The sequence below is a fragment of the Silurus meridionalis genome, chromosome 27 (genome assembly GCF_014805685.1).
Source record: "Silurus meridionalis isolate SWU-2019-XX chromosome 27, ASM1480568v1, whole genome shotgun sequence".
In the NCBI taxonomy this organism is placed as follows: Eukaryota; Metazoa; Chordata; class Actinopteri; order Siluriformes; family Siluridae; genus Silurus; species Silurus meridionalis.
In genome coordinates this window covers 19355785-19427680 of record NC_060910.1, presented here as the reverse complement: position 1 = coordinate 19427680, position 71896 = coordinate 19355785, and the positions used below count along the sequence as shown (strand labels likewise).

Below are 71896 nucleotides of genomic sequence, written 5' to 3'. Positions count from 1 at the left end.
AGTATTTTATTGAGTCCAGGTGTCGCAACTGTTGTAGGTTCAAGCAGATACCTGAGCAGACCCCGGATAGCTCAGTCGGTAGAGCATCAGACTTTTAAACACGCACGTCTTGAGTTAATATTTCACCTTTCTTTGTGGCAGATGATGCTGACATGGTTATTTGCTTTATTTTATCACAACAAGCTCTTGTTTTTGTTTTCCCTCAAGTAGCGTTTGTTACTGTACTCATGCATTCTTTGACAACCCCTCCATCAGTAAATGGCTTTTTGTGTTGACCCAAAATCCAAGCAACTCTGAGAGAACCCTCATGAGCACGTTGTTGGGCAGTGAATGTGTGGCTCAGGATCCTGGTGGACTGGTCATACTGGGCTCTGAGACTACTTATTTTCTGTGATCTCACTTCAGATTTGAGTGGGTATGTTTGTTCATAACCTTTATGTTTTTTCTCATAATGGCGTTTCACATTGGCACTTTTAATAAGAGCCACGGTTTCTGAACATATGAGACACACTGGTTTAGTGCTCCCAGTAGGAAGTATGAACATAAATGAGTCTGTCCATTCCAGATTAAATACTACATTATCGCTGTACATTCTTTTTTTGCAGAGCGCCATTTGTTCCTTTGTTTTCCCTTCCTTTCTCTGTCTCACACGTCCGTTTCTCTCCCTTTGTTTCCTACATATATCGCTATCTTTCTTTTTCTTTCTACCGCCGTCTTTTCATGTGTAACCTGCCTCTAACTCTTATCTGTCTGCACTGTAGAGTCGCAATGTTTACCGCCTGAAATGCACATACTTGATTGGCTGAGTGGTATCACGCGGGATGGCTTCACTCTCGTGCAATTGGTCTGTGCGTTTCCTTATCCACTAAATCACTACCGTAAAGACTACAAAAGCTGCGCCAGTGAAAAAAGAAGCGCACCGTCAGGTTTTAAATCATAACTGTTTTGGCTGTAGGTTCGGGTCCGTATGGGATGGCTTCTGGCTCCGGACCCGGACCCACCTGTTGGTGACCTGTGAGAGGGTCTTATTGACATTTTGGCTTTGGCTTCACTATGTCGACAGAATGTCAAAAGTCTTCAAACAGGAGGTTTAATTATATTTTAAGGATTATTTTTTATATTTTTTTCTGGGTTGTCAAGACAATTCATGAGTCTGGCTTTCAGATCTGAGACACAGGTATCAGAAACAAAATGCAAAGTTTTTGTTTTTCCATAGTAAAATACTACATTTATGATAGCTTGTTAGACTAAGTTTGAAGCTTTGTTTGCTGCTTCCCAACATTTAAACTATTATAACATAAAAATGCAAAAATCATGATCAGGAATATAATTATCTAATTAAAAAAAATTATTGAGATGTTTAATAGTTTAAAGCAAGTAAGACATAATTGATAAACAATAAAAATGTAAATTTTACATTCAGTCCTCTGTACTAAATTTGACACTGAATTAATGAACACTTATTTATGAAAATATGACTGAAATACATGACCTAATGTGTGTTAATAGTGTATCATATTCATGTTTGAATAAAAAAGATCATTTTGCACACAAACTTTTTATTTTGTTTACCAGTATACCATTTCAATAAAATGTTTATCAACCAAAAAGGTTTGCAAAGCTTTTGATGAGATAAAAAAATTGAATTTAGCAGAAGTGCTGAGTAAGAAATAGTTTTCCCAGTTTTTCCGATAACCTGGCATGCCAAGAAAAAGAAAAAAGGCAAATAAAAAGGTCAACTTCACTTTTTAAATCCAATGAAGGTTATGAGTTTCAGTGTGTAGGATCTTTATGATGTCACTAATGAAAACCAATGCCGTGTGTGGATTGTATTTACATTTTTAGACAAATATTAGTTTTTAGATGAAGCCTAATCTTCCAAACTGCTCAAGTTATTTTTATTTAGATAGTTATTTATTTGAATAAATGACAGACAAGTAAAACTCAATGTCAATTGGTTCAAAGTAAAGCATGTAATTGGAGCTTACCTTTAAAGATGCATTTTATTACATTACACCCAAATTGATTAAAAGAAAAGAAAGCATTAAAAGAAAGCCACACACAAAAAAATTTATATAATTTTGCCTAATTGGTTCTACCATAGATTTGTATAGAAAACGTTATTATTCATAAATTCATAAATGATCAAACAAATCATAAAATGATTTAAAAAGCATAAAACAAATCCTCTTTCTTCTGAAATGTACCCTTTTCACGTTATTAAACAAGAAGTTACATGCTTAATATGCAAGCATTTTACTGTGTTATTGACAAATCATTATTTGATAGCAGAATATATAACATGTGGATCCACCATTTCACTCTGTCTCCTTGTCCTTTTGGTTTTCTTATTAGAGAATTGTAGTGCAGCGTAATTCACTGAATCAGACATTTCATCCTGTAAAGAAACAGAAGATATTGAGGCCTGCAATGTCAACATTAACTACAATGTGTATTAAAAGCTCCTCTATACACCAATCAGGCATATCATTATAACATTATAAGCAGTGAAGTGAATAACACTGATTATCTCTTCATCATGGAAACTGTTAGTTGTGGATGTATTAGGCAGTAAGTGAACATTTTGTCCTCAAAGTTGATGTGTTAGAAGCAGAATATAAAGCATGTAGTAAAAATGTTATGCCTGAACAATGGTCATAAAGCTAAGCCTAGTCGGTGTACATACAATGTCCTTCAACGAGAAAATAATTTTAATTGCAAATCCAATACTACATCATAGTACAGCTTAAAGCCGTGAATTTTCTTTAATCACATTTTACAACTGGTGAAAATCGTGTGTTTTGTTTAAATGTGTGTTCTCAGATTTACCTTATCTTTCCTAGTACTGTCACCTAAAGAGAAAACACATGATAAATGTAAATGTTTTAACGTTTTACTATGATATAATTAATTTTACAGTTAAAAAAACTAAGATGTTCTAACATTTCTACCATTCAACTTTACCTTTGAGCATTTTTCTGTGTTTCAGTATGTTGAAAATCAGGACACAGAGAAGAATTACTATCAGTGGGGCAAGTGTCATGGTCAGAATGAAGAACAGACCAGAAAAGACTAAAAATTCGCAAAGAGGAAAAATTGGTTAAAAAAAACAATAACCATAAATATTTACAGACATGTAAACATTATATTTATAGAAATACTGCACAAGCTTTTAGCCTGAATTTAGACAAACCTTTTGCTCTGTTCATATCATTGGAAAGGGTTTTATTACTTTCTGCAAAAAGGAAAACATTCATTTTACAACCATAGTCATTTCAATTAACATTACTCACTTTATATAAACGTACCTTCCACACGTAGAGAGGTCGAGTTCCCAAAGATGATTTGATCTAATCTAATGGAGCTGCAGTAGTACAGTCCTGTATCAGAGACGTTCACTGCAGTGATGGTGAGAGACGTGTTCTCACCCTGAACAGACATCAGGATGCCATTACTTTCAGTAAAAAAGTAACAGTTTTGTGAAGGAGCTGACGTTCTAATCTGTTTACACCCGAGGAGAAGTGGAACCGAATCATACGTGTGTTTAAACCAGAATATTTTATCTGTATGTTTCAGCTCATGTTTGCACCAAATAGTGACATCATCACCAACTTCTGCCTCTAAAATTGAAGAACACACAGTCTCTGAGAGTAAACCTGAAACACATAATAAATGTTTAATTCAAAACATAAAAATATCTGGCATATCTTTCTAAATAGTCTTTGTAAATAACTTCTTTTTAACCACAGTTTGTAATGAACACTGGATGCTGTGCAGTTTAAATAATGTTACTGTTTGTTTTTTATTACAGAGCACATTAACAGATTGTAATGCAATTAATAACTTTGCTGTCAAGTTTTATCATGCATGTAGTATATTCATACAAAATTCATGGCTAAGTGGTCATATTTGTTTCATGAATAAAACGATTAATAAGGTTAAGACTTACCAATGACGAGAGAAACGTTGTAAAATGAAGCATTGCAGTATTAGATGAGAGAGGAAGAGGAAACTGTCTGGCAGGCAAATCGGTGATGATTTATATATGTGGGGTGTGGTAAGTATATATTATACAGCAACATTTTGTTCACCTAAACTCAAAATTCCATTATTGTTTCACTAGCTGTAGCACCAATACTTTAAAGTTGTTAATCCAGAGCAACTAATTTATTTAGTTCAAACTGTAACAAATTTATATTTATTTTAAGAACGATGAAGCAAAGTTTCATTTTCATAAAGACTAGCTGAGAGGCACTGACGCTTTTCAGCAAATTCCCCGGTGTTGCACAAACTCTTTGTGTTGATTTCTGTGCAGCTGGACTGGTAAGGGGAAAAATGATTATTGCTAAAAACTGCCAGTTGGCTTGAATTTGTAAATTTGTGGTGATTCGTGTATATTCTTCCAGTTACTATTATTGTGCAAGGATGATTGTCTGCCATAGCATATATTTATAATGTAAAAAACATGCTTTTACATTATAAATATATAATCTGTAATCTGATCTCAGATCTCATATTTATTTAAAATTACACACTGCCAGGTTTCTCAATGCTAATTAGAATTAGAAAATCTAAAAGAGAATTGTGAATAAGCAAACTAAATACCAATTTTGACTTTTGTATAAAAAAAAACAATCTAAATTGCAATAATGGGGAATTTGTGTAATTTACATATATAATATATATATAATATATCTGTTACAGCTGATACTAAGACTGTTCAATTATAACTGCAAGGAAAACTACCAGATTTAAACATTTGGACTGGCAGTGTAAAGCCTAATGCTTATGTATAATTAAGCAAATGTTTATGACATATAACAGATCACTTACTTTAGGGGAGTATTTTTGTAACTGAGCTTTTAGTTTTTGTATTCACAATTGATAATTATAATTCATAATTTTTCAACAGCTAAGATCTACAGAGCTGGCAGGTTCATTTGTCATGTAGGCTATTTTTTAATTTAGAAAGGTCATGGTGTTGCAGTGTTGCTCTAAAGCATCTTCTAAACAGTAAATACTGAGATGATCTTGCTGTTTGTAAAACCAAGCAATACCTTGATAATAAAGTGCAAAACTGTGATTTTTTTTTTTTTTTTACATTTGGAGCATTTGGCAGACCCTATCCAGAGCAAATTACATTTTAAATAATTCATACAACTTAGCAGCTATGGGGTTAGGGGCCTTGCTCAGGGCCCCAGGAATGGCACCTTGGTGTGGCTAGGACCTGAACTTATGACCTTCAGTTCCAAAGTCGAATGCCTTAATCACTAAGCTACAACCTCCCCCACTAGCATATATACACGACTCAAGTAATAATTAATGCTTACAAAGAGAGATCACTACATCTCATAACTGAAATGTTGTCATTTGTTTCATACACCTTCAATGAATTAACAGTTTTACCTAGTTATCTAGCTCAATATACTTATTATTATATTATAATTCAATTGGCTTTCACATTTTCACCTTATCAGTTTATCAGGTCAGACTACTCAGGGGTCTGCTGTTTAGGGTAATTTGAGTTAATTTAAATCATTGATAAGTAGCCATTTTTAATGCCAATACACTTGTTACAAGGATCTTAGCCTTTATTTTTGTTTGGCACAAAGTAATGTCCATTTAAAGTGATTACATCTGCTTGTTTGGACCTCATTAAATCGCTGGTTATGATATAAGAAAGTCAATGGAAAATAAGGTTTGTTTGTGTGGTTTCACTGCAGCAAGTGGGGACGGGTGTTTTTTATAGCAGCACAATAAATGTAGCTGAGCATCAGGTTTGCGGTTGGAAAACATTAAAACCACAGTGTACATCTTTCTCTGAAATGGACAGATGCAGCTTTTGTTTGAACAAAAGTTTGTGTTTGGTTGGAGGGTCTGTTTGAATATTTTTAGATCTGTTTCTCATCCTGAAAAACAAAATAATTATTTATGGTCCAGGTGCTCCAAAACAACCCCAAACTTTTAACCTTTCACCTCCATGTGTGACTGTGGGGTGGAGGCAGTCTGGTAACATCTTCTCTCCTGTTCTCCATCTTACACAAGTTTTTTTGTTATAAAAAAAATGTCACATATGGACTCATTTGTCTACAAAATTTTCTTTAAGTCACTCATTATCCGATTGTTCTGTATTTTTGAAACAAAAGGGACATGCATGTGTCTCGCAAACCCTCACCCCATCCCCCCGTTGATAGATGAAATCTGCCACAGCTATCTGCACTCCTGGCTTGTATACCACACTGAACTTAAAAGATTTTGAAGATACCCTTTGAAGTCTGTAAAACGAAAGGGCACAAGATATGCTATAGTCCACTTGCCAAAGCACACATATCATTGGATTTGTCGTGTGTCTTTCATGTCTCAACTCATCTCAGGGAAGCCCTTGTATGTTAAAGGTGTCACTGCTAATTACTATACATAATATCATCATCTAAATAATCAGTATCAATAACACGCAGTGTGCAGGTGAAGGATTCCGTACATGGGTTGCTGGGACAGCCCTGGGGCTCCAAACAATTCAAAAGGAAGGGTCACTGAAAAAGCAAAGCATCGTCAAATATTCAAGCATTAGCTGTGGACACAGGAGACCGGCAAACTGGCAGGTGACGTGATAATTTGCGTCTGTATCGTCTTTTGTGCATTCACGGTTAGTGTCCACAAGAGAGAGAGAGGCAGCGAGGGAGGAGTGGTGAGTTGTGCTAAAATGTAAAAGCAAAGAGATCAAATAAAAAGGAACATTAACATTCTGCTTGTCTCTATGAGTTTTCCTCAACACTCTCAAACACTAGGGTTCAACAATCACAAATATTTCTGTTAAATCTAGTGTCAAATAAAAGTAAGCCATGCCTAAATCAATATGAGAAATCAGATATGCATCAAATTTAGACACCGTATTGACTTTTCTAATGTCATAGGCGAAAACTAAAGTGCTCTTCCTCTCATTTATGTTTTTCTTTTGTGCAGCAGCATCCTCCTGCAGACTCATATTCTTGAGTGCAGTGTGGGGCATGGCTGCAAGGAAGGACTTTGGCCATGGCCAGTGGCAAGCACTCTACTGCAGTCAGTCTTTACTCTCTTCCTCTGTGAGGCGTTTGGATGTTTGGCAATGGAAGAACTGGAGGCAGGATTGGTGCAACTGCAAACAAGGTATTGCTATTTTCACTGTTTGTTTTCACATTTCAGTGTTCATCCACACACATGCACAGAATTAGAGGTGGAAAGTAATGAATTACATTTATTTTCATGTTGCTGTATTCCAGTATTTTTTCATGTAATTCTATTTTTTAAAGTAATTTTTTTTTAATCTTTAATTTTACATTTATTTAAATATGATTTGTTTGATGTCTTGTACTTGGCTGACGCTTCGCAGAAGTTCTAACTCAGGTAGGTAGATGCAAAACGCAAGAATGGAGCAGAGAAAATCAAGATGTCAACGGGGAAAGATTGAAAAAGGGGAGAGAGCGGCGAAGTCAGGTAATCGCCCAGGTTTTTAAAAAAAGGTGTTTTATGTTCCATGTTTTATGTTATGATTCTGAAGCCCGTATGAAGCTGTTTTAAGTTCATGGCATAACATTTTATTTCTATCAGCTACTCCCCGTTTATCCACTGGAGGTTTTCACAGTATTTCCAAAAATCTTTTTCCATGTAATCGAGCAATAGACATGGAATAGCACCGATCTTTAGAAAATATGGGAATCACCAAACTGGTGAGATATAGCAAAGCCTTGAAAGAGCTTACTCTATAGAATCAGTTAACATTTACATTGTGAGTTTATGAAATAATATGATTATAATATCTCATAGTTATAATATCATTATAATAAATAATTATTAATAATTTGAGTCGGTTCATTTCAATGAATTGGAGAAACTCGTTTATAAAAGCAGCCTGAATGATTCACAAATAGAACTGATTTTCTTTTTAAGTTCAAATCAGTGATTCAGTAATACTGTCAATGTTTTAGCTGTGTGAGATCCTGCAATGTCTGTGTGTGAGAGACCACACAGTGGTGTTACTTACTTTAATGTATACAGTATGCGGAATTTCAGTTAATTTAAATGTTGTTCTTTATCATCTCTAATGAATGCACTATAATTATTATGCTTATTGATAATAATTGTTGTCACATGTAGCAAAAAGATTTGATAATTGGGGGATGGGGCTTTGGGGCCCAAAGTACAAATTAGCCAGGGGGCTCAGAAACCCTAGCAGCACCCTTGGATGTTGCATTAGATTTCTATTTCCACCTCAGCACAGGAACATGGCTACTCACTGAAGAAGAGAACACTCGTTAATAAAACTCAGTACAAGTGATTCCAACACTGTCTCGCGGCATTTTGTGATATAATGATAAACTTTAATCAATTAATTATTTTTCATGTCAGCACGACTGGTTCCGTCTTCATAGCAACGGAACAGGGGCGTGTTTAAAGGGGGGGGGGGGTCACTGGGTAGCACTTGCCACCCCAAAATATGCTGTGCCCCCCTTGTGCCCCCCCAACAGCACAGACTGATCAGATTATAAGATCTGTGGTGCGGGAGCAATTCATATCTCACGCGCTGATATCATACGCTAATTGGCTGTGTAACACCGCTTGAAGTAGAACACACACTACTCACTGTCTGGTTCACTGTCAATTATTTCCCATATATTTAGGATGCTATTGGATAATAGTGCTGTCAGTTTTACTGCTCAAACAGGAGAAGCATGACCCCACAGCTATTTTAATATAATATATAAATATGTTAATGTATGTTAGAAAAACAATTGTGGCGGTCCAACCTCTGACAGCACCTCCTGACACAATCTCACCTACAACTCCACAACTACACTGCTTTACATGTACAGGACAGGAAGAGCTGTATAATGTTATTATCAAAGCTAAATCAACAACATGTCAGTTAGATCCCATTCCTACTAAATTACTGAAGGAAGTGTTATATACAGTTGGTGAGCCTCTTCTTAATATTATTAACTCCTCACTATCTTTAGGTCACGTCCCTAAATCCCTCAAGTTAGCAGTTATTAAGCCTCTCATTAAAAAACCTAATCTGGATCCAAACACGCTATCGAACTACAGACCCATTTCAAATCTCCCATTTATGTCTAACGCAAAAGTAATATAACGCTGTAATTATTTTTTTTTTTTTTTTTTGGGGAGTAACTCAATATTGTAATGAATTACTTTTAAAAGTAACGTTGCCCAACACTGTCAATGGTTAGGGTTATACAGTAATTAATGTGTGTCTCTAATTAACGCAGTCTCCTTCATTAACCGGGAGAATATATTTACATTGACTGGAAGGAACCACATCATAATGAGTGAAATACTTGAACTAAATTGAGTGTAGAAGTGAGTGATGAAACTCACATAAGCAATGCAGCATTTAAAACACACATACAAACACACACACACACACACACACACACACACACACACAGACACAGGAGTCCTCTACATGTTGTATTGAACCGGTGCTTGTGCGCACATAATATATAAGAGCCTCGACTGCCCCCTATTTATCAACCACCGTAATTTCATTTAATCACTCCCAGAAAACGTAGACTAACCTACAAATCTTATTTGTTAAATGTAAAATATAAATCTATCAAAATCATAAACCTTTGTATTCCACAGCACGCCTATATGCCTAAATATTATACAATTAAATAATTGTAATAATTTTATGAGAAAAATATATTTTTGTTCCTTGTTGAAAGCATCTAAACAGGAGTCAGGTTGTAAAAAACTGTTTTTACACAGTATCAATGCAGCAGTTCACATAAAATGTTTGAACGAGATTTTGGTTTTAACTCACAAATCTACAGAGATAAAGAAATTAAGATATTAAAATTCATAAATAATTATAATTAATATGAAAAAATGACAGAAAAAAATTGCACATTTAAAAAAGAACAGTACACTTAAAGGCAAGGCAGCAGCTGATTTAAAGTAAAGTACTGTAGTTTAACTGTGCAAATCAAACTCAGCTGTGTTAGGGGTTACAAAAAGGTTTACCCACACCTGAATGCAAGCATACAAATTTTATCAACAAAAATTGTCATTTTTTAAATAAATTTTGAATGGTATTATCTTATTGTATATGTTTTTTTAATTGTTTTGTTTGTTTTTTACATTAATAATAATTACAAAGTAAAATACAGGAAAATACAAAGACCTTTTATTTTTGTTAAATATAAGCCAAGCGACTTTGTCCTTGTACTATTTTATTGTTGATGTTGCGTATATTTATTTATTTTCTATTAAGATTTAGCTAATGTTGAATCAACCTATTTTTGCTCCAATCATAGGAAAGATGACGTAAAAATCAATGCAAACAGTCAAGGCGATCACCTTCCTCAATGTAATGCAGCTACCTCTATTTGTTGAACCAGTTTACATTGAATGAACGAGACTCTTTTCCCAACTGCCTCCCTGAATAACTAAAGTTGGAACATTGGTGAGGTCACGGGACACGTTTTGCTTATTGTCATTGTAGGCATAAGCATTTTTTTTTTTCAATTAATATAATGAATTTTTAAGTTATTAAAATTCGTAATTTTTGTTACAAAATTTGAATGATTTATTTTTAACACCGCACCCCATGCACCACCATTTTGTCTTGTGCCCCGAGACAGGGGGCGCTGCAGCACCCCTACCTCATGGGACTTGTGATCAAGATTCACAAGAGGGCGTCAATATTTACAGTTTTTTTGGATTGCTTAAGCACGATTTTCAAAACAGGGCCCGTGTTTTCAAAACACTACACACAATTAGCACAACCACACACCAAATTAGCAAAACACTACAGATCCTTTGCATAATTAAACACTCTTGTAAAAACTATACACTTCTGTGTAAAAACCACACTTTGTTACCATATAAAAACACACATGTTTCACATTACTATACTCTGTCTGCATGAGTTACACTCTGCTGTGATAAACCTAAAACACTTTTAGCACTTCTACTTCCCTATGATTAGAGAAGGCTTCTATCAATAAAGTACAAATATAATGTAAATTCACCAAACACTACACAAGACCAATGTTGCAGACTGAAGAAACTCATCTGTTAACATGCCCAAAATGTTGACATGGAGATTCATAATACTGTAACAAAACGTCACTTTACGTATTTTACTGTAAGTTCACTGTAAAAAAACCCCCCAAAAAACTAGACATTGTCTCTTCGCCTAGCAGGATCTGGCCAGAGAATTTCATCAATAGCAAGACACCTTGAAAGGTTGTCTTGAAGACACCTTGGAAAGGAACGTCTTGAATGACAAATCCATCCTTGCATTGCTGCTACCTCCATCTGGTCACAGGCCTCCTACATGGCTTGGATGAGGGGTACCTCAGCCTGGAGACGGAGATCATATACCTTCCACCGTCATGCCGAGAAAAACTCTTCTATAGGGTTGAGAAATGGAGAGTATGTTGATGTTGCTGAAACCAGTTCTGAACCAGAGCAGAGCAGTGGAAAGACACATTGTCCCAGACAACAATGTATTGCATATGATCGATTTGATTTGCTGCTGTTATGTTGTGCAATTGGTCCAAAAATGTAAGTATAAGTGCTGTGTTGTAAGGGCCCATATGGTCATGGCGGTGGAGGACCCCATTCTGTGTAATGGCTGCACAGAGTGTTATATTACCCCCACGTTGCCCTGGGACATTGACTTTAGCCCTGTGGCCAATGATGTTTCTTCCCCTCCTTCGTGTTCTCGACAGGTTGAACCCAGCCTCATCCACATAAATGAACCCATGCTGGATCTTCTCTCCATCCATTTGTAAAACTCTCTGAAGAACAGTGTCATGCAACATTGTGTAGTATACAATAGTTCAGTAATTTCACAGGAAAAGGTAACAGAAGTGCTGATAGTTCATATAATACAGTACAGTGAGCAGTTACTGAAACCGTGCAGATGTTTTTGATATGATGATATTTTTACAATACCTATTTTCCAGTCGAAATATTCTTAGATTTGGCTGTATTTGCAGTCCAGCCCCCCTCAGCATCAGGCCGTGGTTGACAACGTGGTCAACCAGTGTTGTGCGGATCTCATTTGTCAGATTCGGTCCTCTTTGAGCACCTACTTGTCTTCCTCTTACTCTTCCTCTACCTCCAGCATGGTCTCCATCTCTTCCTCTTCCTCTGTTGATTCCTCCTCTGTTGACTCCTCATCCTCCCCTTCCTCCTCCTCCTCCTCCTCCTTGTCCCCCTCCTTGTTCTCCTCCTCGTCTTACTCTTTCTCTGACTCCTACCCTTGTGCTTGAAGATCGGTGAACTCACCTGCTGCTTTTATAGTGCTTATACACCTGATTGGTGTGTCTGTAATTAACAAACAAGTGTTTGCACACCTGATGACTGTGTTGAACCAATTGGTTGGACGGTGCAGTAATTTGACAGTCAGTGTTTTGGTATTGCAAGGAAGTGACTTCATGATAGATTTTTGTGTAATGTATGTTAAGTGTGTTTAGTGTTTTGCAAATCACACAAGTGCAACAAGTGTGAGGTTTGACATTGTGCTTATAGTTGTGCAAATATGGGCTGATGTTTTGCCTCTTGAGTGTAAGGTTTTGCTAATAGTGTACTACTTTTAATTTTAGTGTGTAAGCAATCCAAAAAAACTGTAAGATGTAAAGAAAATCTGTATAGAATAATTGATCAAAATTCCACCTGATCACTGCGAGCGATTAGTTTGTTCATACAGGAAGTGTCTTGTAGCTGGCACTACAAGCAAAAGCTCTTCCATCAGGTATTAAACAAAATTTTATTTCAGTTAGTGAGTTCAATACTTTCCCCCTGTGTCATTTCACTTTATACAATATAATATTGCTTTAACTAATCAGATTTGGCAACATCTAGCAATCGTACAATAATATCTGCATTTTCAAGTCCTATATTCATGTTGATTTAATAGCTGTTTTTTTATTATTATTCCACAATGACTGACAGATAAGAAATTGATTTGGTTGCAGAAACATTTACAAGGCCATTTTCAAGATGGACTTTTCAAGAAAATCTGGACATTGTGAGGAAAGGTCGACCAAAACTATTAAAAAGAGTTAAGCTTTTTTGTTGTTGCTGAATTGTGTTTATTGGGTTTACTAACAGTATTCACTCTCACTGTATGAGATTCCTGTCTGTGATGCATCACTGAAGTGTGAAATTAATGACCCCTCCACTTTTCTATTGTAATAATGTCTGGTCAAAAACATGTATACATATTCGTGACCTTTCAATTTGTTTAATCTCATTATTTGACCCATTTCTGCATATTCTTTAGACATTGCACTTAAAATCATACTAAGATTTTGGGTTATTCTTGTGGTGTCCTGCCTTCTACAGCTCCTCTCCTCACTGCTCTTTCCTTAGTTATTTAACCAAGTAAAACATGCAACCCAGCCATTAGTGTTGCACAAGTCAGGTCACTCTTAATGCCGGTCTCAAGCTCGGATAAATGGGAGGGTTGTGTTAGGAAGGACATCCAGTGTAAAACATGTGCCAAATTAAATATGCAGATCACAAATCAGAAATTGGGCTACTGTTGGGTGAAGGTGGAGAAGGAGAGGAGGAAGACGTCTACAGAGACGGCAGGGAAAGGAGAAGTGTAGGAGAGTGGAGGTACAGGTTGGTACTTTGAATGTTGGTACTATGACTGGTAAAGGCAGAGAGGAGCTGATATGATGGAGAGGAGGTTGTTCAACAAGATTTTGGAAGGTGAGAAGATGCCTGAGGAATGGAGAAGGAGTGTGCTGGTACTGATCTTTAAGCATAAGGGAAATGTGCAGACCTGCAGTAAATACAGGGGAATTAAGTTGATCAGTCACACCATGAAGTTATGGGAAAGAGTAGTGGAAGCCAGGCTGAGAGAAGAGGTGACCATCTGTGAGCAGCAGTATGGTTTCATGCTGAGAAAGAGCACCACAGATGCATTATTTGCTTTGAGAATTTTGATGGAGAAGGTCAGAAGGAGTTGCATTGTGTGTTTGTGGATTTAGAGAAAGCGTACGACAGGGTAGAGAGTCGTGGTATTGTATGAGGAAGTCAGGTTTGTCAGAGAAGTATGTGAGGGTGGAGCAGGACATGTATGAGGACAGTGTGACGGCAGTGAAGTGTGCAGTAGGAATGACAGACTGGTTCAAGGTGGAGGTTGGACTGCATCAAGGATCGACTCTGAGCCCTTTCCTGTTTGCAGTGGTGATTTTGAGTCCTTAACTCTGTGTTTTTCTGTCATGTAGCGTTATGTTGTTTTTTGTAGCACCAGGGTTCTGGAGGAACGTCGTTTCATTTCACTGTGTACTGCGTCAGCTATATATAGTTGAAATGACAATAAAAGCTTCTTGAAAGAAGAAGAAGAAGAACCAAGTAAAACATTCATGTTACCATACAGTGCCTAAAGTTTAATTGTCCAACTTTTCACATATTCACCTTATAACACACACAAAAACAATAACAATTTAATGAGTCAATCCTATTGAAAACTACAAGATTTAGAGACTGAACAGAAATCAGACTCTGACCAATCAGAATTAAGGAATCACTTGCGTCATTATTGTTGTAAAAGAGCTAAGGAGTGGCAGTTTAATTTTGAAAGTTATGCTAGAAAAAAAAGTAATTCTGAACTATAATTTATGATGTATAATTACTGATAACAGGCAGCATTAAGCGCCACAGCAAACCTGAACAGTACCGAAGCTCCTGTAAAGGTTTTACATCTCACTTCAATCTATACAAGTAATATTACATGTAACCTTCTATCAGTTTCTCCATGCAGTGCACTTATAAGTAAAATAGTTTCATTCTGTGTGTGCATGTGTGTATATCTCAGAGATAAAAAGAGTAAATGTGGAACTGCTAGTAAAAAACATGTCCTGAAAAGAACAAATATATGAAATATTAATCAGAGTAATGAAAAATAAATGTTTACATACCTGTGACACTTTTAACACACTGTATTTACCAGGTGTGTATATAAAATAAAAGTCTGCAGAAATCAATTACAGCAAGCAAAAATACACGAGTAGTAACAGCAGATTCACAATAAAATATGCTCCATTTATACACAGAACATCGCATCAAACTCGAATGCAGATTGGCAGATAGAATGTGCCTTGAGAAATGTGCCACTGAGGGTTGGTCACCATTGGGGAAACAATGATATATGAAGCAATCCAAAGTCTATAAGTGCAAACAATTATAATTATAATAATATATAATGAATATAATAATTATAAATGGAAAAGTGTGTGTGTGTGTGTGTGTGTGTGTGTATGATCCTCCTCTTCCTCTCCTCCTCTCCTAGAAAAACAGACAGACAGAAAGAGGATGAGTTTTGAGGAGAGATTTAATATGAACACAGACGTTTCTGCTGGATTTTCCCTCCACACACAGATTAATATTCCAGATTACAGTGTAAACATCATCATGTCTTACTCTCTCACTGCAGCAGGATCACACACTCTCACACTTTAGGAGTTATTGGAGGAAGAATCTCCATCAGAGGCTGTAAAACATTCAAATCATCACAAAGTGAAATCAAAACACTGCAGCACATAAACACTGTAGTGGATTTAAACATCATTTATGGATCATAAAGTTTCACTCACAGGCTCTGGATGGAACAGGAACATGTTTGAATCCTGAAACACAGATGATGAACACACATATTAATATCAATATCAGATTGTTGTTGTGTCTAATTTATTAATTAAAAAGATGTGGAATATTCATTAAATAAACTTTTAAGAATTAAAGTGTAAATCTGTTCTCTGAAAACGTTTTCCTTTCTCCACTCACCAGAGTTCTTCTTCTTCCAGACCACAATTCCAGCCACAACAGCAACAAGAACAACGAGAGCTACGACCACACCAACGATGATCCCAATCAGTCCTCCATCTGATCCTCCATCTGTTAAATCATCACAGAGTGTTTATTATCTGCTGCATCAGTAAATCAGTGTTCACTCTGTAAATGTGTAGATTTATAGGAAAGTGTTTCTCCGACCTCTCAGGATTCGCTCTCGCTCACAGGCAGCACTAAATCCTTCTCCAAGCTGCTGTGCTCAATCACACAGGTGTAGGTGTGTTTCTGCAGCTCCTCAGCTGAGACTTTCAGAATGCTCCTCTTCTGGAAGCTTCCATCCTGGTTGGGTAACGTCTCTCTGAGCTCCACATCTTCATACACGTCCTCTCCGTCCTTCTTCCAGAAGATCATCACTGCTTTAGGAAGAAACCTGTAGCATGACACACCACCTCTGGAGAAGACGAGTGTTTCTGGAACACAGATGCTGCAGGACGATCTGCAGAGACATAAATATTTATTCACCATTATTTTTGTAATTATAAATCACACACACACACACACACACACACACACACACACACACACACACACACACACACACACACACACAGTAATTCTCATGAACATATTGGTTGTAATCTGCACTTCACTAAAATCCTGGTTAAGTTTCTATCAGAAGTGAAGCTGAAACTAATAATCAATATAATTGATAATGAAATTATTGATCAGTGAATGTGGTTATTGATTGGATGTGGATATTGATTGGATGTGGTTATTGATTGGATGTGGATATTGATTGGATGTGGTTATTGATTGGATGTGGTTATTGATTGGATGTGGTTATTGATTGGATGTGGTTATTGGATATTGATCAGTGAATGTGGTTATTGATTGGATGTGGTTATTGATTGTATGTGTTGTTATTGATTGGATGTGGTTATTGATTGGATGTGGTTATTGGATATTGATCAGTTTGGCTGCTCAGAGTTCAGTGTGATGTAAAATAACAGGAAATGGTGGAGAGTTCGGGGGTCAACCAGCAGCAGGAAAAGAAAACACAGTGTTGTGAGGGATGAAGGTGGAACATCAGCACGGGGAGTAAAAACTCTAGAATCCTCATCATGTGTAAATGGTGTAGTTTAATGAAGTGATATTGTGTAAAGTGTGTGTTTGTAACTTCAGGAAAGTCGCACTGGATCTGTTCCGTCATCACTCGCGATCATCAGGTCACATGATCAGTTCACTCACAACATCGTGATCATTCAATTAAACACCAAATCTAAAAGCAGCAAATAACAGCAGCAGTAAAGCAGCACTTTTACTTGTATATATAAACATATGCAAATCATTTCATTATTAATTATTAAAAGTTATTAATTATATATTCTAAATAAAATTTTTAAAAATAAACGAAATGTCGTATTATTATTATTATGTTGTATTATATTTTATGTTGATTTTTTAAGTTTGATTGTTAATTTGTCGTCTGTATTTATCATTAAAAACAATACAAATGTTGATTTACACAAATCTCTTCATCTTTTATACTCAAATGCTGTTTTATATTTTTGTTTGTTTACAGAATTAAAGAAACTCAGCAGAAGTGAACAAAGCAGGAATTCCCTCATTCACTCAACAAGCAGATACTTTACGCTTTAAAATATCAAAATTAAAGATTAATCTCAATATGAGACTTTTACATTTTAAACTACACTTTTATATAGAAACACCCTGAATGAAGGTTTATACAGTTATAATAATAAAAAGCAAAACATCTAATGATAAAAAAGTAATTTGTTTTATCTGACTAATTGAAAAATAATAATGTGATGAATTGATTATTAATATAATCACTGGCTGCAGCTCTGAGCAGAATTGTCTCCATTTTACTGATGTATTTTGGAGATTTCTGTAATAAATATAATGAATTATAAGTCAGTAAAGTTATAAAGTGTGTAATGTGTGTTTACACTTTATAACTACTGAATAGATTTTATTTTACATTAATGAACTCAATGAGCTTCACAGTACTGTGACATGAGAAAAAGGGCGGAGCTTCCAGAAGTCACATGAAAATTATCTGTTTGTGTGTGTGTGTGTGTGTGTGTGTGTGTGTGTGTGTGTGTGTGTGAGAGAGAGAGAGAGAGAGAGAGAGAGAACGAGTGTGAGTGTATATATATAAAAGAATAAAATTAGCTGTGCTTGATAGTGTGCTAATGCTATGCTAACTAACGACGTGTGTGTGTGTGTGTGTGTGTGTGTGTGTGTGTGTGTGTGTGAGAGAGAGAGAGAGAGAGAGAGAGAAAGTGTTTGTGTGTGTGTGTGTGACAGAGAGAGAGAGAGTGTGTGTGAGAGAGAGAGAGAGAGTGTGTGTGTGTGTGTGTGTGAGAGAGAGAGAGAGAGAGAGAGAGAGAGTGTGTGTGTGTGTGTGTGTGTGTGTGTGTGTGTGTGTGAGAGAGAGAGAGAGAGAGAGAGAGAGAGAGAGAGAGAGAGAGAGAGAGAGAGAGTGTGTGTGTGTGTGTGTGTGTGTGTGTGTGTGTGTGTGTGTGTGTGTGTGTGTGTGTGTGTGTGTGATGCAGGAACACACGTTACCTTCCTCTCCAGAGTGTGTTTGCCGTAAGTCAGGTATTTCTGTAGCCACTCAGGACAGATGTTCTTCAGGTAATTCTCCTCATTCTTATTAAAGCCAGTATTTGGATCCCACTTGTTCTTGGTGGTCACAGACTCACATGTGGTAGCGACCCAACTCAGAGTGTTCAGATCAAAACTGATAAAATCTTCTCCATCATAACCGTACTGCTCATATCCTCTAACAGTGCCGTCATCATCAACCTCACAGCCGTACATCTTCTGTACTGTGTGAACTCCTGCACACACACACACACACACACACACACACACACACACACAGAGTAATTAGCATAGCGTTAGCTTATTCTATCAAACACTTTATATTGAAGGTTTTGCTGCAATGTACGAGTGCTGGCAACCTCTTCGAAAACAGTCACTTTCTCTGAAGTTCCCCTTTCATTAAGTGGGACTGAGTGAGAAACATAGTGTCTTTTAGAAGATTTACATCCATGATCCTGAAGTAAGAAGAAGAAAAAGAAGAAACCAGGACTTGAATATACATTAACTTTCACAATGGATGGATTTGATTAATATAATCTGTGTCTGGATTAGATGTTTGGTTGTGGACAAGCAGAGCACGTTATGAGCGTGTGTCCATGTCAGAAAAGAAAAGAAAAAATGATGGAGAGATCCAGAATAGAAAATGACAAACCAGAACAATGTTGCAATAAATAAACTACAACCAATGAGATCTTCCCACTCCTGGAGAGAACAGAGGCAAATACCACATCAACCTTCTCCTCACACCCTTCATGCCAAAACTGCTTATTCTGATAAACAATGACGGAAGTGAAACGTCTGAATCTTTTCTCACGTCTGCGTTCGACTACATGCTGCTTCTTCACATCCTCTGTGTCGTGGGAGATTGCGTAAACCTGATTTAATTAAAATAAATTAAAGTTCTACACAATGATGTTAAAAGTGTGTTAAAAGTGAACGGAGGCTTAAACACTCTTGAGAAGGCCACAGGAGAGTGAGATGATGCTCACCATCAGAGATGCTACATGCTAAAGCTACTGAACTCCTGCTTCACACACTGAGAAATGAACTGAGAGGAAAAACATCTCGTCTTTGGGCGTATGCTGGTGACATCGTCCTGATGATGAACAAACACGGTGAGGAACATCATTAACATGACTGCTGAATGACCATGAGAAAAATCTCTTCTACAAAAGTCAACTGGAGAAAAAGAAACTGGAAAGTGGTGAAGAAACACACCAACACTCCCAGAAAGACGTGTCTGGACAAGAGAAGGTTTAAATACCTAAACGTGTACCAAGATAACAAATCCTTCATCCAAAAGAACTGGGAAGGAACCACTGAACAGATAACAGGACTTGTGGAAAATGGTTCTGTTTCAGAATGTCATGTAGAAGGTCGTGTACTGATTATTAATGATCCAGCAGTCTCCTCTCTGTGGTAGAACATCACCCGTGTCCACCTGAAACTAGAGCTGGGAGAAGAAATCCAAGTGATACTAGTGGACTTGTTCTGGGACAAACTGCACTGGTTACCGTGAAGCTTCTCTATGTTCCTCAAGAAGATGTTGGTCAGGGTTTAGTGCACCTACAGAGCAGGATCACTGCATTTCATCTCAACTTTCTACACAAGTTCCTGGAGCTCAACCTGCTTCAGCTGGAACACAGTCACCAGTGTGATTCTAAAGACTCTGGAACATCTAAAACTGAAAAAACTTTATTTCTGATGGACCCAAAAAGACTTGATGTCTCGTGTCTCCAGATTTTGAAAAGACTTTGATAAAAATCAAATGCTGCTTCCCTCTGCTGGCTGCTGGAGGAACCACTGATCCATAGAACACGTCTAGACGTAAACCCTTCTTAAATCTGGAGTAATCACATTCAGTCAGCTGGTGAACATTGCTGAACCAACCTTCTAAAATGTGCGTATGTTTATTTGTAAGTGTGTGTTTACGTCTCCACTCTGTGTGTGTGTGTGTGTGTGTGTGTGTGTGTGTAATCTTTTTTATTCTGTTTTATTCTCTCACAAATTTTAATCATCTGATATTAAATATCTGATATTAAACTTTATATTTATATAAATCTATATTTATTTATTTATTTTCTATTTGTAAATAAAGTTTAAATAAACAGTGATGATAATGATGACTTTTTTTTCCAGGTTTTAACTTTTATAAGGAAAAAATATATTCTTCATATTTTTTATAAACTGCCACAATGTGAATATATGTGTGTGTGTGTGTGTGTGTGTGTGTGTGTGTGTGTGTGTGTGAGAACAGAAAGTGCTTTGAAGAAAAGTTTGAGCTGAAACAGTGAAACTGCAGCACTGATCAGACTGAAACACACCTGGAGCTGATCTGATTTATTTTAATTAATTAATTAATTAATTTGTTTATTTATTTATCACTTCTAAAGTTTATATTTAGTGTTTATTAGTGAAAATGTATTTAGTTTGTTTTCCTAGATTATTAAATACAAATGTGAGATAAAAGGAAGTTTTTCCTTTTTCTTATCAGTCTTCAAATTTAAACAGAACAAAACAACTACAGTAAAACCTTTACATCTTTTACTGTACTTCTGAAATCTAAACTGTTCGTGTGTGTGTGTGTGTGTGTGTGTGTGTACCTGTAGTCTGATTGAAGCGCTGCATTAGAATTGCCACGTTGACTTTGAAGCTCTCCTGATGCATCTGCATAATCTGTGTCTGTCTGTTCCAGTAATCTTCTCCCTCATTGTTTTGGATCCACTCTGTCTTTGTGATCATTTTCCTGATGTTACTGTCGTAATATTCAATCTGCTGTCCATCCACCTGACCAACAACAGTGAACTCTGGGAAATGTATTCCTGGTGTAACTGCAGTGTAGACGTACTGCAGAGAGTGTTTCACTGTCAAATAATAAACACACACATTAACACACTAATACAACACACACACACACACACACACACACACACACACACACACACACACACACACCCCGGCGTTTCCAATAGCTCAAGTCGTCTCCTCTCCAAGGAAAATACACTGAATAAAGCCTTATTATATCTTTACATACTCTTTTATTATGTTTTTATACAAGATTTGTTATTTAGAAATGTATTTTCCAATTTAATAACATAAAACATAAAAACGGGGTCATTTTGAGGGTTGGAACGGATTAATGCCATTTTAAGTATTTTAATATGAAAACTGATTTGATGTGCGAGCAAATTGAGATATGAGCTCGTCCACGGAACCAATTAAACTCGTAGGTCAAGGTACCACTGTATTTCTCTGGGGAGTTTATCTTTTGTCATTGTCATGCGCCACCGGTGAAAGTTTTTCTCCTGATGCCGTGCAGCTCAGAACACAGGTGAAGTGCGTTTTTTTCGTTTCCGTTCGGACATTTTATTGGTCTAATGTTATGGGGTTCAGTTTTTTGGCTTGAAGTTTGTGAAACCGGGAAAAACCCAGAAAAATCCATAAATTAACCGCTTCATTGTTTAAGCCGGGTTCAAAACATGGGGAAAAAAGTAGCGACTTATAGTCCGAAAAATACAGTCTTACACTTACACTCTCTCACTCTACACACACTCTGCTTTTATTGTGAAGTCTTTTATTAATGATTTTAATCCTATAATCATCTGATACAAAAACACATCACTGTACATTCATCACTTTATTATTATTGTACTCTGAGAAACATCTATAAATCATATAATAATAATAATAATAATCTTCTTCTTCTTTGGCTTCTCCCATTAGTGGTCTCCACAGCGGATCATCCGTCTCCATACCACCATGTCCTCTACATCTGCCTCTTTCACACCAACTACCTGCATGTCTTCCCTCACCAAGTCGATGAACCTCCTCTTTTCCTCCTTCCTGGTGTCTCCATCCTCAGCATTCTTCTACCAGTATAACTCATGTCCCTCCTCTACACATGTTCAAACCATCTCAAAACATCCTACATGTGCTGTCCTCTAATAAACTCATTTCTAATCCTGTCCATCGTCGTCACTCCCAACAAACATCTCAACATCTTCAGCTCTGCTACCTCCAGCTCCACCTCCTGTCTTTTACTCAATGCCACTGTCTCTAAACCATACAACATCTCAGGTCTCACCACAGTCCTATAAACTTTCCCTTTACAGATACTCTTCTATCACAAATCACTCCTGCTATCACTCTTCCCCACCCACTCCACCCTGCCTGCACTCTTTCTTTACTTTCATTACTTTGCACTGTTGACCCCAGGTACCTGAACTCCTCCACCTTCTCCACCTCTTCTCCCTGCAACCGCACCACTCCACTGCCCTCCTCTCATTCACACACATGTACTCTGTCTTACTCCTACTGACTTTCATTCCCCTTCTCTCCAGCGCATATCTCCACCTCTCCAGGCTCTTCTCAACCTGCTCTCTACTCTCACCACAAATCACAATATCATCCACAAAATCATAGTCCAGGAGACTCCTGTCTGACCTCGTCCGTCAACCTGTCCATCACCACTGCAAACAGGAAAGGGCTCAGGGCCCATCCTTGATGCAGTCCAACCTTCACCTTGAACCAGTCTGTTGTTCCTACTGCACACTTCACTGCTGTCACACTGTCCTCATACATGTCCTGCACCACCCTCACATACTTCTCTGACACACCTGACTTCCTCATACAATACCACAACTCCTCTCTCCACCCTGTCGTACGCTTTCTAAATCCACAAACACACAATGCAACTCCTTCTGTCCTTCTCTATACTTCTACATCAACATTCTCAAAGCAAATAATAATCTGTGGTGCTCTTCCTCAGAATGAAACCATACTGTTGCTCACAGATGGTCACCTCTTCTCTCAGCCTGGCTTCCACTACTCTTTCCCATAACTTCATGGTGTGACTGATCAACTTAATTCCCCTGTAGTTACTGCAGGTCTGCACATCTCCTTATTCTTAAAGATCAGTACCAGCAAACTCCTTCTCCATTCCTCAGACATCTTCTCACCTTCCAAAATCCTGTTATACAATCTGGTTAAAAACTCCACTGCATCGCTCCTAAACATCTCCACGCCTCTACCGGTATGTCATCTGGTCCAACCGACTTTCCACTCTTCATCCTCTTAATCGCTGCTCTCACTTCCTCCTTACTAATCCTATCTACATCCTGCTTCACCAACTCCACATCCTCCAACCTTCTCTCTGTGATTTTCCTCATTCATCAGCTGCTCAAAATACTCCTCCACCTTCTCAACACACTCTCCTCACTAGTCAACACATTTCCCTCTCCATCCTTTATTGCTCTAACTTGCAGTACATCCTTCCCAGCTCGGTCCCTCTGCCTGGACAATCACTACAAATCTTTTTCTCCTTCCTTAGTGTCCAACCTCTTATACAGCTCCTCTTATGCCTTTTCCTTGGCTTTCGCCACATCCCTCTTTACCTGCTGCTGCATCTCCTTGTTCTCCTGCTTACTTTTCTTATCACTCTGTCTATCCCACTTCTGTTTCTCCAACCTCTTTCTCCTTATGCTCTCCTGCACTTCCTCATTCCACCACCATGTCTCCTTGTCTTGCTTTCTATTTCCAGATGTCACACCAAGTACTTTTCTAGCTGCCTCCCTCATCACTCCTGCAGTAGTTCCCCAATCATCCAGCACCTCTTTACCACCACCAAGCCCCTGTCTGACCTCTTCCCTGAACCTCACACTACACTCTTCCTCCTTCAGTTTCCACCATCTTATTCTTCTTTCAGTCCTCACTCTCCTCCTCTTCTTCTTCACCGCCAAAACCATCCTACAGACCACCATCCGATGCTGTCTAGCTACACTGTCCCCTGCCAACACCTTACAGTCTCCAATCTCCTTCAGGTTGCATCTCCTGCATAGTACATAGTCCACCTGTGTGCACCTTCCTCCACTCTTATCGTCACCCTATGATCATCCTTCTTCTCAAAATACGTGTTCACCACTGCCATTTCCATCCTTTTTGTGAAATCTACCACCATCTGCCCTTCCACATTCCTCTCCTTAAGGCCATACCTACCATCACCTTCTCATCACCTCTGTTCCCTTCACCTACATGCACATTAAAGTCTGCCCCAATCACCAATCTTTCATTTCTAGGTTCACCTTCTACCACTTCATCTAATCTTTCCTTTTCCTCCATCTCACAACCCACTTGTGGAGCAGAAGCACTGATGACATTTATCATCATCCCTTCAACTCCCAGCTTCACGTACATCACTCTATCAGAAACTCTCTTCACCTCCACTACACTCTTACTGTACTCTTCCTTCAGAATCCCCCTACACTATTTCTCTTTCCATCCACACCATGATAAAACAGTTTAAACACCTCCAATGTTCCTGCTCTTACTCCCTTTCCACTTGGTCTCCTGAACACTCAGCATCTCTACCTTTCTCCTCTCCATCATATCAGCTCCCTCTCTCCCTTTACCAGTCATAGTACCAACATTTAAGCCAACAGTAGCCCAATTTACACCGGTACCCTGTCAGCTAACGATACCTGTGGCGGTCGTTGTTAACCCGGCCTCGACCGATCCGCTATAATAATAATAATAAATCTGTGAAGCCTGACATCAGATTATTAACAGAAAAGTATATATTTTGGAAACTGAAGTGTTTACTGGTCTTTAAAATAAATTAAAAATCACAATAAATTACCAAATACAAATGTGATTTTTCTTTTGTATGATATTTGAATTTACTGACCACAACAATTGTTATTTTATTACAAAAACAAAGATGGCTTATTGTATTTGAAATGTTCACTCTTCATCTTCATCATCACCCTCCTCATCATCATCATCTTCCTCTATCTGCTCTAAATCACTTAAATTTCCATCCATAAACATACCAATCACAATTTAACAGTTTATTTACATCTGAAAATATACAGAAATAATAATCGTGAATTCTGAATTTATTCTCTGAATTAGTAAAATAACATTTAGATTATAATATTTATTTATTTATTTATTTATTTTACTGAAAAGACAAATATTTACAAACTACAATATCAGATTGGATGCACAAATATCACAAATATTTCATTTCAACTGGTATCGAATCAGTTAAAAATAATTTTAAGATGATCATTTACTGATTTTTACGGAAACATGGCTCAACAACAACATTCCCAGCAGCGCCATTGAGCTCGGGTGTCCCAGTGTTTTTCGGGCGGACAGGACGGCAGAGGACTCTAATAAGCGCAGAGGTGGAGGTCTGTGCATGGACTCTACTGTTACTGAAAGTCCTCACTCTGTTCATTTAGAGTATTTGATGATTAAGTGCAGAAGCTTTTATTTACCGAGATAATTCTCAGCCATTGTTGTGACTGCAGTGTACATTTCGCCAGATGCTAATGCTAAGCTAGCTATGGAGGAACTGCATGCAGCTATCAGCAAACAGCAGTCTGCACATCCTGAAGGAGCTATCATTGTTGCTGGAGATTTCAACCACTCCAACCTGAGATCTGTTTTTCAAAAATTTCACCGCAATGTCTCCTGCTCCACCAGAGGGGACAAAACACTGGACCAGGTGTACACAAACATACCCCTCCTCCACTTGGGTCAGTCTGATCACCTCTCTTTGTTCATGCTACCCAAATACACACCACTGATCAAACGTGTGAAACCAGCTCTGAGGAAAGTAAAGGTATGGCCAGAGGGGGCTATTTTCAGTTTCAGGATACTGACTGGAACATGTTCGCCTCACAGGCCACACTGGACTCTCACACAGACATGGACACTTACACATCATCTGTTTTGGACCATATTAACACATGCATTGACAATGTCACACACGTGAAATGCTTTCCAAACCAGAAGCCATGGATGAACTCTGAAGTCCATCTCCTGTTGAAAGCAAGAGATGCTGCGTTTAAATCTGGCAGTGCAGAGGACTACAGCAGAGCCAGGGCCAACCTGAAAAGGGGCATCAGGAAAGCAAAACTCACATTCAAACTCCACATAGAAGAGCACTTTCCCACTTCTGACCCCAGACGCATGTGGAAAGGCATCCAGACCATCACAGACTACAAACCTACAGCTCGAACTCAACCAACCAACTGTGCCTTCCAACTGGACAAGCTCAATCACTTTTTTGCTCGTTTTGACCAAAGCACAGGACATTACACAACAACCACGGACTCTTCTACTGCTTACAGCCCACTTTCAATTTAAACAACTGACGTCTATTCAGTGTTCAGCAGAGTGGATGCACGAAAGGCAGCTGGCCCAGATGGCATACCGGGACGTGTTCTCAGAGCATGTGCTGGACAACTGGCACAGGTTTTTACTGACATTTTCAATCTGTCACTGGCCCAAGCCACGGTACCAACATGCCTGAAGACCACTACTATCATACCAGTGCCTAAGCACTCAGCTGCTAAATGCGTGAATGACTTTCGCCCAGTTGCACTCACCCCCATTGCTATGAAGTGCTTTGAGAAACTGGTCCTGAATGACCTCACTGCGGGCCTACCACCTACACTGGACCCATACCAGTTTGCCTATCGCCCGAACAGGTCAACAGAGGATGCAGTTTCCACAGCTCTTCATTCTGCTCTCACCCACCTGGATAAAAGCAACACATACATCAGAATGCTGTTCATTGACTTTAGCTCTGCGTTCAATACAGTCCTCCCCACTGTACTGATCACTAAGCTCAGTGAACTGGGTATCTGCACCTCCACTTGCAGATGGATTCCGGACTTTCTCACCAACAGACCTCAATCTGTCAGGTTGGGCAACCAGGTATCCTCAACCCTCATTCTGAACACTGGCATACCGCAGGGCTGTGTTCTGAGCCCACTGCTCTACTCCCTGTTCACCCACGATTGTGCTCCTCTGTATAACTCCAACATCTTCATCAAGTATGCAGATGACACCATCGTGGTTGGCCAGATTGACAACAATGACGAATCGGCCTACAGGGAAGAGATCCATAATCTAGCAGCGTGGTGTGCTACCAACAAACTGACTCTCAACGCCACGAAGACTAAAGAGCTCATTGTGGACTTTCGGAAATCCAACAGCAGGAGACATCTACCTATCAACATTGATGGAGCTGAGGTAGAACGAGTCTCCAGCTTTAAGTTCCTTGGAGTTCACATCTCTGAGGATCTGACATGGCAGCAGAATACTTCAGCCCTGGTTAAAAAAGCACAACAGCACCTGTACTTCTTGAGAAGTCTCAAGAAATCTCATCTGTCCCCGGGGATTTTAATGAGCTTCTACCGCTGCATCATTGAGAGCATCCTGACCAACTCCATCACCGTATGGTACGGAGGCTCTACTGTGTGTGAACATAAAGCCCTGCAAAGGGTGGTCAAAACCGCCCAACGCATCACTGGCACCCAACTACCTGCCAGTGAACACCTTCACCACAGCAGATGTCTGCGCAGCGCTCACAGCATCATCAAGGACTCTTCACATCCCAGTCATAAACTGTTTAACCTCCTTCCATCACGAAGGAGATACAGGAACTTACGCACCAGAACCAGCAGGATCAGGGACAGCTTTTTTCCATCCACCATCACACTACTGAACTCTACACTACACCGCTAATCACTACACAACATCCACCATCACACTACTGAACTCAACACTACACCGCTAAATCACTACAAAACAAACATAAACAAAAGACTGTATATAACCTCTGTACAATACATGTACATACTACATAGAATATCTTTTTCACTCCTCAGAACATCTGCACTTTTATATCTGTATGTATCTTTATCATTACTGTACATTCTGCCCAACATTTCACATTCATTTGTGTACATAACCTGTGTGTATGTATATATATATATATATATATATATATATATATATATATATATATATATATATATATATACAACTACAGTGGAACCCGGTTATATCGATGTCCTAGGGGGTCGCCAAAAAGCATTGAGGTAACCGATGATCGAGATAAACGAAAATCAAAATGGCGGCAGTATATTAACGTGCTTGAAATTTCTTTATGTACATGATGTGCGTTAATAAATGAGAATGTGCATGCACGTGTTTTTGGAGGGTTTTTTTACACAACAGCGTTGCTGCGATTTGTTTAGCATCATCACCAGCTCCTATTTTAACTTCCACACTCTCACTGTCCGTTATTGTTGGTATATGTTGGTTCACGGCGGTCGTTGTTATCGCGCATGCGTATCCCGCACGTGTCTTCCCACCGCACTCTCTCAACGGCTGCGCTTTTCTTCCCAAAGTGCAACAAAAGGCATATGTGCACTAACTAACAGCAGAGATTCACCAGTATACAATACAACACCTGGAGCAGCTGTAAGACTTGATTTTTCCGCCACTTCATGAAGTTCTTCTGCTGCTGCACCGAGATAACCGATGTTAAATGGCAAATTTTTCCCCCTTGTGCTCGAGATATCAGGGTTCGGCGACATAAAAAAAGTCGACATAACCGATAAAAAATGCTTAGAAAAAGCGAGAATTTGGCGGTTCCACTTCAAAAACGTCGACTTAATAGGGTTGTCGAGGTAACCGAGGTCGAGATAACCGGGTTCCACTGTATATATATATGTTTAGTAGACTGTTTATTCGACTTGCTAATTACTCTTCAATGCCACAGCCTTAAGAACCATTCCTGTACTTCTTAATTATGTCCATATGTCTCTGCACTGTTACTGCCTTATATTTATTCACTGTACATATGTTTATATTTTTTATATATATATATATATATATATATATATATATATATATATATATATATATATATATATATTTATATAGTCGACTGTTTATTTAGCTGCTAATTCTAAAATGCCATTTTTTTTTTTTCCAAGTCCAGTACATAATACTGATAAACTGTGTGTGTGTGTGTGTGTGTGTGTGTGTGTGTGTGTGTGTGTGTGTGTGGTCCCTTAAGGTGGTGTATGCTGCGTCCCACTTGGTGGTGCTGCTTACTGGACAGAATTCATTATCCTGCCAGTACTGGCATAATTTCCTTTAAGAAACTGGTAGAAAGCATCATTAAGGAAAGAACTGTTACATTTCCAGTAAGAAGATTTGGGGGTTGTAAATTGTGTTAAATGTAAATGCACTGGGTTGTGGTCCGAAAGAACCACTGGACCAATTTCACAGGATCTTACACAATTAACAAATCTGGAAGGCAAGAATAGATCAATACAAAAGAACTGTATAATATAACCAGCTCTCCTACACATAAACAATATGGACTGCAGCAGAGGAAGCATTCATTTCCCAACTGTCCCTCAACACAATCTAGCAGGGTAGGGAGAGGGTTAGGACACTACTTTCACTCCAAATAAGTGAAGTGTGATTGTAGGCCAGCACCAGCACCAGCACCAACACCAGCCTCTTCTTCTTCTCCTTCTCTTTCACATCCAGCGGGTTTTTCAAAGCGGAAAAAAACTATAAGCTGCCATCTTGTTCAGGGTCACGTGACCACCCCTTATGTTTTTAGGTGTATTGTGAGTAAAATTATGGATTTATAAGATCTGAATTCAGTTTAAGTTTGTATTTATATTTTACACAGCGTCCCCATTTTTTTGGAATAGTGTTTGTAAATAAATGTACAGACAGTAAAGATGACAGAACTCACCTGCAGTGTTGGGGTAACGTGTTACAAATACCGTGCGTTACGTAATAATATGACTTTTCTGGAGTAACGAGTAAAGTAGCGCGTTACTTTATAAATGTACACATTAATATCTGAGTTACTTTTTAAAAAAAGTAATGCGAGTTACTTTTCAGTTAAATTATTTTGCATAAAAAATCAATACTGAATTAAAATGAACGTAGAATCGCGCAGTCACACGTGCGAGCCGCGGGAACAGAAGCTGGTCAGAAGCGGAGATGGCAAACCAGAGCATTACATCACTGTGATGGACATGCCCCCCCCATCCGAGGGTTGTCCCCCCCAAAAAAATTTTTTTTTTTTTAAATCGCACTCTCCATTATATGTATTCCCTATTATATAAAAATATATGTATGTATACCTAAAATAATTGTGTAAGTAGGAAAAAAACCCGCAAAACTGCATTTAGAAACAGTTGAGTTCCCCCCTCCCCTTCCTCACAGTGGTTTGACCCACTGCCTGCTTTCCCAGTTCATCTCACCTTCTCTACACACACGAGTCAGGTGTGTGTTCATCTCACCTTCTCTACACACACGAGTCAGGTGTGTGTTCATCTCACCTTCTCTACACACACGAGTCAGGTGTGTGTTCATCTCACCTTCTCTACACACACAGGTCAGGTGTGTGTTCATCTCACCTTCTCTACACACACGAGTCAGGTGTGTGTTCATCTCACCTTCTCTACACACACGAGTCAGGTGTGTGTTCATCTCATCTTCACTACACACACGAGTCAGGTGTGTGTTCATCTCACCTTCTCTACACACACGAGTCAGGTGTGTGTTCATCTCACCTTCTCTACACACACGAGTCAGGTGTGTGTTCATCTCACCTTCTACACACACGAGTCAGGTGTGTGTTCATCTCACCTCTACACACACGAGTCAGGTGTGTGTTCATCTCACCTTCTCTACACACACGAGTCAGGTGTGTGTTCATCTCACCTTCTACACACACGAGTCAGGTGTGTTCATCTCACCTTCTCTACACACACGAGTCAGGTGTGTGTTCATCTCACCTTCTCTACACACACGAGTCAGGTGTGTGTTCATCTCACCTACTCTACACACACACGAGTCAGGTGTGTGTTCATCTCACCTTCACTACACACACGAGTCAGGTGTGTGTCTGCGGCTCAATTAATGTTTAACTCCATTAACTAGTGTATTTTAATCACTTTAAATAAAGCGATTCTCTTTAATGTAGATGATTTAGACTCATTCATAAATTAGTTGCGGAAGAAATGCTGATTACGTATGTAATTGTCCATGAATCTGCTCTATTAGTGATTAAAATATCACTTATCTAGTGAACGTTAGCTTGTGTACAGTAGCTTGTAGCATAGCACACTGACACTTCCACACCAAAGCCGTTTCTCATGCAGTGTTTTATTTGGGACGATAATGTTAATTTAACATTAACACATAATTAGCATATTGTTTATCTGTGCATTTACTAAATGAGCACTGTGCTACATCTGAACACCACACTGTAATTTTATAATCAATTTCTATTCTGTTATTAAATGTCTTCATTCATTTGTAAATAAAATGTTAAACATTTTTTAATTCCTTGTTTTTATTGTTGTGATTATTTTTTTTATGATAGTTTTACTTTATTTACGTAAAGCAGTTTGAATTATGATTGTAATTGACGCAGTCTCTGTGCTACAATAATAATGATAGAAACAAAGTTTTTCACTGTGGGGACACTGTGTCTTTATACTGGAAGTACAATTTGACTGTATTATTTGTGTCCCCCTTCAAAAATTGCTCATGAGAAATTTTATATGTAATATCCCCCCTACTGTTAAATGAAATTTACGCCCATGAACGTAACTTTACCCAACACTGCTCACCTGCTGATGAAAGCTGAAGAGTAAATAGGAGAAAGATCAGAGTTTCCATTACTGATCTGCAGCGCGCCATCATTCACTTCCTCTACACTTTCCTCTAATATTATATTCAACTTACATTTTAACTCTCTTTAACCCGGTATTTAACTCGGTTTACTCGGTAAAACAGATCCAAATCCTCCTGCTCTTCCGGCGTTTACTGAGTACAAGTTGCTGTTTTAACCTGAGAGTTTGGGGGCGGAGCAACAAGTGAGGGAAAGTATTATTATCATATCGCCCCAGTTTGGGCCAATCAGAATAGAGAATTTAGTCTCGCGGATCATCTGTATTCGTGATCCGCATGTTTGACTTGGCACAAGTGTTTACGCTGGATGCCCTTCCTAACGCAAACTTACCTATTTATCCGGGCTTAAATGCATTTAGTATTATCTTTACAAAATGAATTTAGTTTGTTTACATTGTTTACGAGGAACTTCGTGTCAAGAGACTCACTGAGCCACACATCTGAGATATGTTTAAATGGGAATTCTAAACTATTAGAAGAAGCTAAACCTATAACACAGTCCACAGTCTGGGAAAACATTGAACATCTGGGATTTTATTTACATTTAGAAGACAGAATAAGAAAGAAAGAGAAAGAAATAAAAAAACTCATATGAGCTTCACTAGTCCAGTGATAATGTTGACTGGCCGTGTTTAGCAAGACTAGAGGTGAGGTCTGAATCCTGTGGGGCACTGTGGCAGGGTAGTTGGTGGACTTGGTTTGAGTATTACAGTAACCGTTTATCTCTAGAAATATTTACACACAACGTTACACACAACACTGATAGTGTTTACAGAGGGTACAGTGTGGAGTTTGCACAATGAGGTGAGAAACAAAACACATTCAGTGAGCAGGACAGATTCTGACAAACTCAAACCAGTCTGCTATCAACAACATGCTACAAATAATTAGATCATTGCTGAATGTGCAGGTTCACATCCATCCTAATAAACTGCACTGCACCATATCTAGATTAGAAATGTGTAAATAAAGACTACTGCTGATTTCCCTTTAAAAACAATAACACGCTTCTAAAACCACTGATAAAATGTGGCACTGAAGAGACTTTTCACCAAATTTCACCTCCCAGGTAAAGAGGGGACAAGAAGCCCAGGGTAAAACTGATAGAACTAAAGAAATACACAGTTTAGATGATAGAAATCAAAGAAGAATTTTAGATACTTACATGCTTAATTCTGTGCTTTATGGAAGAGCAATAAGAAAAAAGCCCAGAAGATCTCATTATACTGCAAACACTATGGTGATGTTTAAAAGCTGCCTGGGACCTGTTTATAAACCATATAGACTGGTACATCTGTGATTGTGTTCTTACAGTTTTTTTGGATTGCTTAAGCACGATTTTCAAAAACAGGGCTCGTGTTTTCAAAACACTACACACAATTAGCACAACCACACACCCAATTAGCACAACAAAAAAATGTCATTTTTTAAATGTTTTAATTTATTTTCTATTAAGATTTAGCTAATGTTGAATCAACCTATTTTTGCTCCAATCATAGGAAAGATAACGTAAAATCAATGCAAAGAGACAAGCGATCACCTTCCTCAATGTAATGCAGCTACCTCTATTTGTTGAACCAGTTTACATTGAATGAACGAGACTCTTTTCCCAACTGCCTCCCTGAATAACTAAAGTTGGAACATTGGTGAGGTCACGGGACACGTTTTGCTTATTGTCATTGTAGGCATAAGCATTTTTTTCAATTAATACAATGAATTTTAAGTTATTAAAATTCGTAATTTTTGTTACAAAATTTGAATGATTTATTTTTAACACCGCACCCCCAGCACCACCATTTTTTCTTGTGCTCCGAGACAGGGGGCGCTGCAGCACCCCTACCTCACGGGGTAATGATCAAGATTCACAAGAGGGCTTCAATATTTACAGTTTTTTTGGATTGCTTAAGCACGATTTTCAAAACAGGGCCCGTGTTTTCAAAACACTACACACAATTAGCACAACCACACACCCAATTAGCGAAACACTACAGATCCCTTGCATAATTAAACACTCTTGTAAAAACTATACACTTCTGTGTAAAACACACACTTTGTTACCATATGAAACACACACGTTTCACATTACTTTACTCTGTTTGCAAGAGTTACACTCTGCTGTGATAAACCTAAAACACTTTTAGCACTTCTACTTCCCTATGATTAGAGTAGACTACTATCAATAAAGTACAAATATAATGTAAATTCACCAAACACTACACAAGACCAATGTTGCAGACTGAAGAAACTCATCTGTTAACACGCCCAAAATGTTGACATGGAGATTCATAATACTGTAACAAAACGTCACTTTACGTATTGTACTGTAAGTTCACTGTGAAAAAAAACAACAAAAAAACTAGACATTGTCTCTTCGCCTAGCTGCATCTGGCCAGAGAATTTCATCAACATCGCAGGCAATGTTGTCATTCGCAAGACACCTTGGAAAGAAACGTCTTGAATGATGAATCCATCCTTGCATTGCTGCTACCTCCATCTGGTCACAGGCCTCCTCCATGGATGGATGAGGGGTACCTCAGCCTGGAGACGGAGATCATATACCTTCCACCGCCATGCCGAGAAAAACTCTTCTATAGGGTTGAGAAATGGAGAGTATGTTGATGTTGCTGAAACCAGTTCTGAACCAAAGCAGAGTGGTGGAAAGACACATTGTCCCAGAAAACAATGTATTGCATATGATCGATTTGATTTGCTGCTGTTATGTTGTGCAATCGGTCCAAGAATGTAAGTATGAGTGCTGTGTTGTAAGGGCCCATATGGTCATGGCGGTGAAGGACCCCATTCTGTGTAATGGCTGCACAGAGTGTTATATTACCCCCACGTTGCCCTGGGACATTAACTATAGCCCTGTGACCAATGATGTTTCTTCCCCTCCTTCGTGTTCTCGACAGGTTGAACCCAGCCTCATCCACATAAATGAACTCATGCTGGATCTTCTCTCCATCTATTTGTAAAACTCTCTGAAGAACAGTGTCATGCAACATTGTGTAGTATACAATAGTTCAGTAATTTCACAGGAAAAGGTAACAGAAGTGCTGATAGTTCATATAATACAGTACAGTGAGCAGTTACTGAAACCGTGCAGATGTTTTTGATATGATGATATTTATACAATACCTATTTTCCAGTCGAAATGTTCTTATCACACTTACTACTGTGTATCGGCTTAGATTTGGCTGTATTCGCAGTCCAGCCTCCCTAAGAGTCAGCCCGTGGTTGACAACGTGGTCAACCAGTGTTGCGCGGATCTCATTTGTCAGATTCGGTCTTCTTTGAGCACCTACTTGTCTTCCTCTTCCTCTACCTCTACCTCCAGCATGGTCTCCATCTCTTCCTCTTCCTCTGTTGATTCCTCCTCTGTTGACTCCTCTTCCTCCCGTTCCTCCTCCTCCTTGTTCTCCTCCTCGTCTTACTTTTTCTCTGACTCCTACCCTTGTGCTTGAAGATCGGTGAACTCACCTGCTGTATTTTATAGTGCTTATACACCTGATTGGTGTGTCTGCAATTAAGCAAACAAGTGTTTGCACACCTCATGACTGCGTTTGAACCAATTGGTTGGACGGTGCAGTAATTTGAAAGTCAGTGCTTTGGTATTGCAAGGAAGTGACTACATGGACATACATAAAAGCCTCTTGACTTGGTAGATTTTTGTGTGTAATGTATGTTAAGTGTGTTTAGTGTTTTGCAAATCACACAAGTGCAACAAGTGTGAGGTTGACATTGTGCTTATAGTTGTGCAAATATGGGCTGATGTTTTGCCTCTTGAGTGTAAGGTTTTGCTAATAGTGTACTACTTTTAATTTTAGTGTGTAAGCAATCCAAAACAACTGAAAGCTGTAAAGAAAATCTGAATAATTGATCAAAATTCCACCTGATCACTGCGAGCGATTAGTTTGTTCATACAGGAAGTGTCTTGCTGTACAAGCAAAAGCTCTTCCATCAGGTATTAAACAAAATTTTATTTCCGTTAGTGAGTTCAATACTTTTCCCCTGTGTCATTTCACTTTATACAATATAATATTGCTTTAACTTATCAGATTTGGCAACATCTAGCAATCGTACAATAATATCTGCATTTTCAAGTCCTATATTCATGTTGATTTAATAGCTGTTTTTTATTATCATTATTCCACAATGACTGACAGATATGAAATTGATTTGGTTGCAGAAACATTTACAAGGCCATTTTCAAGATGGACTTTTTAAGAAAAGCTGGACATTGTGAGGAAAAGTCGACGCTTTTTTGTTGCTGCTGAATTGTGTTTATTGGGTTTAGTAACAGCATTCACTCACTGTATGAGATTCCTGTCTGTGATGCAGCTATTAAGAGGTGGATAGATCCACTTTTCTATTGTAATAATGTCTGGTCAAAAACATGTATACATATTCGTGACCTTTCAATTTGTTTAATCACATTATTTGACCCATTTCTGCATATTTTTAGACATTGCAGAATCATACTAAGATTTTGGGTTATTCTTGTGGTGTCCTGCCTTCTACAGCTCCTCTCCTCACTGCTCTTTCCTTAGTTATTTAACCAAGTAAAACATGCAACCCAGCCATTAGTGTTGCACAAGTCACGTCACTCTTAATGCCGGTCTCAAGCTCGGATAAATGGGGAGGGTTGTGTTAGGAAGGACATCCAGTGTAAAACGTGCCAAATCAAATATGCAGATCACAAATCAGAAATTGGGCTACTGTTGGGTGAAGGTGGAGAAGGAGAGGAGGAAGACGTCTACAGAGACGGCAGGGAAAGGAGAAGTGTAGGAGAGTGGAGGTTTAGGTTGGTACTTTGAATGTTGGTACTATGACTGGTAAAGGCAGAAAGGGAGCTGATATGATGGAGAGGAGGTTGTTCAACAAGATTTTGGAAGATGAGAAGATGCCTGAGGAATGGAGGAGGAGTGTGTTGGTACTGATCTTTAAGATTAAGGGATATGTGCAGACCTGCAGTAACTACAGGGGAATTAAGTTGATCAGTCACACCATGAAGTTATGGGAAAGAGTAGTGGAAGCCAGGCTGAGAGAAGAGGTGACCATCTGTGAGCAGCAGTATGGTTTCATGCTGAGGAAGAGCACCACAGATGCAGTATTTGCTTTGAGAATGTTGATGGAGAAGTATAGAGAAGGTCAGAAGAAGTTGCATTGTGTGTTTGTGGATTTAGAGAAAGCGTACGACAGGGTGGAGAGAGGAGTTGTGGTATTGTATGAGGAAGTCAGGTGTGTCAGAGAAGTATGTGAGGGTGGAGCAGGACATGTATGAGGACAGTGTGACAGCAGTAAAGTGTGCAGTAGGAACGACAGACTGGTTCAAGGTGGAGGTTGGACTGCATCAAGAAACGGTTCTGAGCCCTTTCCTGTTTGCAGTGGTGATTTTGAGTCCTTAGCTCTGTGTTTTTCTGTCATGTAGCGTTATGTTGTTTTTTGTAGCACCAGGGTTCGGGAGGAACGTTGTTTCATTTCACTGTGTACTGCGTCAGCTATATATAGTTGAAATGACAATAAAAGCTTCTTGAAAGAAGAAGAGGAAGAAGAAGAACCAAGTGAAACATTCATGTTACCATACAGTGCCTAAAGTTTAATTGTCTGACTTTTCACATATTCACCTTATAACAACACACGCACAAACAATAACAATTTAATGAGTCAATCCTATTGAAAACTACATGATTTAGAGACTGAACAGAAATCAGACTCTGACCAATCAGAATTAAGGAATCACTTGCGTCATTATTGTTGTAAAAGAGCTAAGGAGGGGCAGTTTAATTTTGAAAGTTATGCTAGAAAAAAGTAATTCTGAGCTATAATTTATGATGTATAATTACTGATAACAGGCAGCATTAGCGCCACAGCAAACCTGAACAGTACCAAGCTCCTGTAAAGGTTTTACATCTCACTTCAATCTATACAAGTAATATTACATGTAACCTTCTATCAGTTTCTCCATGCAGTGCACTTATAAGTAAAATAGTTTCATTTTGTGTGTGCATGTGTGTATATCTCAGAGATAAAAAGAGTAAATGTGGAACTGCTAGTAAAAAACATGTCCTGAAAGGAACAAATATCTAAAATATTAATCAGAGTAACGAAAATACATTTTTACATACCTTTGACACACCATGTGTGTATATAAAATCAAAGCCTGCATAAATCAATTAGAGCAAGCAAAATACACGAGTAGTAACAGCAGATTCACAATAAAATATCCCCATTTATACACAGCGGAACTCAAATGCAGATTGGCAGATAGAGTGTCTTGAGAAATGTGCCACTGAGGGGTTGGTCACCATTGGGGGGAAAACAATGCTAATCCAAAATCTATAAGCGCAAACAACTATAATTTATAGTTCAAAATGGAACAAAGTGTGTGTGTGTGTGTGTGTGTGTGTGTGTGTGATCCTCCTCTTCCTCTCCTCCTCTCCTAGAAAAACAGACAGACAGAAAGAGGATGAGTTTTGAGGAGAGATTTAATATGAACACAGACGTTTCTGCTGGATTTTCCCTCCACACACAGATTAATATTCCAGATTACAGTGTAAACATCATCATGTCTTACTCTCTCACTGCAGCAGGATCACACACTCTCACACTTTAGGAGTTATTGGAGGAAGAATCTCCTTCAGAGGCTGTAAAACATTCAAATCATCACAAAGTGAAATCAAAACACTGCAGCACATAAACACTGTAGTGGATTTAAACATCATTTATGGATCATAAAGTTTCACTTACAGGGTTTGGGTGGAACAGGTTTAAATCCTGAAACACAGATGATGATCACACAGTTATTATCAAACTCAGTTTTGCTTTTACTTTAAAAATATATTCATATTAATATCAGGTTGTTGTTTTCTAATTTATCAATTTATAAAAATATGTGTAATGTTCATTTAATTCCCTTTTAAAAATTAAAGTGTAAATTTGTTCTCTGAAAACATTTTCCTTTCTCCACTCACCAGAGTTCTTCTTCTTCCAGACCACAATTCCAGCCACAACAGCAACGAGAACAACGAGAGCCACGATGATCCCAACGATGATCCCAATCAGTCCTCCATCTGATCCTCCATCTGTTAAATCATCACAGAGTGTTTATTATCTTCTGCATCAGTAAATCAGTGTTCACTCTGTAAATGTGTAGTGTATCAGGACCTTTTAGATCTACCAACATCTCCTTCTCCAAGCTGCTGTGCTCAATCACACAGGTGTAGGTGTGTTTCTGCAGCTCCTCAGCTGAGACTTTCAGAATGCTCCTCGTCTGGAAGCTTCCATCCTGATTGGGTAACGTCTCTCTGAACTCCACATCCTCATGTACGTCCTCTCCGTCTTTCTGCCAGGAGATCATCACTTCCTTGGGGAAGAAACCTGTAGCATGACACACCACCTCTGGAAAAGACGAGTGTTTCTGGAACACAGATGCTGTAGGAGGAACTGCAAAGACACACAGACACACAAATATTTATAAAATATGTATATATATATATAAAAAGTCTTTTTTCATATTATTAGAAGATGTAATGTACAGACCTTTATAAAAATGAATTAATGTGTGTAGTGTTACACTTTTTACACTAAATTCTTGGAGATGGGGTACAGTGGAACCTGGTAATATCAAGGGCCTAGGGAGACGCCAAAAAGCGTCGAGATAACCGATAATCGAGATAAACGAAAATCAATATGGCAGCAATATATTAATGTGCTTGAAATTTCTTTATGTACATGATGTGTGTTATTAAATGAGAATGTGCATGCACGTGGTTTTCAAATTTTTTTTACACAACAGCGTTGTGACGATTTGTTTGATTGGTCATGCGGATGGAGAAAACCTGTAATGCGGATAAGGAGGCGGAAGCCGAAGTAAACGCAAACAAAGTTTATTGAGACTCAGGAGAGAATCCACCAATACTTGTAGCGAAGCAGTAATATCCAGTGCTGCGCTCCGGGAGCGTGGTCCACGAAGTTCTGTGAAAGCAGAGACAGTTCGTCCAGCAGGATCGGGGAATCCGGGGGGCCGTTGAGAGAATGCGGAGTCTAAGAAGAAGGGTACGTAGCGGGATACGTATACGCGATTACACAGACCGCCATGAACCAACACATACGATTATGCACAAACAATAACAGAGGGGAGGGGCTTAACTTGGAGATGGGATGAGCGAGTGAATGAGAGTCAGGTGTGTGTGATCAGCATTACTGCGAGGCGCTCCATGCGAGAAGAAGCAGGGTGCTGAAGGGGGCGTGGCAGGGGGATTCCTGACATAAACGACGTTAGTGGCAAATTTGTCCCCCCTTGTGCTCGAGATATCAGGGTTTGGCAACATAAAGGAATCGACATAACCGATTAAAAAATGCTAAGACAAAGTGAGAATTTGGCGATTCCACTTCAAAAACGCCGACTTAATACTGTTGGCGAGTTCACAGAGGTCGAGATAAGTGGGTTCCACTGTACTGCATTTTCACTCAGGACAACAGCTTAGTGTGATGTAGAGATATGGGGCGGATCTTCACAAGTGTCATACTATAGTATAATGAGTGTTCATAGGAGAGACTGCTAACAGTAGTGTTCACTAATCTTTCAGTCCAGTTCTACACAAAATGTTTAAAAGTCACCAGGGATTTTACACGTCAACATTTTCTGTCTGCAAGCATTTTTGCACAGAGTAGATTACATATTATTACCTTTCCTTTCCAAAATCTCTTTGCCATAAGACACAAACTTCTTCAACCAGTCAATACAGGTTGTCTCCAGGTAATTCTTTTGGAAACGAGCCTCAATTTCCTCCCACTTTTTTTTGGTCAACAGAGCTTGAGGTTTTGGAGCGATCCAAGTGAGACCTTTCATATCTAAACTGATGAAATCTTCTCCATCATAACCATACTGGCTGTATCCTTCAGTGGTGCCATCATCATCAAGCTCACAGCCGTACATCCACTGTACTGTGTGAACTCCTGCGCGTGTACACACACACACACACACACACACACACACACACACACATACACACATACACACATACACACATACACACACACACACACACACACACACACACACACACACACACACACACACAAAGGGCCATTAGGGCACATTACACTATACACTTTATTGAAATCTTCACCACTAACATATTTACATTTAATTTACATTAATTTTTGTTCTCTTAAACTAAAATCAGTAAATATACAATATATGATCTATTTAGTGTATAATATGAGAGTTTATCCTGTAGTATGATCGTATAGTGACCACTAGGGGATACAGCCAAATATATTATTTATTTATCTGAAGTGATGTTATAAATTATTACATGATCAGTGTGTGTGTGTGTGTGTGTGTGTGTGTGTGTGTGTGTGTGTGTGTTTACCTGTGGTGTGATTGAACCGCTGCATTACTTTATTAACATTTAATTTAAAGTTCTCTTGAGAATCCTGTAGCTTCTGTGTCTGACTCTCCCAGTAACTGGGATCGTCACCTTCGACCTTCCTGATCCACTCTGTCTTTGGGATATCTTTCCTGATGTTACTGTCATAGTAGTTGAACTGTTCCCCATCCACCTGACCCAAAAGAGTGAATTCTGGGAAATTTACTCCTGTAACTTCTGTATAGAAATACTGCAAAGTGTGTTTGACTGTAAAAACACATTATACCATGTTAGTAGCTCAAACACATACACACACAAACAGTTACACTAATTTACTTTTACATTTACGAACACACATGTTCATTCACTATCACACACAATCACACATTCACTCTCACACAAACAAAGTAACACAAAGCCATTCAGGTTTAATCACAAACACACACAAACACAACATACACACAGCTTTATTCACAAATACACTTAAACACACAAATAGTAACACACACATACAACCTTAATCACTAGCACAGTCACACACACAGCTTTAATTGCTATCACCCTATTTACATGCACACAAACAGTAAAATAAACAATAACACACAGTTTCAATCATTAACGCACACACACATGTATGCACAACCACATATATCATATGTCTGGTAAAATTTAACAGACTTTATACACCACACTATGATTAAGTTCTGAAGATCATTGTGAGCCAGGTAAACAATAGACTTGCTCTCCTGATATGATGGTAACGACTAAGACGTGGAAAAGGAGCCAGTGTGAAGAAACGGTGCAGTCATGTGGCAGAGAATTCAAACTGTTACACTACAAACCCAATCCCTGCACCAAACACACTGGCAGTTTCTCCTAACTAATGGCTTAAATATTTCCTTTTGACAGTTTAGGTTACCACCTCCACCATAGACCAGAAAAACTTACATGTCAGGCTGGGGAGGAGAAAGGACTGGTCATTTTAGATCTAGATATGAGAAAGGTGTTACAACATTAAGACAAGAAAAGCAAGTGGCCTGGATGGTATACCAAGATGTGTTCTAACTAGCACCAGTTTCACCATCTGACATAGGATCCTGGACTTTCTGACCAGATGCCCCCATGTTGTCAATACAGAAAACCACATCTTCTTCATCCTCACCATCAGCACTGGACCTACCCAGGGCTGTGTCCTCAGCCTCCTGCTGTACTACTTCTATACCAGTGACTGCATGACTAAACACCAACAGGAGCTATTTAGAGAAAGTGGTTTCCCTGTCTATATTGTAGCACAAGAGAAAAGTCCCTCTAAATGTTTTGAAGATTAAGGTGTTGACTATTGAATTCCAGAGGAAACAGATAAAGAAATATAGTCCCCTGATGAACAATGGGGCCAAAACCAAGAGAGTGGGCAGCTTAAGGTATCTTTGGATGAGTTTCACGATAGTTTTATTGCCTATGAGACCTGGCCAGTTCAAGGTCTCCCACAGAGAGTGGAGAGATTTCTTTACTGGGGCTGTGGAGAATCTTCCTATAGGAACAAAGGCCAAAGACAGAACAGTGATATACAGAGAGTGGTCATGGCAGTGGAGAAGGACTTTTCCTTTAGGACCCTCCCTTGCATCAAAGACATATATAACCAGTGATACAGGACGAGTGCCAGAAGAATGATTATAGACTTTCACGATTCGGGATACAAACTTTCATCATTGCAAACACACACACACATACACACATACACATACACACACACACACACACACACACACACACACACACACACACACACACACACACACAAAGGGCCATTAGGCACATTACACTATACACTTTATTGAAATCTTCACCACTAACATATTTACATTTAATTTACATTAATTTTTGTTCTCTTAAACTAAAATCAGTAAATATACAATATATGATCTATTTAGTGTATAATATGAGAGTTTATCCTGTAGTATGATCGTATAGTGACCACTAGGGATACAGCCAAATATATTATTTATTTATCTGAAGTGATGTTATAAATTATTACATGATCAGTGTGTGTGTGTGTGTGTGTGTGTGTGTGTGTGTGTGTGTTTACCTGTGGTGTGATTGAACCGCTGCATTACTTTATTAACATTTAATTTAAAGTTCTCTTGAGAATCCTGTAGCTTGTGTCTGACTCTCCCAGTAACTGGGATCGTCACCTTCGACCTTCCTGATCCACTCTGTCTTTGGGATATCTTTCCTGATGTTACTGTCATAGTAGTTGAACTGTTCCCCATCCACCTGACCCAAAAGAGTGAATTCTGGGAAATTTACTCCTGTAACTTCTGTATAGAATACTGCAAAGTGTGTTTGACTGTAAAAACACATTATACCATGTTAGTAGCTCAAACACACATACACACACAAACAGTTACACTAATTTACTTTTACATTTACGAACACACATGTTCATTCACTATCACACACAATCACACATTCACTCTCACACAAACAAAGTAACACAAAGCCATTCAGGTTTAATCACAAACACACACAAACACAACATACACACAGCTTTATTCACAAATACACTTAAACACACAAATAGTAACACACACATACAACCTTAATCACTAGCACAGTCACACACACAGCTTTAATTGCTATCACCCTATTTACATGCACACAAACAGTAAAATAAACAATAACACACAGTTTCAATCATTAACGCACACACATGTATGCACAACCACATATATCATATGTCTGGTAAAATTTAACAGACTTTATACACCACACTATGATTAAGTTCTGAAGATCATTGTGAGCCAGGTAAACAATAGACTTGCTCTCCTGATATGATGGTAACGACTAAGACGTGGAAAAGGAGCCAGTGTGAAGAAACGGGTGCAGTCATGTGGCAGAGAATTCAAACTGTTACACTACAAACCCAATCCCTGCACCAAACACACTGGCAGTTTCTCCCTAACTAATGGCTTAAATATTTCCTTTTGACAGTTTAGGGTTACCACCTCCACCATAGACCAGAAAAAACTTACATGTCAGGCTGGGGAGGAGAAAGGACTGGTCATTTTAGATCTAGATATGAGAAAGGTGTTACAACATTAAGACAAGAAAAGCAAGTGGCCTGGATGGTATACCAAGATGTGTTCTAACTAGCACCAGTTTCACCATCTGACATAGGATCCTGGACTTTCTGACCAGATGCCCCCATGTTGTCAATACAGAAAACCACATCTTCTTCATCCTCACCATCAGCACTGGACCTACCCAGGGCTGTGTCCTCAGCCTCCTGCTGTACTACTTCTATACCAGTGACTGCATGACTAAACACCAACAGGAGCTATTTAGAGAAAGTGGTTTCCCTGTCTATATTGTAGCACAAGAGAAAAGTCCCTCTAAATGTTTTGAAGATTAAGGTGTTGACTATTGAATTCCAGAGGAAACAGATAAAGAAATATAGTCCCCTGATGAACAATGGGGCCAAAACCAAGAGAGTGGGCAGCTTAAGGTATCTTTGGATGAGTTTCACGATAGTTTTATTGCCTATGAGACCTGGCCAGTTCAAGGTCTCCCACAGAGAGTGGAGAGATTTCTTTACTGGGGCTGTGGAGAATCTTCCTATAGGAACAAAGGCCAAAGACAGAACAGTGATATACAGAGAGTGGTCATGGCAGTGGAGAAGGACTTTTCCTTTAGGACCCTCCCTTGCATCAAAGACATATATAACCAGTGATACAGGACGAGTGCCAGAAGAATGATTATAGACTTTCACGATTCGGGATACAAACTTTCATCATTGCAAACACACACACTACATGTTTAATCATTAACACACACACATGTATGCACAACCACATATATCATATGTCTGGTAAAATTTAACAGACTTTATACACCACACTATGATTAAGTTCTGAAGATCATTGTGAGCCAGGTAAACAATAGACTTGCTCTCCTGATATGATGGTAACGACTAAGACGTGGAAAAGGAGCCAGTGTGAAGAAACGGGTGCAGTCATGTGGCAGAGAATTCAAACTGTTACACTACAAACCCAATCCCTGCACCAAACACACTGGCAGTTTCTCCCTAACTAATGGCTTAAATATTTCCTTTTGACAGTTTAGGGTTACCACCTCCACCATAGACCAGAAAAAACTTACATGTCAGGCTGGGGAGGAGAAAGGACTGGTCATTTTAGATCTAGATATGAGAAAGGTGTTACAACATTAAGACAAGAAAAGCAAGTGGCCTGGATGGTATACCAAGATGTGTTCTAACTAGCACCAGTTTCACCATCTGACATAGGATCCTGGACTTTCTGACCAGATGCCCCCATGTTGTCAATACAGAAAACCACATCTTCTTCATCCTCACCATCAGCACTGGACCTACCCAGGGCTGTGTCCTCAGCCTCCTGCTGTACTACTTCTATACCAGTGACTGCATGACTAAACACCAACAGGAGCTATTTAGAGAAAGTGGTTTCCCTGTCTATATTGTAGCACAAGAGAAAAGTCCCTCTAAATGTTTTGAAGATTAAGGTGTTGACTATTGAATTCCAGAGGAAACAGATAAAGAAATATAGTCCCCTGATGAACAATGGGGCCAAAACCAAGAGAGTGGGCAGCTTAAGGTATCTTTGGATGAGTTTCACGATAGTTTTATTGCCTATGAGACCTGGCCAGTTCAAGGTCTCCCACAGAGAGTGGAGAGATTTCTTTACTGGGGCTGTGGAGAATCTTCCTATAGGAACAAAGGCCAAAGACAGAACAGTGATATACAGAGAGTGGTCATGGCAGTGGAGAAGGACTTTTTCCTTTAGGACCCTCCCTTGCATCAAAGACATATATAACCAGTGATACAGGACGAGTGCCAGAAGAATGATTATAGACTTTCACGATTCGGGATACAAACTTTCATCATTGCAAACACACACACTACATGTTTAATCATTAACACACACTCACAACCAGCAACAAACACAGCTTTAATCACTCTTTCACACACTTATCATTAGAGATACTTGTGAGTGGGATTCATGAATCCACGAATACAGTGAATTCTAAGACGCCTGTGAGTGCCATCTAGTGGAATTTAATCGCAAAAGCAGCCAGAATCCCTACTGTCTTAATTAATTCGAAGATTTGAATCCGTAAACGAATTCGGATTTCTTATCTCAATCTGCAGCCATCAAATACAAAATTACCTTATAATTTCCTTAAAATTTGTATAAATATATATTCTCAGTTTAAAATTTTGGTATATAGAATTATGGATTTATAAGATTGTCAAATCTTTAAATTCTGTTTTATTTATATTTTACACAGCGTCAGAACTTTTTTGGAATAGTGTTTGTAAATAAATGTACAGAGAGTAAAGATTACAGAACTCACCTGCTGATGAAAGCTGAAGAGTAAATAGGAGAAAGATCAGAGCTTCCATAACTGATCTGCAGCGCGCCATCACTCACTTCCTCTACACTTTCCTCTAATAGTATATTCAACTTACATTTTAACTCTCTTTAACCCGGTAAATAACCCGGTATTTAACTCGGTTTACTCGGTAAAACAGACCCAAATCCTCCTGCTCTTCCGGTGTTTACTGAGTATAAGTTTCTGTTCTAACCTGAGAGTTTGGGGGCGGAGCAACAAACAGACAAAAGTATTTATATAACCGCAGTTTGGGCCAATCAGAACAGAGAATTTAGTCTCGTCATCAGGAACTGAGGAGAAGTGAAGAGTGCAGGATTATACTGAAAGTGAAAAAATAATGACAGAGGTTAAAGAGTTTATCATCATCACTCTGTATAAATTACAACTGTTTACACAATGAAACACACTTAATATAAATCACATTGTTATTATTAGTTTTTTGTGTTAAAATTATTTTATTATATAAGGAATATTTAACTAGGAGATTCATAATTATCTTTACAAAATGAATTTAGTTTGTTTACATTGTCCTGGTTAAATGAATTAAATTCGTTTTTTAATTACTCTTAAATAACAGATCTATTTAATTCATTATACTTAATTTATAAACTCATTCCTTTGTTCTTACTGTACATATACACAGAAACCTGCCCTGAATGTGAAGCATTCGGTGGTGGTATCATCAGAGTTTGTAAAATGTTTACTACCTCAGAACCAAGGCAACATTTTATTTCAATAATTCAAAAATGTCTAAATTGTCTAAAAAAAGATTCCTTGAAGAGCATGGTTGCAATTGCCTATACACCTAACATTTATCAGATGTTTAATGATTTAAAAAGTACAGTGACCAAACAAACACAATTTACCAACAAAAATGTTTTTAAAATATTGCAGGAGGATTTGGGCAAATTTGAACAGCTACAGGAAATATGGTTTTACCAGTTAATGCATAAAACAGTATTCAAATTGTTATTAGTTTATGCACAATGTGTTTTCTGTTTTTATGACAAAGATGAAATAAGATGAGATAAGGAGAATCCTGAATGGTTCACAACATTTTGTAGAACTGTGTTTTGGAAAGAAGAAAACCACAAAGCAGTAAACATTTCCATGTCTAATAATATTTATAACATCATAAAGAGGGGGATCACAGATTTATCCTAACCCTATATTTTCACTATAATTACATTTTAATTTTCATATATATACCTTTTTTAAAAAAAAAAACAATAAGCTAAAATATGTCACTGATTTATCTTCATATCACAGAATCCTATTTATGTAGAAGAAATTAAAAAGGTGCATTGTCAGATTAATACTCCTGTTCTACACACACCTCATGCAAGTGACAGGGTGTGTGTTTTGGTGTGTTTTCTGTTAGGTGTGTTTACTCTGTGCCTGTAGCAGCACTGACAAAAACATGCATCATCAGTTACTAGGAAGAAGCTTGAGGAGCAGATAAATACCTAAACTGAAAGTTTGTAGTTACAAGAAAAAAACACGAGACTTCAGCTGCATTTGTTTTTCTGAATAATTTTTATTATACTTTACCTTTGATTATTTCTTATTTAAAAGTGAGACACTGTTATATTTATAGAGCTTTATACATTAAAGATGATTTAGTTGGTGAATAAAATGAAATAAATGAATAAAGCTTCAAATTAGGACATGAAGATAATTTTGTTGAACAGAAACACTTGAGACACAGTGGGATAATGTTCACATTTACACACAAAAAGAAGGTCTGGAATAAAACGAATGATAAACACTGATCAGCCAATAAGAATAATACTGATACCACCAGAATAATACTGTGTAGTTCCTCTTTGTGACACCAAAACAATTCTGACTCGTTGAGGTTTGGACTCCACAAGTCTTCTGAAGGTGTGCTGTGGTATCTATGTTAGAAACAGTTCTGTAACAATGTTTATGTAGAAGGAACATAACACCAAACTAAAATCCACATGAACACCGGGGTCTAAGATTATTCAGCAGAATATCACCTGGAGCATCACCCTGCTTCTCTTCTCCCTACACTCATGCTGTGATGCTCTGTGTGACTCATTTTATAAATTTTCATCCATTTTGACACCAATTTGAGCTACAGTAGCTTTCTGTGGAATCAGACCAGATGTGTCTCTACTTCTAATGCATCAGTGAGTCATGAGCACACATGACCCTGTCACCGATTCACTGCATATCAGACTAAACCCCCGAGACCAGATGTTCTGGAGATGCCTGACCCAGTTGTTCAGATCCTTACAATTGCCCATTTTTCCTGTTTCCAACACATCAACTTTGAGAACTGACAGTTCACCTGCTATCTAACAAAATACGACCCATATACAAGTGGCAGTGTAACAAGATAAATAAAATTATTCATCTCATCTATCAGTGGTGTTAATGTTATGGTGGATCGTAGAACCTAAGTTTTCAGTGTAAAACATTCTAAATGTATCAGGTGACTGCCTAAAGCAGTTTCTCCCCCTGATTCAGTCCATTCAAAGGAATATTTCAAACGAGGAACTTCGTGTCAAAGACTCACTGAGCCACATATCTGAGATATATTTAAATGGGAATTCTAAACTATTAGAAGAAGCTAAACCTAAAACACAGTCCACAGTCTGGGAAAACATTTAACATCTGGGATTTAATTGACATTCAGAAGAAATAATAAGAAAGAAAGAGAAAGAAAGAACATACAGCTATATATGAGCTTCACCAGTCCAGTGATAATGTTGACTGGCCGTGTTTAGCAAGACTAGAGGTGAGGTCTGAATCCTGTGGGGCACTGTGGCAGGGTAGTTGGTGGACTTGGGTTTGAGTATTACAGTAACTGTTTGTCTCTAGGAATATTTACACACAACGTTACACACAACACTGATAGTGTTTACAGAGGGTACAGTGTGAGTTTGCACAATGAGGTGAGAAACAAAACACATTCAGTGAGCAGGACAGATTCTGACAAACTCAAACCAGTCTGCTATCAACAACATGCTACAAATAATTAGATCATTGCTGAATGTGCAGGTTCACATCCATCCTAATAAACTGCACTGCACCATATCTAGATCAGGAAGTGTCAATAAAGACTACTGCTGATGCCGTATGGTTTACTCAGGACTGGTGTGTGTGTGTGTGTGTGTGTGTGTGTGTGTGTGTGTGTGTGTGTGTGTGTGTGTGATAACTTTCTGAATCAATTTGATTCTCACCTTCAGTCTGGATAAAGAGCAGCATTACTGTAGCTGTAATGACTTGCTGATTTTTTTCTGTTCTCCAGTGATCAGACTCTCAGTGCTGGATTGTGGGAAATGAATTCCTGGTATGGCTCCAGTATATAACTGCTGGAGAAAAGGTGTGATTGTGAGAGTGGAGAGAAAGAGAATGAAGGATTTGCAGAATTTGATATTCAGATTTTTAGGGAAACAGATTCTTAAAGCACCTGAAGTGTAGCAGTGGATAAAAAAGGAAACAGTTTATTTGGTCCAAAAAAAAGTAACTTTTCTAAAAAAAACAATATCAAGCTTCTTAAACCACTGATAAAATGTGGCACTGAAGAGGCTTTTCACCAAATTTCACCTCCCAGGTAAAGAGGGGACAAGAAGCCCAGGGTAAATCTGATAGAACTGAAGAAATCCACAGTTTAGGTGATAGAAATCAAAGAAGAATTTTAGATACTTACATGCTTTAATTCTGTGCTTTATGGAAGAGCAATAAGAAAAAAGCCCAGTGCATCTCATTATACTGCAAACACTATGGTGATGTTTAAAAGCTGCCTGGGACCTGTTTATAAACCATATAGACTGGTACATCTGTGTTTGTGTTCTTAAGCAGTGATACTTTAGTTTTCTGTTTGATAATGAAGAAATCTCTTTCTGATGAATGGGATAAAATAATACAACATAATATAAAAAGTGAGTTTATTTACACACACACACACACACACACACACACACACACACACACACACACACACACAATGTGGTTCAATTTAAAAATAGACCAAGTCCAAAATGATCTGTCTTAAAACTACAACAAAGTATGTTAAACAAAGACAACATCCTTATATAAATCCCCACAAACAAACAAAGACTGAAACCACAACCAACAGAAATAACACTAAAACCCCTAAACCCCTAAAACAGGTGAAATATACTGAAGGTGACAACATTTACAATGTAGACAACAGTTACTATATACAAAGATAGAAACTATTCAATAAGACCAACAATTCTAAACATAAAGAACACACTGAGCTTCAGGTGAAGACAATCAACATTCAATACCAGAATCAATAATTAATGGATCAATAAAACAAACACAGAGTGAACACAGATTTACTTCCAGATGAAATACTGTTGGGTATTAATAAGTTCACCTTTAGTGTAGAAATCCTTAGAGAGCAGAAACTGTGTTTTTGATAATAATATTTAATCTCTGTTAGACTTCTGTCCTCATCTTCATCTCCTCTTTCATTTTAGAAAACATACAGAAAGAACCAAGATTACAGCAAAGATGATCCCAATCAGTCCTCCATCTGATCCTCCATCTGATCCTCCATCTGATCCTCCATCTGATCCTCCATCTGATCCTCCATCTGATCCTCCATCTGTTAAATGATCACAGAGTGTTTATTATCTGCTGCATCAGTAAATCAGTGTTCACTCTGTAAATGTGTAGATTTATAGGAAAGTGTTTCTCCGACCTCTCAGGATTCGTCTCTCGCTCACAGGCAGCACTAAATCCTTCTCCAAGCTGCTGTGCTCAATCACACAGGTGTAGGTGTGTTTCTGCAGCTCCTCAGCTGAGACTTTCAGAATGCTCCTCTTCTGGAAGCTTCCATCCTGGTTGGGTAACGTCTCTCTGAGCTCCACGTCCTCCAGTACGTCCTGTCCGTCCTTCTGCCAGGAGATCATCAGTGTTTTTGGGAAGAAACCTGTAGCATGACACACCACCTCTGGAGACCGCAAGTGATTCTGGAACACAGAAGCTGTAGGAGGAACTGCAGAGACACAAATATAAAATCACTCTCCTAGATGTATTTATTTATAAAGTAAATAAGGGTTTAACATGTTACATTTGTTAGAAGTGTTTTGTATTTAAATATGAATGTTACAAAACATTAGAAGTTTGTGTGTGTGTGTGTGTGTGTGTGTGTGTGTGTGTGTGTGTGTGTGTGTGTGTGTGTTACAGTTGCAGAGGAGGACACACATTTAAGATAAAATCTTCTCCATCATAACCAAGCTGGTAGTGCCCTCTAGTGGTGAATTTATCATCTAGATCACATCCAACAATCCACTGCCATGTGTGAACTCACACACACACACACACACACACACACACACACACACACACACACACAACACACACACACACACACACACACACACACACACACACACACACGTATCTTTATTAATAAAATTTAGACTAAATTTATATTTAATTTAAATATGTTTTTATTTGGTATTTTATTTCTCATTCTAAATAAAAGATCTTCAGCATGAGCATCCCCACTCCAGCCTGTGTTTCAGATGAACTTCATCTTGCTGTCATAGTAACTGATCTGCACTCCATCAAGCATCTCAACAGCAGTGAATTTTAAGGCCGTATTTTGTTGTTTGACTCCAGTGAAGAGCTGATAACAGTGTGTGTGTGTGTAAAAGTGAATAAACACACACATGTACACTGCTTTAGTCTCTTATGTAAAAAGATTAAAGGTTATGCTGAATGACGTCACTGTATAATGCAGAGTGCAGGATTTTAATTTAATCATTAAGTGTCATACATTCATTTCCATTTAAAGATTCTACATGAACACAAAAATGTAAATGATTATATAAAGTAATATAATTGTGCTCAGTGACAGTGACTCCTTCTCAGGTCTCAGGTAGTGGAAGCTGATACTGAATACAAAAATGACACACCTCGTTCTCTAACACCAGCTTTCACTGTGTGTTCTTCTATTGTCTCCTCTATTCTATATTATATATATGATCTATTCTGAAGGAGATCTTTTCTTTAATAACAGGTGTTTATTCCACTGCTGTTGTTAAAACCCAAACTAATCAGAGCTGTTAACTTGGAGTTTACAGAAGAATACAAACACACACTGAATCTACTTGTTTACTCTGTAATCACTGTATACAGATGATGTTTTATGGATATTGTCTCCTCAAGATGATCCTAAGATGTGTGTATTCCTCTTTTCCTGCTGTGTTGTGCATCTCAGTGATGAAGGTTATGAAGAGTATTTATCTGATGCAGTGTAATTCGTAAATAATACACTGGGTGGCGCTTTAACACTGTGTTTGAATAAACACTAGATTATGTTATTGTATGAATGTTGAGCTGCTGCATTCTGATTTCTGACACTAAAATAAGACATTAATGTTAAAAATAAACATCACTGACTGTAGGATTTGACTGGGTTTGTGTTTGTGTTTGTGTTGTGTAGATCTTTGTATATTTTTTTGTGGACACAAACCAGTACACAAACCAGTACACAAACCAGTACACAAACCAGTACACAAACCCAGACCCCACTGGATCACTGAACTGGACTATGGGACAGAGGTTCAGGACCTGAGAGAGTCTGAGAGTCCAAAATCAGATCCTGTATGTAAATAAAACTGAACATATGCGAGTGAAGTGTTTATAAATCAGAAGTTTTACATTAATAATAAATTCACAGCTTTACATGAGTGTTTACTGAAACTCTATAAATCAGCATTAATATGTAATAAACACGAGGTTCAGGAATCAGAGTTTGAGAAAAGTCTCTAAAATGGATTCTGCAGTGAAATCACGTGATCAGAAGGTTGTTTAGTGATGAATCACCACGTGTTTTTTGTCTGATTGTAAATCACGTGGTTTCCTGAGTCTGAGTCGCTCTGACAGTGAAATGAAAGTAAAATGAAACAGTGAATAAACACCTCAGGCAGTAAACATCTGAATTTAATCAGCACTTTATTACACATGTTCAGTGTTTATTATAAAATATATTTTCTACAATGTGAAGAGGAAATCCACTGGTCTGTGTACAGGAAGGAGGTGACGGAGGATCTTCTGGGTTTCAGATGATCAGTTTCACAACAGAGTGTAGATTCAGTTGTTCATTAATAATATCAGGTCACATTTTCAACACTGAATTTATACATCAATAACAGTTTAGTGAAAAACAACATGTGCAGGATTTCCATCCCATGAATTCATCAATAATATTAATGATTGTGACTGGAGTGTGTTTGTGTAGTTATACACAACTAATAAATACACATCAAATATTCTCTTTTTCTCTTCTTTATTAAGTCATACAGCCCATTTTAACAAAGTTGGGGGGCGTGTAAAAAGGAAATATTTGGGAACTGATTGTGTTCATCAGTAACAGGTCAGTGTATTGATTGAGTGTAAAAAGAGTGTTTTAGAGAGTCTGAGTCTCTCAGAAGTAAAGATGTGTAGAGGTTCATCAATCTGTGAAAAACTGTCTGTATTGTGGAGAAATTTCAGAATAATGTTCCTCAACAATATCTACATCATCTACAGTGTATAATATCATTCAAGCATTCTGAGAATCTGGAGAAATCTCTGTTCATAAGGGACACGGGGGAAAATCAATATTGGATGTTTGTGATCTTGGGGTCCTCAGGGGTCACTGCATTAAAACCAGTCATGATTCTGTAATGAAAATCACTGCATGTGCTCATTAACACTTATCATTAAATATCATTGTCTGTGAAGATTTTTATGAACATTATCTATCTATCAAACTATTTTTGGAAATCCTGGATGCCACGTCCTCCAGATTAAAGAGGAGAGGGAGTATCTGGCTTGTTCATCTGGTGTGAGGTGCATTAGTGCCTGTGGAATGGGCAGTTTGTACATCTGGAAAGACACAATCAATGCTAAAAGGTATATATATATATATATGCAGCTCAATAAATTTTTATATCATAGTAAAGTTGATTTATTTCAGTAATTCCATTTAAAAAGTCATTATAAAGTCATTATATAGATTCATTAAACACAGGCTGATATATTTTAAGTGTTTATTTTATTTTGATGATTTTGGATTACAACTAATAAGAAACCCAAAATTCAGTATCTCAGAAAATGTTAATTTTACTTAAGACCAATAAAAAAAAGATTTTAAACAGAAATGTTGGACTACTGAAAGTATGAAGATGTGCAGCACTCAGTACTTGGTCTTTGCTCCTTTTGCTAAATTACTGCAGTGATGTGGTGAAGCATGGAGGTGATCAGACTGTGGCACTGCTGATGTGATATAGAAGCCCAGGTTTCTCTGATAGCTTTTTGACAATCAACTTTTTGATAATATTCTAATTTATTGAGAAATACAGACTGCCTTTAAAGAAGAGTGGATGAAACACAGCTGGAAACATCACCCTGTTTTTTTTGGACATGTTTATATTTACATTTAGAGAATTTAGCAGATGCCTTTATCCAGAGTAACAGATAAATGTACTTTTTGTCTCTAGCAATGAATAAATGAATCAGCAATGTTTTTAATGTAGACATTAAATTCAAATTACTGTATTTTCCTTAAAATTATAAAGATACATTTTATATGTTTTTATGTAGAATTGTGAATAAAATATAAAGTAATAACGTTTGTAAATCCTGTTACAATTATTACTACATAGTACAATATATTTTTGGAATAATTCTAAATATAATTTAACAAAATTCATTGGAGTTTTTACAGTTTATTTGTACAGAACGTGTGAGTGTGTGTGTGTGTGTGTGTGTGTGTAGAGATCATTAGTGTATGTAGATGTGGCAGTGAGCTCGAGTTCTTTAAAAGAACAGAGATATAAAATAAAAGTCAGACACAGAATGAAGAAAATCCACTTTATTGATCATTCAGATAGTTACAGTGACAGAACAGATGCATTATGGGAGATTTGGGTTGTACAGATGTGAGATGTGTTGAATGGATTGTATTAAATTTGGTTGAGTAATAAATAATGTAAAGAATGTAATCAGTGGCGTGTGGTTTTGTATCTTTATGTTTTGCGCTTGTGGAGTAAAGAAACGTTTGGAGTTGTGATCATTCAGCATGAACTCCTGCTTCTGCTGTGTTCACTCCTGTTCTTTTACTCTTTACTCAAATCTCTTCCACATCCCTCACATCTGAACAACATTCACACCAATCAGCTGCTGAGGAAAATCTCACTGCATTCAGAGCTTCAATCCAGAAATCACACCATCAGGTACTGATTTTATGATCTGATCTGATCTTCATCCTACATTTAATCATTTATATACATTTACACTGAAAAGAAGCTCATACACTCCTGATATACAGATACACACTTAATCACTATAAAGACATAATAATAATAAAGAAAATCAGAATCAGAATCATGTGTGTGTGTGTGTGTGTGTGTGTGTGTGTGTGTGTGTGTGTTTATACTAAAAGTAAAAAATAAATGATTGTAAATCCTCATTCATCATCTACAGATGTTACAAAAAACAGAGGTTTGTTCTCTCAATCCAGCTGTTCTCATCACATCTGCACGTGCGTTTAAGGAAACCAAACTAACCAGAACTTATTTCCCACACTGAGATGATTGTGTTATTTGAGCTCAGATGTAGTAAATGATGTATGAAGAACAAACCCCAGGTTTAAAAATTTACACACAATAAAACAGAAACCCAGAAAAATCCCCAATAATCCAAACCTCCTCCACCCACATACAGGAAGAACATCCCACTGCAAGATACACTACTGGAATAATGTGTGTGTGTGTGTGTGTGTGTGTGTGTGTGTGTGTTTGATCCTCCTCTCCTTTTTATTCCAGCAGATTACAGTGTAAACATCATCATGTCTTACTCTCTCACTCAGCAGGAACCCTAACCCTCACACTTTCGGATTCATTGGAATCTCCATCAGAGGCTGTAAAACATTTAAATCATCACAAAGTGAAATCAAAACACTGCAGCACATAAACACTGTAGTGGATTTAAACATCATTTATGGATCATAAAGTTTCACTTACAGGCTCTAGATGGAACAGATTTGAATCCTGAAACACAGATGATGATCACAAAGTTATTATTAAATCTGTGCTCTGTGTTTAATTAAGAATTAAAGTGTAAATCTGTAGAAACTTCACATCTGCTCCACTCACCAGAGTTCTTCTTCTTCCAGACCACAATTCCAGCAACAACAGCAACGAGAACAACGAGAGCCACGATGACACCAACGATGATCCCAATCAGTCCTCCACCTGATCCTCCATCTGTTAAATGATCACAGAGAGTTTATTATCTGCTGCATCAGTAAATCAGTGTTCACTCTGTAAATGTGTAGATTTATAGGAAAGTGTTTCTCCGACCTCTCAGGATTCGTCTCTCGCTCACAGGCAGCACTAAATCCTTCTCCAAGCTGCTGTGCTCAATCACACAGGTGTAGGTGTGTTTCTGCAGCTCCTCAGCTGAGACTTTCAGAATGCTCCTCTTCTGGAAGCTTCCATCCTGGTTGAGTAACGTCTCTCTGAGATCCACATCCGTGAGTACATTCTGTCCGTTCTTCTTCCAGGAGATCATCAGTGCTTTGGGGAAGAAACCTGTAGCATGACACACCACCTCTGGAGAAGAAGCTTCTTCCTGGAACAGAGACGCCTCAGGACGATCTGCAGAGACACAAATATTTAGTCACAGTTATTTAATTGAATTATAAATCACACACACACACACACACACACACACACACACACACACACACACACACACACACACACACACACACACTGTAATTCTCATGAACAATACTGGTTGTAATCTGCACTTCACTAAAATCCTGGTTAAGTTTCTATCAGAAGTGAAGCTGAAACTAATAATCAATATAATTGATAATGAAATTATTGATCAGTGAATGTGGTTATTGATTGGATGTGGATATTGATTGGATGTGGTTATTGATTGGATGTGGTTATTGATTGGATGTAGTTATTGATCAGTGAATGTGGTTATTGATTGGATGTGATTATTGATTGGATGTGGTTATTGATTGGATGTAGTTATTGATCAGTGAATGTGGTTATTGATTGGATGTGGATATTGATTGGATGTGGTTATTGATTGGATGTGGTTATTGATTGGATGTAGTTATTGATCAGTGAATGTGGTTATTGATTGGATGTGGTTATTGATTGGATGTGGTTATTGATTGGATGTGGTCATTGATTGGATGTGGTTATTGATTGGATGTGGTTATTGGATATTGATCAGTGAATGTGGTTATTGATTGGATGTGGTTATTGATTGGATGTGGTTATTGGATATTGATCAGTTTGGCTGCTCAGCGTTCAGTGTGATGTAAAATAACAGGAAATGGTGGAGAGTTCGGGGGTCAACCAGCAGCAGGAAAAGAAAACACAGTGTTGTGAGGGATGAAGGTGGAACATCAGCACGGGGAGTAAAAACTCTAGAATCCTCATCATGTGTAAATGGTGTAGTTTAATGAAGTGATATTGTGTAAAGTGTGTGTTTGTAACTTCAGGAAAGTCGCACTGGATCTGTTCTGTCATCACTCGCGATCATCAGGTCACATGATCAGTTCACTCACAACATCGTGATCATTCAATTAAACACCAAATCTAAAAGCAGCAAATAACAGCAGCAGTAAAGCAGCACTTTTTACTCACTGTTCTGGAGTTCAGTGAATTATTATGCTGAAAATCATTTGCTACTTTAAAAATAGACACTTAATTACATCATTTAAAAAAAGTACACTTTTATACATAAACGCCCTGAATATAGGTATTATGTATTGGTTTATATAGTTATAATAAACAAAACATTAAATGAAAAAAGTTTATCTTTTTATCTGATGAATTGAGAAAATAATAATCTGATGAATTGATTATTAATATAATCGCTGGCTGCAGCTCTGAGCAGAAGTGTCTCTATTTTACTGATGTATTTTGTAGATTTCTGTAATAAATATAATGAATTTTACGTCAGTAAAGTTATAAAGTGTGTAATGTGTGTAAACACACTGATAGATTTTATTTTACATTAATGAACTCAATGAGACAAAACAACACAGAACTGTGACATGGAGAAAAGGGGCGGAGCTTCCAGAAGTTACATGAAAATTATCTGTGCGTGTGTGTGTGTGTGTGTGTGTGTGTGTGTGGTGCAGGAACACACGTTACCTTTCCTCTCCAGAGTGTGTTTGCCGTAAGTCAGGTATTTCTGTACCCACTCAGGACAGATGTTCTTCAGGTAATTCTCCCAATTCTTATTCAGACCAGTATTAGAATCCCACTTGTTCTTGGTGATCACAGACTGAGGTGTGGGAGCGACCCAACTCAGAGTCTTCAGATCTAAACTGAAGAAATCTTCTCCATCATAACCGTACTGCATGTATCCTGTAACAGTGCCGTCATCATCAACCTCACAGCCGTACATCTTCTGTACTGTGTGAACTCCTGCACACACACACACACACACACACACACACACACACACACACACACACACAGAGTAATTAGCATAGCATTAGCTTATTCTATCAAACACAGCTAATTTTATTATTATTCACAAACACTCACACACACATACAAACACACACACACACACACACACACATTCTCTCTCTCTCTCTCTCTCTCTCTCTCTCACACACACACACACACACACACACACACACACACAGCTGATTTTATTATTATTCAGAAACACTCACACACACATACAAACACACACACACACACACACAAATTTTCTCTCTCTCTCTCTCTCTCTCTCTCTCACACACACACAAATTTTCTCTCTCTCTCTCTCTCTCTCTCTCTGTTTTTGTGGCGTCTCTACTGATAAGAGTGGAGATGATGTGAGATGTTTGAGGAAGGAGATTCCTCCAGTACAGGTACTGAATCTGGATCATTTCTCCATATTTTCAGGATTTACATTAAAAACAGATTTGAATGAATTAGTTTAGAGATCTGACAGTAATATGAAACTGCAGCCTGAAGGAGGAATTTATTTCTCTGCTCCTCACAGATGATGAGACACAGATCCTGAAGAACTGGAGACTGAGATCAGTGTGGGATCAGCAGTGTTTTTCTCTAAAACTTTCATTTGCTGTTTTTTTTCTAAAAAGAGCTTCATCACAAAAAAAGAAGAGACGAATCCCCTGAAGACTCACAAACCCCCCGCATGGTGGAGGAGGTGGTACAGGGTCATGTTCTTCAGCTTTCTGTGTTCAGGAGCTCTAGGGCTTTTGACTCCTAAACACGAGGTCATGGATAAAACTTGTGTGTGTGAGTGTGGAAGACTGCAGCCTGGTCAGGGGGAATGTGATCAGATATGAACATGTGGTAGCTGCGTCCAGGATGAACAGTGACGTGCTCTTATTTTAAACACAGTGGAGGAAGAATGATATTGATGGAGATATTGAAGGTTCTCACTGCAATGTACGTGTTAATAACCCCTTCAGGAACAGTCACTAATGTCCTTCTTTCATTAACAATGATATCCTACAGAGAGAGAGAGGGGACTGGTTGAGAGACATAGTGTCTTTTAGAAGATTTACTTCCATGACCCTGAAGAAGAAGGAGAAGAAGGCAGGACTGAAATATACATTAACCTTCACAGTGGATTGATTTGATGATAATCCTCAGAGTGGATTAGATGTTTGGTTGAGGACATGCAGGGCACATTGTGTCCGTGGCAGAAAAGAAAAGAAAAAGAGAATGATGGTGAGATCCAGAATAATGAAGAAAATGACAAACCAGAACAAAATTGCAATGAAGAAACTACAACCAATGAGATCTTCCCAATCCTGGAGAGAACAGAGTCAAATACCACGTCAACCTTCTCCTCACACCCTTCACCCCGACCCCCCCGAGACGCGTCACGATGACACAGACGAGCATCTGCTTTCGGTCTCTAAAGCCGAAACAGCACCAGCAGAGGGCGCAGTCTTCATGTTCCTCACTCTAATGGATCTGTGGTTCTACAGCAGCATGGAATCACACGTATAAGATACAAACTGCACACGTGACAGTAACCATGACGACACAGACCCCTCACGAGGAGCTGATGATGATGATGATGATGATGATGATGATGATGATGACGTTGTGATGGAAATAAAAAGTGATCAAGAAACGAGTGAAGAAAACTGAAAACAGAGCGAATGTGAGACAGAAAGTGATTTAGATGCGTCAGAACACGAGTTCTTCATCAGATCCTCTGTGAAAAGAGAAAAACTAGAACACAGAAGAGATCAAACTTTTCTAAAAATGACTCAAAACTGCACCATTTTCTGGAGTCCATAAAAAAAAACTCTTGGAGGCAAAAAGAAGATGAAATGAATAAAAAGTGTGTAAAAAGACTGAAGTTTTTTAAAAAGAAAAGAAAGAAAATGAAACATTCTGATAAACGATGACGGAAGTGAAACGTCTGAATCTTTTCTCACGCTCATGCTCGCCACGTGCTGCTTCTTAACGTCCTCCGTGTCGTCGTGGGAGATTTTGTGCGTCACGTCTTTAAAGATAGAGAGAGGAAAGAGAGCAGGACTGTTCCACATGGTAACACAGAAAAACACAGGTATCTTCTCATCACCAGACACACGGTGAGTAAAAGAATGAATGTGATTGGACGATGGTGTGGGCGGGACTGAGGGTCTGAGTCACGTTTCATCCAGGAGGAGCTGCAGTTTGATTGTGTAAAAACACCACCCTCATTTCACAGCACAGAGGAAATGGGAAAAGGTGTGTGTTAAAAGTTCCAGGCTGTTTTGAAGAACATGTTCTGATATTTGTGTAGATGTTCCTCCTTCACCTGTAGAGACACTGGGTTTCCTACATGAGCTACACAAGACTCTAGAAACGTGGAGCTGAAGATTTCTGATTTGATGTGGAGATTTTCATCACACCCTTGAAGATATGGATCATCACCCTGTAGAAGCACATGGACCTTCTCACAGACGCCTCATGATAATAAAAAAGCAGGAGTTCACTGATGTTTGACTTTTTAACCAAGTAGATAACAATGTACACGTGAGCAATAACGTCTCATGCAGATCTTTCAATTCCACAGCACGAGGAGCTTCAACCAGAGCACGACTCCTGAACCTTCACCACATGGAGGAACTTCCAGATGTTTTAGCAGTGAGAAAAGAAATGGACAAAGTGTCTTTATTCACAGTTTACGCTCAGAAAATGGAGGATTGCTGTCAGTCAGAAGAGCTTCAGAAGAGTGCAGATGATTTTGATCAGAAAATTCACTCAGAGAATCAGACACAAGATCAATCTTTCCTCACAAACTCACCAGAAACCCCCATGGATGCTGAGCTTCATGTGTTAATCACCTGAGATGAGCTTCATAAAGACCTACACGGTCTGAGTAATGAGAAGCTCCAGACGCAGACGGACGTCCGGCTGAACTTCAAACGTGTTTATGGAGCACCGTTGGAGATGATGTTGTAGAGGTTTTGATCCACAGTCTAATCAGAGGAACTCTTTCACTGAGCTGCAGAAGAGCAGCGATTACGCTACTGAATAAAAAGAGAGACGTCACGGAGAGAAAATAGAGACGTGTCTCCGCTTTGCTGAGATTTAAAGTGATTATGAAGGACACTAATAACGTGACTGAGACGTGTCCTAGAAGAAATAATACACCAGATCACACGTACTGTGTACCAGGAAGAACCATACGAGATCATCTTTCACTAGTCAGAGACATTTTTAGATCTCAGAGATCAACAGACTGAACATGAGCCTGATTTCTCCAGACCAGGAAAAGGCTTTAGATCCAGTAGAACACCAGGATCTCTGGAAAGCTCTTGAGACATTTGGTTTAAACCTGATTTGATTAAAATAAAAGTTCTACACAATGATGTTGAAAGTGTGTTAAAAGTGAACAGAGGCTTAAACACTCTTGTGAAGGAACACAGGAGAGTGAGATGATGCTCACCATCAGAGATGCTACATGCTAAAGCTACTGAACTCCTGCTACACACATTGAGAAATGAACTGAGAGGAAAAACATCTCGTCTGTGGGCGTATGCTGGTGACATCGTCCTGATGATGAACAAACACGGTGAGGAACATCATTAACATGACTGCTGAAAGACCATGAGAAAAATCTCTTCTTCAAAAGTCAACTGGAGAAAAAGAAACTGGAAAGTGGTGAAGAAACACACCAACACTCCCAGAAAGACGTGTCTGGACAAGAGGAGGTTTAAATACCTGAGCGTGTACCAAGGAAACGAATCCTTCATCCAAAAGAACTGGGAAGGAACCACTGAACAGATAACAGGACGTGTGGGAAAATGGTTCTGTTCCAGAATGTCATGTAGAAGGTCGTGTACTAATTATTAATGATCCAGCAGTCTCCTCTCTGTGGTAGAACTTCACCCGTGTTCACCTGAAACTAGAGCTGGGAGAAGAAATCCAAGTGACTGGAGCTCAACCTGCTTCAGCTGGAACACAGTCACCAGTGTGATTCTAAAGACTCTGGAACATCTAAAACTGGAAAAGTCTTTATTTCTGATGGACCCAAAAAGACTTGATGTCTCGTGTCTATCAGAGTCTATTCAAAATCTGAAAACATTGATGCTGATTCCCCCTACTGGCTTCTGGAGGAACCACTGATCCAAAGTGATCCACAAGTCTAGATGTTACAAATAATGAGCTCACTGAAACCCTTTTTAAATCTGGAGTAATCACACTCACTCAGCTGGTGAACATTGCTGGACAAACCTTCTAAAATGTAGAACATACAGCTGAGAAGCTCAGTGTGAAATAAAAACAAATCACAACACAACACTACTCCAGAAATGGAGTTATTGACTCTCACAGGAGGAAAAAACAATGATAATGGAGTATTATGATGGACCAGAAGAACCAGACGATGGAGACCCATTTCCTGAGATATTAGTATCACCAGAGCTAAATGGATGGACACACCGGTCTTTTTATAAACTGAAAGAACAAATTTGGACTTTTACACTATTTCTGGAAAAAAAAACATTTAAAGCTTCTGTAAAATGTTTAATAAAAAAATGACATGAAAAGTCTGAGACACTGTGGCGTCTGTTTCTCACGGTAACTGAAGAAGAACCACCACAGTGGAGAACTTTATACATGTCACCATTAACAAAAAAACTGGAGACTACAATAAAGAATTGTGCACTGGATTTTAGCAGTTTATGTTTTATCTGTAACTTATGTACTAATACGGATCAGTTTACTTTCTGTAGCAAAAAGAGAGGATTTCTCCTGCTTTTACAGAGGAAGTAGAGTGAAAGCGCTTTATTCTCTTACAGACTTCAGTTATCCATTTACATGAATATTCTCTGATACAGACTTTTATTTTTGGGGGCAAAGAACACAAAAAAATATGAAAAATGAATAAACGTCTGAACTAGGTGTTGGGCGAAGCAAAAATTGGTGAATACTTAAGCAGAAGAAAGAAAATCAAAGAGAAAGGAAATGATAGTGCAGTTACAGTAACAACAGCTCCATTAATATCAAGAGTAAACTCTAATACAAAAAGACCCGAGAAACACTGGAGACAATATGGTGTGATAACGGAGCAATGTGAAAGGATAATGGAAAATCAGCTCTTCTTCGCACACTGTCATCATTTTCTTTATTAAAGAAATATTCAATTCTTAATTAGAGAGTGTGTGGAGTCTGGAAGGAAAGGAACGCATAAGGATACGTAACACAGCAAACACCAACATACACATACAATAACGGACGAAGGAGTAAGTGTGAGTGAGGTGTTTATGTAGGAGCGAGGCTGAGTGATAATGAACCCCCAGGTGTGCGTGATTACGCCGGGACCTCCAGAAAAAGTGGAGGCATGACAGTCACCAAAGGGGGCGTGGCAGGTGGATTCCTGACTATTAGTAGTGTTTTTTAAACAATGTGTTTATCTATCACACCTGCTTTCTCTGATCATTCAATGAAACACTATGAACAAACACAAAATCTAAAAGCAGCAAATAACAGCAGAAGTAAACGATCATAATTTTGGATCATATTTTTGTAATGTTTTTCAGCAAATGTTCATGTATTTATACACAAATTTATATTCTTTCTTTTTTTTAAGTCTGTTAGCGTCCTGTATTTCTCTGTTTCATTCTGTGTCATACTGCAACTAATCTTTTTTCAAATGTAATTTTCTGCGACTTGACTCCATTCACATGCTCGTTTTCACTGTTTGTGTATTAAATGTTATGCATATCATTTAATTAATTCTACAAAATGTAATTAATTCTACATTTTAGATGCTTATATCTTCCCAACTAAACAAAATGTCTATTTTAAAACAAAACTGTCAAAACAAACTTATTATATTTTATATTGATTTATTTTAAGCATGATTGTCAATTTGCCATCTGCAATCATCATTAAATACAATACGAATGTTGATTTACACAAGCAGCTGCTATAAGCTTTCAAATTTCATTAATGTCAAAATGAATCTCACTATATGACTTTTGCATTTTTAAAGTAAACTTTTATACATAAATACCCTGAATAATGGGTTTATACAGTTATAATAAGCAGGTTTTTTATCCAATTAATTGATTCATCGAAAAAAGAATCATCTGATGATTTGATTCGCAAAATAATGGTTAGTTGCAGCCCTGACTGAAACGATTCTTTCTTTGAGTTTAATCATAAGAGTGTTTCATACACAGATTTTCTGTTTCCTGATTAAATTTATACACACTGTACATTCAACAATAATAATAGTGATAGTAATAATATTAATAATTATTATAATAATAATAACTTAAACAGTATGTGTTTTCTTACTGAATAATATTTATTTTATCTGTGTTAAAATATTTTTAACAATTTTTAAGAATGATATTGATGGAGATGTTGAAGGTTCTCACTGCAATGTACGTGTTAATAACCCCTTCAAGAACAGTCACTAATGTCCTTCTTTCATTAACAATGATATCCTACAGAGAGAGAGAGAGAGAGAGAGAGAGAGAGAGAGAGAGGGGGACTGGTTGAGAGACATAGTGTCTTTTTAGAAGATTTACTTCCATGATCCTGAAGAAGAAGAAGAAGAAGGCAGGAGTAAAATCTACATTAACCTTCACAGTGGATTGATTTGATGATAATCCTCAGAGAGGATTAGATGTTTGGTTGAGGACATGCAGGGCACGTTGTGTCCGTGTCAGAAAAGAAAAGAAAAAGAGAATGATGGTGAGATCCAGAATAATGAAGAAAATGACAAACCAGAACAAAGATGAAATGAAGAAACCACAACCAATGAGATCTTCCCAATCCTGGAGAGAACAGAGTCAAATACCACGTCAACCTTCTCCTCACACCCTTCACCCCGACCCCCCCGAGACGCGTCACGATGACACAGACGAGTGTCTGCTTTCGGTCTCTACAGCTGAAACAGCACCAGCAGAGGACGCAGTCTTCATGTTCCTCACTCTGATTGATCTGTGGTTCTACAGCAGCATGGAATCACACGTATAAGATACAAACTGCACACGTGACAGTAACCATGATGACACAGACCCCTCACGAGGAGCTGATGATGATGATGATAATGATGATGATGATGGTGAGGATGTTGTGACGGAAATAAAAAGTGATCAAGAAACGAGTGAAGAAAACTGAAAACAGAGCAAATGTGAGACGGAAAGTGATTTAGATGCGTCAGAACACGAGTTCTTCATCAAAACCTCTGTGAGAGGAGAAAAACTAGAACACAGAAGAGATCAAACTTTTTTTGTTCCAGAATGTCATGTAGAAGGTCGTGTACTGATTATTAATAATCCAGCAGTCTCCTCTCTGTGGTAGAACATCACCCATGTTCACCTGAAACTAGAGCTGGGAGAAGAAATCCAAGTGATACTAGTGGACTTGTTCTAGAACAAACTGCACTGGGTACCGTGAATCTTCTCTATGTTCCTCAAGAAGATGTTGGTCAGGGTTTAGTGCACCTACAGAGCAGGATCACTTCATTTCAGCTTAACTTTCTACACAAGTTCCTGAAGCTTAACGTGCTTCAGCTGGAACACAGTCACCAGTGTGATTCTAAAGACTCTGGAACATCTAAAACTGGAAAAGTCTTTATTTCTGATCGACCAAAAAGACTTGATGTCTCGTGTCCACCAGCTTTCTATCAGAGTCTATTCAAAATACAAAAAAACATTGATGCTGCTTCCCTCTGCTGGCTGCTGGAGGAACCACTGATCCATAGAACACGTCTAGACGTTACAAATAATGCACTGAATCTCTTCTTAGATCTGGAGTAATCACACTTACTCAACTGGTGAACACTGCTGGACCAACCTTCTACAACATAGAACATTCAGCTGAGAAGTGAAAAACATGGAGAACATAGAAACATTGGAGAGAATACAGTGTGTTGATGGAGCAGTGTGCAGGAGGAAGCAAAATCATCTCTTCTTCAAACAGTCATTTTATAAATTATTCCATTTCTCAATCTGTAGATTTTTAACCTGATTTATTTTTTAGTGTTTTAAAAATGTGTTAATAAAATTCTGTTTTAAAATCTCATCTCTCTTTACGCCACTATGTGTATGCTATTTGTAAGTGTGTGTGTGTGTGTGTGTGTGTGTGTGTGTGTGTGTGTGTGTGTGATCAGTGTAATCAGTTTTATTCTCTCACAGAGTTAATCAACTAATATTAAACTCTTTATAAATAAATCTATATTAATTTATTCTTTATTCTATTTGTAAATAAAGTTTAAATAAACAGTAATGATGATGATGATGATGATGATGATGATGATGATCACACAGCAGGAGGATTTTATTTCCTCAGGGTTTTTTTTTTATTAAGAAAAAAATATTTCCTTTGTATTTTTTATAACCTGCCACAAAGAGACAGAAGAGGAGTGAAGATACACACATCATTTATAGATGTGTGTGTGTGTGTATGTGTGTGTGTGTGTGTGTGTGTGTGTGTGTGTGTGTGAGAACAGGAAGTGCATTGCAGTAAAGTTTGAGCTGAAACAGTGAAACTGCAGCACTGATCAGACTGAAACACACCTGGAACTGATTTATTTATTTATTTATTTATTTATTTATTTATTTATCACTTATAAAGTTTATATTTAGTGTTTATTCAGTTTGTTTTCTTAAATTATTCAATAAAAAGTTTTTGTCTTTTTTTTCTTTATCAGTCTTTAAATTGTATTTAAATTTAAACAGAACAAAACAACTGCAGTAAAACCTTTATATCTTTTCTGTACTGCTGAGAATCTAAACTGTGTGTGTGTGTGTGTGTGTGTGTGTGTGTGTGTGTGTGTGTGTGTGTGTGTGTGTGTGTGTGTTTACCTGTAGTCTGATTGAAGCGCTGCATTAGAGTTCCCATATTGACTTTGAAGATCTCCTGAGTTCCCTGCACAGTCTGTGTGTTTTTGTTCCAGTAATCTTCTCCCTCATTGTTTTGGATCCACTGCGTCTTTGGGATCACTTTCCTGATCTTACTGTCGTAATAGTCAAACTGCTGTCCATCCACCTGACCAACAGCAGTGAACTCTGGGAAATTTATTCCTGGTGTAACTGCAGTGTAGACGTACTGCAGAGAGTGTTTCACTGTCAAATAATAAACACACACATTAACACACTAATACAACACACACACACACACACACACACACACACACACACACACAGTAACAGTACTTACACTCTCTCACTCTACACACACTCTGCTTTTATTATGAAGTCTTTTATTTATCCAATAATCATCTGATACTGAAACACATCACTGTACATTCATCACTTTATTATTTATTATTTTACTCTGAAAAACATCTATAAATCATAATAATAATAATAATAATAATAATAATAATAATAATAATAATAATATTAAATCTGTGAAACTTGACATCAAATTATTAACAGAAAATTATATATTTTGGAAACTGAAGTGTTTACACAACTATGTTTATTTTATTACAAAAACAAAGACGGATTATTGTATTTGGAATGTTTCCTCCTCATCATCATCTTCATCATCATTATCCTCATCATCTTCCTCTATCTGCTCTAAATCACTTTAATTTCCATCCATAAACACTCCCATCACAATTAACAGTTTAATTACATCTGAAAATATACAGAATAATAATATTTGTGAATTATGAATTTATTCTCTAAATTAGTTAAAAATAACATTTAGATTATAATCATTTATTTATTTATTTTACTAAAAAGACAAATCAGATTGGATGCACAAAAATCATAAATATTTAATTTCCACCGGTATAAAATCAGATATAAATTATTTTAATATGACCATTAACTTTTTAATTAGTTTAATAAATAATTAAAACTTTGTATTTGGCATTATAGCAGAAACAATGTATATATAATAATAATATAATAATTATTATTATTATTATATACATTATTCCTGCTATAATGTATATATAATAATAATAAATATTAATAATATATGAATAATATAATAATAATAATACAAATTAATAATATAATATAATATATTTAATTAATATTTATTTGTATTGTATTTTGTATTTATAGCAGGAATAATTCAGTTTACATCATAAAATACAAAACATTGATGATAATCTAAATTATTTTATACACCTGCTGTATCATATTTAATACACATATTTAACACGATTTTACTATAACATTCTTTACTAAATATTAATTAATTATTAGTTGCTTCTAAAAAGTACATATTCATATTAAAAAATCAGTAACAACATAAACTTTATTTTTTTTGCAACAACTTTTACAAAATCATGAAATCAGCCATACTGAAAAAAGTCTGCTATTGAGTGCAGTACAGAGATAAATCCACTAGGGGGCAGTAGAGTGTCATATTGTATAGAAGAGGTTTTAGAGGAAAGTGTTAATGAGGTGGTGCAGATTTCAGAAACTCTTCCCTCAGATCTGATCATTTACAGTTATAATAATAATAATAATAATAATAATAATAATAATAATAATAATAATAATAATAAGCTGTGTGCTGTTTATCTGATGTTACTGATGTTATTTGATCCTCGATCCTTAAATTTATATTTATATATTAATTATTAATGTATTCAGTAGAAATGTATAATTTATTCCTCAGGAAATTTCTTTAACTCTCGTCATTTATTTTATTTTATTCTATAATACTAACTGACACAATGTGGAATCTTATTAAACAAAGAAGAATTAAACACAGCTTCACACACACACACACACACACACACACACACACACACACACAGTTTACCAGTATTATGTAGTGTATAAATCTCCCTCATTATACTATAAACAATAAAAGTCACTCACTGTCTCACAACCTGAACTGAGGAGTGACGTCACACTCACTCACACGCACACACACACACACACACACATAGACAAACACACACACACACACACACACACACAGATCTCCTCCACAGTGTCTCAGTACATGTTATTAAAGTGTGATTTTCTACAGTAAAGTGAATAAAGAGGTATAATATTATAGAGTAAATATAAGTAGACAGTATAAATGACTGAACTCACCTGCTGATGAAAGATGAAGAGAAAATGTGAGGAAAACCAGAGCTTTCATTACTGAACTGCAGCTCGCCATCATTTACCTATACCACACACCTAACACTCTATAACCTCTTATTATTATCTATAACTCCGTGTGGAACTCCAGAGAAGAAGAAGAGAAGAAGAGAAGGTCACAGATGCTCCTGATTCTGGTTCTTCACCGGGAAACTTCTGCTCTAGCAGTCAGGAGGAGTTTATATACCAGCGCTCTGACCAATCACAACTCAGAGTTTGGACCAATCAGAATTGAGGATTCAGTTTCGTCATCAGGATCTGAGGAGAAATGAGGAGAGCAGGATTATACTGAAAGTGAAAGAAAATGATGGAGGAGAAGAAGAAGAGTTTATCATCATCACTCTATTATACTCTTTACATCACTCTTTACTCTTTTATATTTTCACATGTTTAAAATAAAAATATTATTATTATTTTATATTATTTATAGAATGTAATTAGATTAATCATGATTTAATGTACAAAAGGAATTGTTGTTTATTAACATTAAGATTTTTTACATGTTCAATAAATATAACTACAATAAAGTCATAATATTTATAACAGTAATAATGATTCACTTTAACTATAAACTCAATACTTTGTGTTGTGACACAAAAGAACTGTATAAGAAAAATAAACTGTATATAAAATTGCATTGCGTGGTCCGGTACCGCTGGGTTCAGCCATGTCTCAGTGAAGCAGAGAAGAAGCAGTCCTGAATGTCCCTCTGGAACTTGACCCTTGCCCTGAGGTTGTCGGCGCTACGGGAGGAAACTGGAGTCACAGTTCCAACATTGTGGCTTTAGGAGCCTGTGGCAGGGACTAAGAACCATCACAGACTATAAAACACCATCTTACAGAATGGGGAATGCGGACGCTTCTCTGGAAGACGAGCTAAACATCTTTTACGCTCGCTTCGAGGCTGCAGCTAACCATGCTAACAGCATGCATGCCGAGAGAGTCGGAGAGGTAAACACATTCACCATCTTGGAGCATGACTTGAGGAGGGCATTTAAGAGAGTGAATACCAGGAAGGCAGCAGGACCAGATGGCATCACAGGTCGGGTTCTGAAAGCCTGCGCTGACCAGCTAGCACCGGTGTTCACTGAGAAATTCAACCTCTCCCTGGAACAGTCTGTTGTCCCCTCATGCTTCAAACAGTCCACCATTGTTCCTGTCCCGAAGAAACCCCAGCCCACCTGCCTCAACAACTATCACCCTGTAGCCTTGACCTCAGTAGTGATGAAGTGCTTTGAGAGACTGGTCAGAGACTTTATCACTGCATCACTACCAGACACACTGGATCCTCTACAGTGCACATACCGCCAGAACCGTTCTACTGGGGACGCCATTGCTCATCTTCTTCACACAACAATGAGCCACCTGAGAAAAAATACAAACAGCAAAAATGCTGTTTGTGGACTACAGTTTAGCATTCAACACCATAATTCCCTCCATGCTTACCTCTAAGTTGGAGGTCCTGGGACTCTGCCACTGTGTCAATGGCTCTCTAACTTCCTGACAGACAGACCACAAGCCATAC

The 71896-nt window shown here is 37.9% G+C and overlaps 3 protein-coding genes across 9 annotated transcripts; all 3 read right to left on the bottom strand.

The window, feature by feature from the left end:
• Positions 1-15337: 15337 nt before the first annotated feature.
• On the bottom strand, positions 15338-70523 carry LOC124380385 (BOLA class I histocompatibility antigen, alpha chain BL3-7-like). 6 transcript variants are annotated; one of them, XM_046841311.1, is made up of 9 exons: positions 70321-70523; positions 68113-68373; positions 58967-59242; positions 57393-57439; positions 51487-51736; positions 51367-51390; positions 15808-15918; positions 15618-15650; positions 15338-15514 (listed from the first exon to the last, which is right to left on the bottom strand). In XM_046841311.1, exons 1-9 carry the CDS (start codon positions 70391-70393, stop codon positions 15480-15482), a joined length of 1110 nt encoding a protein of 369 aa, XP_046697267.1. In that variant the 5' UTR covers positions 70394-70523; the 3' UTR covers positions 15338-15479. The 6 variants fall into 6 exon arrangements, with proteins under 6 accessions (XP_046697267.1, XP_046697268.1, XP_046697271.1 ...); XM_046841312.1 differs by having other exon boundaries at positions 51487-51745; positions 57405-57439; XM_046841315.1 differs by lacking the exons at positions 15808-15918; positions 51367-51390; positions 51487-51736 and adding an exon at positions 56936-57046 and having other exon boundaries at positions 57143-57439.
• On the bottom strand, positions 16194-32122 carry LOC124380387 (class I histocompatibility antigen, F10 alpha chain-like). Its single transcript, XM_046841319.1, has 4 exons — positions 31917-32122; positions 21048-21308; positions 18407-18680; positions 16194-16311 (listed from the first exon to the last, which is right to left on the bottom strand). Exons 1-4 carry the CDS (start codon positions 31987-31989, stop codon positions 16224-16226), a joined length of 696 nt encoding a protein of 231 aa, XP_046697275.1. The 5' UTR covers positions 31990-32122; the 3' UTR covers positions 16194-16223.
• Positions 37850-46984, bottom strand: LOC124380386 (BOLA class I histocompatibility antigen, alpha chain BL3-6-like). 2 transcript variants are annotated; one of them, XM_046841318.1, is made up of 8 exons: positions 46743-46984; positions 43438-43698; positions 40666-40935; positions 39142-39420; positions 38949-39059; positions 38725-38751; positions 38552-38621; positions 37850-38416 (listed from the first exon to the last, which is right to left on the bottom strand). In XM_046841318.1, the coding sequence occupies exons 2-7, from the start codon at positions 43619-43621 to the stop codon at positions 38587-38589; spliced, it is 906 nt and encodes a 301-aa protein (XP_046697274.1). In that variant the 5' UTR covers positions 43622-43698; positions 46743-46984; the 3' UTR covers positions 37850-38416; positions 38552-38586. The 2 variants fall into 2 exon arrangements, with proteins under 2 accessions (XP_046697274.1, XP_046697273.1); XM_046841317.1 differs by lacking the exon at positions 43438-43698 and adding an exon at positions 41355-41618 and having other exon boundaries at positions 37851-38416; positions 46743-46983.
• Positions 70524-71896: the final 1373 nt, after the last annotated feature.

Excerpts from the sequence above, each read along its gene's own strand:
- LOC124380387 (XM_046841319.1), bottom strand. The coding sequence starts at position 31,989 with ATGATGGCGCGCTGCAGATCAGTAATGGAAACTCTGATCTTTCTCCTA. Across the intron at positions 21,309-31,916 it reads TCTTCAGCTTTCATCAGCAG|TGAAACACTCTCTGCAGTAC; the intron begins GTGAGCAGTGTT and ends ATTATTTGACAG. Across the intron at positions 18,681-21,047 it reads GCGCTTCAATCAGACTACAG|GAGTTCACACAGTACAGAAG; the intron begins GTACACACACAC and ends GTGTGTGTGCAG.
- LOC124380386 (XM_046841317.1), bottom strand. The coding sequence starts at position 46,812 with ATGGCGCGCTGCAGATCAGTTATGGAAGCTCTGATCTTTCTCCTATTT. Across the intron at positions 41,619-46,742 it reads TCTTCAGCTTTCATCAGCAG|TCAAACACACTTTGCAGTAT; the intron begins GTGAGTTCTGTA and ends GTGTTTTTACAG. Across the intron at positions 38,622-38,724 it reads ACCTGTTCCACCCAAACCCT|CCTCTGAAGGAGATTCTTCC; the intron begins GTAAGTGAAACT and ends AATGTTTTACAG.
- LOC124380385 (XM_046841311.1), bottom strand. The coding sequence starts at position 70,393 with ATGATGGCGAGCTGCAGTTCAGTAATGAAAGCTCTGGTTTTCCTCACA. Across the intron at positions 59,243-68,112 it reads GCGCTTCAATCAGACTACAG|GAGTTCACACAGTACAGAAG; the intron begins GTAAACACACAC and ends GTGTGTGTGCAG. Across the intron at positions 57,440-58,966 it reads ACACACTCTGGAGAGGAAAG|ATCGTCCTGAGGCGTCTCTG; the intron begins GTAACGTGTGTT and ends GTGTCTCTGCAG.